This window comes from Dreissena polymorpha, chromosome 10 (assembly GCF_020536995.1).
Source record: "Dreissena polymorpha isolate Duluth1 chromosome 10, UMN_Dpol_1.0, whole genome shotgun sequence".
NCBI lineage: Eukaryota > Metazoa > Mollusca > Bivalvia > Myida > Dreissenidae > Dreissena > Dreissena polymorpha.
Window position 1 is genome coordinate 60572553 of NC_068364.1, and position 72089 is coordinate 60644641.

At 35.9% G+C, this 72089-nt stretch overlaps 4 protein-coding genes and 2 long non-coding RNA genes across 11 annotated transcripts; 4 read left to right on the forward strand and 2 right to left on the reverse strand.

Annotated features, from left to right (window-relative positions):
* Positions 1 to 2306: 2306 nt before the first annotated feature.
* On the reverse strand, positions 2307 to 6035 carry LOC127848518 (uncharacterized). Its single transcript, XR_008034561.1, has 3 exons — positions 5957 to 6035; positions 4673 to 4751; positions 2307 to 3680 (listed from the first exon to the last, which is right to left on the reverse strand). It is a non-coding gene; the product is annotated as an uncharacterized LOC127848518 (long non-coding RNA).
* Positions 6036 to 10863: 4828 nt separating this feature from the next.
* Positions 10864 to 18672, forward strand: LOC127847234 (BTB/POZ domain-containing protein 6-like). Of its 5 annotated transcripts, none has more exons than XM_052378980.1 (4): positions 10864 to 11087; positions 12622 to 12790; positions 13102 to 13229; positions 17135 to 18672. In XM_052378980.1, exons 2-4 carry the CDS (start codon positions 12662 to 12664, stop codon positions 18180 to 18182), a joined length of 1305 nt encoding a protein of 434 aa, XP_052234940.1. In that variant the 5' UTR covers positions 10864 to 11087; positions 12622 to 12661; the 3' UTR covers positions 18183 to 18672. The 5 variants fall into 5 exon arrangements, with proteins under 5 accessions (XP_052234940.1, XP_052234944.1, XP_052234942.1 ...); XM_052378984.1 differs by having other exon boundaries at positions 17471 to 18672; XM_052378982.1 differs by having other exon boundaries at positions 12622 to 12703.
* A 1360-nt stretch (positions 18673 to 20032) lies between these two features.
* Positions 20033 to 24722, forward strand: LOC127847235 (BTB/POZ domain-containing protein 2-like). Of its 2 annotated transcripts, none has more exons than XM_052378986.1 (4): positions 20033 to 20443; positions 21349 to 21486; positions 21713 to 21840; positions 22130 to 24722. In XM_052378986.1, exons 2-4 carry the CDS (start codon positions 21355 to 21357, stop codon positions 23169 to 23171), a joined length of 1302 nt encoding a protein of 433 aa, XP_052234946.1. In that variant the 5' UTR covers positions 20033 to 20443; positions 21349 to 21354; the 3' UTR covers positions 23172 to 24722. The 2 variants fall into 2 exon arrangements, with proteins under 2 accessions (XP_052234946.1, XP_052234947.1); XM_052378987.1 differs by lacking the exon at positions 20033 to 20443 and adding an exon at positions 20578 to 20599.
* A 610-nt stretch (positions 24723 to 25332) lies between these two features.
* On the reverse strand, positions 25333 to 37965 carry LOC127847236 (PRKR-interacting protein 1 homolog). Its single transcript, XM_052378988.1, has 6 exons — positions 37301 to 37965; positions 34483 to 34561; positions 33755 to 33855; positions 33388 to 33473; positions 28157 to 28209; positions 25333 to 26380 (listed from the first exon to the last, which is right to left on the reverse strand). Exons 1-6 carry the CDS (start codon positions 37400 to 37402, stop codon positions 25908 to 25910), a joined length of 894 nt encoding a protein of 297 aa, XP_052234948.1. The 5' UTR covers positions 37403 to 37965; the 3' UTR covers positions 25333 to 25907.
* Positions 37966 to 42818: 4853 nt separating this feature from the next.
* Positions 42819 to 49235, forward strand: LOC127848293 (uncharacterized). Its single transcript, XM_052380668.1, has 4 exons — positions 42819 to 43215; positions 47609 to 47816; positions 48138 to 48330; positions 48728 to 49235. The coding sequence occupies exons 1-4, from the start codon at positions 42941 to 42943 to the stop codon at positions 49057 to 49059; spliced, it is 1008 nt and encodes a 335-aa protein (XP_052236628.1). The 5' UTR covers positions 42819 to 42940; the 3' UTR covers positions 49060 to 49235.
* A 3928-nt stretch (positions 49236 to 53163) lies between these two features.
* Positions 53164 to 54845, forward strand: LOC127848551 (uncharacterized). Its single transcript, XR_008034577.1, has 2 exons — positions 53164 to 53709; positions 53807 to 54845. It is a non-coding gene; the product is annotated as an uncharacterized LOC127848551 (long non-coding RNA).
* The last annotated feature ends 17244 nt before the right edge of the window (positions 54846 to 72089 follow it).

Sequence of the window (72089 nt, forward strand, 5' to 3'; positions counted from 1 at the left end):
TTCGTGCTCGAGTTGGACCCATCAGCCTGAACACTTAAAATTTTGGGCAATAGTTTGCCTGTGGCCTGTCTGGTTACATTTGTAACAAATGATCTCGCTGTCCTTATTCATAGGACAAGTCCTCATTATGTGACCCTTTTTGCTTACACATGTAACATGTACCTTGAAATGAGGTATCAGCAGTAGGTCTTGATGACCTGTATGTGCCCCTGTCACGATTATCAGTACTTATTTTACCCCTGTAAGCACCACGGCTTCCTAGTGGGTATCTCCTTTGATATGTATTTATTGAATTGCCCTTTTCCTTTTCTAAATTTGCTATCCTTTCATTATATTGCTGTAGCAATCATTTCATTTGTGACAAGTCATTGTTTTCTGACAAGTCATTGTTTTCTGGTGGAGTTACTTTGGTAACCGCCTTACACGACTTTTGTTCTTTCACAGACTCTTTCAACTCGGTTTCAATTTTCCGAAGTTCTCTCTTGAACTCATCATAATTGTCAATCTTGTCGCATTGATAAATTGACATATGTTTTAAGTCTCTGGTCAAACCAGAATGTAATACTTTCTTAAGTATATCAGTGTCAGTCCGTCTAACAGCTTTTAACTGCACCGCTTGGTCAAATATTTCTTCCAGTCTCATGGCGTATTTGACAACTGGTTCACTGTCTTGTTGCTGGCTTGAGTAAAACTTGCTCATGATACTTTCTCGGGATTCTATACTCCCAAAAATATTTTCCAATTTAAATAAAATCTCATTTAGGGCCACATAAGGACCTAGTCTTCGCAAAACATCAGCAGCACTTCCCTTTAAGGCTCTCCTAATCCTAATTCCTAACAATATTTGTTCATACGTGAAGACTTTGCTTTTACGTAAAGCTTCAATTTCATATTTGAACGTATCATAGTTCACTTCACCAGCTTTTATGTCTTCTCCATAGAATATTGATATTCTAGGATATTGAAAACTTCCAGGCTTTTCTGCATTGGCATGTGTTACAATATGTATAGGTTCCGGTTCTGGTTTAACACCAAATGCCTGTAACTAACTTCATCATCCCTTCTGGACTATCAACATTTGGTTTGATACCCAACAGCTTTAAAGCTTCCAGCAACTTTACTTCATTTTCACTTATGCCTCATGAGGCTGTATCTGATTTGTCAGCTTCTGGATCCATGACTATCAATTTATTTTAAATTGATTTGGTAATTAATCTTTGACCTTGAATTTAATCAAATTGTCAACTACGATTTGATTAATATCGTTTAATCTATTGATTGTATACCTTGCAATTAATCAAATTGTCAACAACAATTTAATTAATAATGTTGAATCTATTTATTGTATATTTTTCCATTAATTAAATTGTCAACTACAATTTTATTAATAATGTTGAATGTATTTATAATTGTATATCTTGCAATTAATCAAATTTTCAATTACAATTTAATTAAATTTAAACTATCATTCAAAATGACAAAATCAAATTGTCAACTACAATTTAATTAAATTTAAACTATTATTCAAAATGAAAGTTCACATTGAAGTTAAGTAATTAATTCAATTGTATAGAACAATGAAATTAATTATGGCAATTTACTTTAATTAAACTATTCAATTGTTGCTCCTGTTAGGATATGTTTGGTAAACAAACTGCAACAATCACTTGTAAATTTATCACTTTCCTAAAGGAAAAGTAAAAAAAACTTTCTGAACAATTACGGTAATACATTCACTGAATGCGCTTATAAATTTATTGAAGTTATACGGTAATCCACTGAAATCTTTCCAATATGTCTTTCGAAAGATTATTTCAAAAGCAATATCATAACATTACTTTTAAGACAATGAAACTTCAATTAGTTATATTGTATGGACAATTGAATGTCACAGTCAATATATTTTCGTTCAAATCTGTATCAGCAAGAACAGAAATATTCTATGAATACTTCATTTCTTCCTGAACTCAATTCTAAAACAATTATTTGAGTAAAATAGCATATTATGCAAGTGTTTACTTTGAAATTGAACGCCCTGTGAGTGAAATTTGAATAAATGTCAAGTGGACGATTCTTTACAATACTTAAACTAAATGTTATTAAATCGTTACCTATGCGATAAGCAGCCATTTTATAATTTATTTCAAGTGCTTTAGTAAAAATTTACCAAGATTAAAACACCTATAATCATTATTCACCTATCGGGTGCGCATGTTACATCTATCGCTTTTTTGTGTGTGTCGACTTCCGGTCAAGATGGTCGACATTTTTTCTCTGTCGTGAAAAAAAAAACACAACCAAGACAATCATTGTATAATATTGTAATAGCTTTGAATAAAGTGTGCACAATGGATCACTCTAACAATAAAAACTCGTATATGAGCGGTGAGCATGATGTGTTTGTGACAGAAAACCGATTCAACGTATTAGCAAACAAAGAAATGGCGGTCAACAGAAAACGGGCACGAGTAAACACGGGCAGTCAAAGTACTCAAGGTGAGGAGCACTCAATCTCACAACATGAATATGAAAATCTATTTATCGACGATAAACTGTCTGTAATGTTTGCACGGATGAGCAGTATTGAACAGAAAGTTGATGACTGCTTGAGCTTACACAACCAAGTGAAATCACTAGAAAATTCAGTGTACCAACATGACGTTAGATTGAGATTACTCGAATACAAGTCAATTGATCTGGAGGCTAGAAGCCGGAGAAATAACCTTATTATAGGTGGTATAGCCGAAATGAAAGGTGAAGACTGTCATTCTACAATTGCCAGGTTCCTAAAAGACAATCTTCAAATTGACCCATGCCCTTCAATTCCTAGAGCACATAGACTAAGTCGATTCCGCCCGAATTCCACCAGAGCTATCATCGCTTATTTCCTAGACTTTAGAGATACAGAGATTATATTGGCAAATGCAAATAAATTAAGAAATACACCATTTAACATAAACAGAGACTATCCAAAAGAGATTGCGAATGCTCGCAAAAGTTTGTGGCCAGAGCTAAAAAGACTCCGTGGTTTGCACCAAAATAGCAAAATAAGCATTGTATATCCTGCAAAGATAGTGACAGATGGTCATGTTTTGGCAGACACGTTTCCTGATTGGAGCGAAGTCCTAAATGGTGACAGAATCACGACTAATGCTCACCACTCTCCAAACGGCAACTATAGTCACCAATCACTTGGTACGAAACCCCGCCAATACGATGTGCACCATATGCCCGCTTCTGGCGATAAGGTGCCCACTCCAAAAGTCACGCAGCATAGTCAAGTCCACAATACACAGTCCAAAGAGCAATATGAAGGAGCCTCGGATCCAACAGTTCATGGTATCCACACCAACACAATGAGCTCGTCTTCAAATGAACATAAACACACTTCCAGGCGTCCTCAGTCTGAATCTCCTGCTCCAGCAAGAAGACGCACACATGCCCTGATTAGCCAAAGATCGTCTGCCTCGGGGGAATCTGCTTTCCAGCGCCCATGGACATCAAAGTCAACAAATACCCACGCAAACACTGATCGATCTTCAACACGTGTTAATTCCAGAACTTCCCAAACTGTTCACACAAACACGGATGGAAAAAATGTTCATCACCAAAACGCGAACTGTGAAAATCCCTCGAAGTCTCCAAAATAGGCCCAAGGGGGGAGAGGCGCCTTGTGTAACCTGAAACCAGAAAGAAATTTAAAATTATGTTGCCTGAATGAAAGTGGCCTAAATAAAAGTTTAAATTACCCTGATTGTGTTGACTTTGTAAATATGTTTGACTTGTTTTGTATTTCAGAAACACATCTTGATGATTATGACATTGTTGATCTAAATGGTTTCCATTTTATATCAAAACACAGGTTGCAAAAGTACAGGAGAAAATCAGGAGGCATTGGTATTCATGTAAAAGACAATATTAGCCCATATGTTCATGTCGTCCCAAATAACTCAAAATACATACTCTGGGTTACAATATCCAAAAACTTATCCAAACTAGATGAAGATATCTTACTAGGTGCACTGTATTTGCCACCAGAAAATTCAAGGTTTTTTAACGACGACTTGTTTACCGTTTTAGAAAATGAAATCAATTACAAATGTAGTAACTTTAAATATGTCTGCATGGCTGGCGACACAAATGCTCGAACAGGTTCAATGAAGGATTTATACGCTCTGACCCACACCTTAACAATTTGTTTGATATTGACGAAGAAATTCAACAACAACTCGATAAATGTGTTATCCTTGAAAATTTGTCAGTACCACTTACAAGGGTTTCCCTAGACAAAAAAAAAACAAATATGCATGGGTTCCGATTTCTTGATATCTGTTAAAACAGTAACATTTTTTTCCTCAATGGAAGGCCAAACGCAGATAAAAATTCAGGTGCCCTCACTTTCCAAGATAAGTCTGTAATTGATTATGTCATTGCAACAGCCGATTGCTTCCAATACATTAACTCATTTGAGATTATTGAAACAGATCCCCTATTCTCTGATGGACACAGTGCTCTTACATGGACCTTTAAAATACTGAACAACCAAATGCCACAACAAGACACTTAAACAACATATCATCATCCAGCCTGGATACAAGGTATGGAAAACCATTTTAAGCAAAACATTAACATGGCAGACATAGACAATCTAATATCACAACATAACACCTACCCTCAATCCTCAGAAACATTTGAATTCATAAACAGCAAATCACAGTCCATTTTCCACAACACAGCACTTCAAACGTTCCCTGAAAAATTTAGAAACAATCATATAGTAAATAAGCCCAACAATAAACCCTGGTTCGGACCACAATGCTATCAAGCCAGACAAAACTACCATAGTGCTAAAGACGAATATACAACAAATAAAAACAACGACAACAAATTTAAATTAAAAAATGCAAGTAAGCAATACAAAAGAACAATGAATATATTCACTAACAAACATAATGAAAACACTTCTTCAAAACTTAGATCAATAAATGAGAAAAAATCCAAAACAATACTGGAATATTTTGAACTCCTTGAAACCTAAAAACAAAGTAAGTAAAGCACCCTCTATTGATGAATTCTATGAGCACTTCAAGATCATAAATACAAATACAATTAATGATGACCGTTTTCAAAATGATATACACACCACAAATGACTCAAATATGTATCTTAACGCACCACTCACTGAACATCAAATAAATAAATGCATAAATAACCTAAAAAACTCTAAAGCCTCAAGCTCTTCAGATAATATCCTTCATAAATATTATATTAAATCAACCAAAGTTATCCTAATACCCTTTTATTGTAAACTGTTTAACTGTATCATTGATACTGAAATTATTCCCCAAACATGGCTTGAAGGTACTATCATCCCAATTTTTAAAAACACTGGCGACCCTAAAGATCCCAATAACAATCGACCAATAACAATATAAAGCTGTCTTGGAAAACTTTTCACCTCTGTACTAAATCAAAGATTAACTCAATTCTTGGAAAACAACAATCTACTTGATAAAAATCAAGCAGGGTTCAGAAAAGGCTACTCTTGCAGTGACCATATTTTTCGCTTCACTCTTTAATAGAAATCCTTAAAAAACGAAAACAAAAACTCTAGAGTTTTTGTTTTCGTTTTTTAAGGATTTCTATTAAAGAGTGAAGCGAAAAATATGGTCACTGCAAGAGTAGCCTTTTCTGAACCCTGCTTGATATTTATCAAGTAGATTAAACACTTTTTATGAATATTGCAACAACTGGCACTTAAACATTAATTATAGCAAAACAAAAATAATAATATTTGGAGCAAGACAATTACAAAACTTCCATTTTTTCATAGATAACACACCAATTGAAATAACAGACAACTATCATTTTCTTGGTCCCACTCTTTCAAGCAATGGATCATTTCTTAAAGCACGCAAATATATAGCAGAACAAGCAACCAAAGCCATGCACTTACTTTTTACAAGGGAAAACAACTCAAGCCTCCCAATCGACCTCATTATAAAGCTTTTCGACCACACTATGCTTCCAATCCTGACCTACGGATCTGAAATATTTGGTTATGAAAACATTGATATACTTGAAAGAATCCACAATAAATTTTTAATGGAAAATCACACATGCTAAAGCTTCAACACCTATATCTTTCTTACATGGAGAGCTTGGCAGGTACCCAATATCAATTACTTTTCAAGCAAAAATGATATCTTTCTTGACTAGAATACTTAACGGGAAACAAAATAAGTTTGCAGCGCAGATATATAACTATAGGATGAATCTCCCTGACAACAACTTCAAATGGATAAATAAAATAAAAGAAATTCTCAATGTAACAGGTTGCATAGATTTATGGCACAACCAAGACCAATTGAACACTAATATAAAAATAAATAATATAATTGAAAACATATTAATAGAGCAATATAAAGCTACATGGCAAAGCAGTCTCACTACCTCAAATAAAACCAGAACATACAGAATATTCAAAGAGAACATTGAACTAGAAAAATACCTTATACACTTGCCTCAGCGTGAGCAAAGCAGCCTTTTTAAAATCAGAACGGCAAACCATAACCTCCCAGTCGAAACAGGCAGATATGATGGCACCCCGTACACTAAAAGAAAATGCATAAAATGTACAAATGACCAGGTTGGAAGTGAAGAACATTACCTTCTATTTTGCCCCTTCTTCCAAACACAAAGAGAATAGTATTTAAGTGTATTCAATACAAAAATTTCAAGCCTTACTATTAAAACAATTCTATCTACAAAGTCAACACCACATCTTAAAGAAGTGTGCAAATTAATAAATATAATCCTTTAAATTTTTAAACAATAGTAATGCCACACCACTCCACTACCATTTCATCCAATTACTATCATAAGTGTGTTCTTGTCAAATTATTTTCTTTCCTTTCTTTTTTTATTCCACCCCACCCTTTATTTATTTCATAAGCATCTGTTTTCTAAATAGACTTGGTAAACAAGTCCTAAATCCTAATATTCACTAGAGTGTGAAATGTCCAGTATGTTTCCAACCCAGGCCAATGTCTCCTGATCTTCCAAAGATTACAAATGACAACCATCATCAATGTATTATATGCATGTTGCTGTTCCGTTTTGATTTCCAAGTAACGGAGTTTTTCCTGTTTATTTTTATTTAATACAATATTTGTGACCATTTAACATTACAAAAAATGTCAACTTCGACATTCTCAAGCCTTCAACGGAGGTAAAAAATTTAGCCTAATACAATTCAGTTAAATACCATAATTTAAAAATATGATATAGCACTTCAAATAACATACTAAGTTTATTTTATTAAACACTACCTGCTTACCTGGTGCTATAACGGTTAACTCCATCCGTTAGCTTAAAATCCGATAATTGCTGACACGTTTTTCCATTCGAACGCTCATTTTTAGATGGTCGCTTAGCGACCGTCTAAGGTGGTTAGTCTAAAATTCAGGTCGATACGCCTTAGCTACTAGGAGCCCAATACCCGCTTACTACGCGTATCCGCGCGAGAAAGAGTTGTATAATTTATGCAAGAGGTTTGAGTTCTCCAATTATATTCATTCACAAATAGAAACATGATTTTACTATCGTGTTAAATGCAAACGTTTTGAACGATAATTTTATAGAAAATAATCAATAAACAATGATCGTATTGTACGTGTCGCGGAGGAGATTGTTTATGAATGAATAAAATAGTCCACTTTCTGCAGCGTCTTCATGACGTAGCATTTTTGCTCAGTCCATTCATAATATGAGACTAAATAGATCCGCCTGTCGATTAACAAAGGAAAGTCCACGGTCGATAACAACGCAATAGGTTACGCTCTCACATAGACCTCAATGACGTAGTACAGGTCGTAAATTGAGGCTATTAATAGATTCGGGAAAAAGTTAACGCTTATTTATATTCTCAATTTATAAAACGTTGAACATAAGTTCAGCAATAACTTCAGCGATACGATAGACAAAAACATAAAAATGTTTCATAATCGCTAAACCCGAATATAAAAAACAATTTATAATAATAATACGAATGACCTGTTTCGTAAGTTCATCAATTACTAAAGGCATACTATAGGCAACCTCGAAAATGCTTTATAATCGCTAAAACCGAAAACAACTAAATAAATTATATTAAATATACTTATAACAATAAATATCTTTTAAAAATGTAGTCGGCGTATACGCTGACTTTGAAATAAAGTTTGCAATTAACTTTTCTAAATAAATAAATACAATTAAACAAAAAGTTAAACTATTGTGTTGTGTTTTTCACTTGTAAGTTGCATATTCACGGCATGAAATGTGTGTTAGCATTGTCAAACCACACATTAGTGGGAGTAGATAAAAAAATACTACGGGAGAGCACTTCATATGTGTCCTCATATGCCTTGTTATTTTTATCTTTCTTCACTATCGAAATATATCGTATGTTGATATTTGATTTAAACGCAGTTTTCTTTCGACACATTTAAATCACACGTCAATAGCGCCGTCATGCGAAAATTGGGTCTTATGCGTTTCGGCAAGCGTTTGTTCAACCCAACATGTGCGTTTGCGCAGTCAGGCCATAGGCGATGCTGTTCGCTATAAAATCACTCAATATGTTATGTTTCTCCTTACCAGAAGGAGAGATAGCTGAGTGGGCTATTTATATGATGGGCGCATATGGAATAAGACCAATTTTCGCATGACGAGGGTCATTACAAATCTCATTGCGAATTGAAAATGCCACATTTAAGAACAATGCTTTTTGATACAAAATTGAATTCAAAATAGCAAACTTGTAATAATGGCAGCCTATTCACACATTAGGGAATGACTTCCAGACGTGCTGACCAAGTACGGCAAACATTGTGGTATGATAATTAAACGATTTTTTCTTATCGTGACACTATACTATTTCGCAAATGATTGTTTTCTCATCTTGGAGGCGAAAGTGAAATTCTGCGAGATGGATTGTAACGCGTAATTGTAACAGGGCCACAATTTGTGTCGTTTAAGCATACAGAGAGTATGTGTTCCTTACACTGAACAGTGCTACATCCTTTGAATTGAGCACATACGCAGTGATGTAGCAAAAAATCGGAGGTTGTATCTCGAATCAGCTTATTAAATATTCGAAAATATTCATGCGTGTCTGTTGGCGTTATGTAAAAGTCACTAAGATGAAAACTGAGTAAAACAGTTACGCCTAAAAGCGCATTAGTGCTCTATACCTATGTTTATGTCAGCGTTGTTGACACTGTGTGAACTGCTCGGGTTACAAGTAAAGCATAAACAGCAATGTTTATATACTTTTATTGCTCCAAGATACGAAGATTATTGTATATTTTGAATTTGTATATGGTGTCAAAAATAAAAAGTTTTGTACACGGAACTTTCATTATGAATTTATATTCTTGGTGAGATAGTTATTTGATATAAGAAAAAATATTCCTTTAATATGATGGTGACTGCAAATTTTCTTTATATTAAGTTCTCATTACCATTTTCATCATACTTTCTATGCTTTCAGAACGTCCAAAAAGCATGTTGTTTTTATTTTGTTTAAGTTATTTCTATGAAATAATAAGGATGATAAAAACTTGCACACAAAACTCGACCCGTACGCTATGACATACACTTTATAAAGTTGAATGGCGTGTGTTCATTTCAAACTTGCGATTGATTTTGAAAAATGAATTGCGTGTTAAATTATGCAATAGCGAACATCTTCAGTGCCTTCAGCGCTTTGATTGTACTCGTCAGCCTAAACCGCGAACGAAATAATGAATTGCCCCCGGGCTACATGCTACTATACAATATTTAAAATTTGTATCGTCATTGCATTGCTTTGAATAGTTTTATTGTTTATAACGCATTGTGTTCATCTAATCCAAATGATTGTTTGTTGTGTGTTTTTCTTATCTCGATGTATTTTGATATTGATTAATTATTGCATATATACATGTAAAGATAATATGTCAGTCCCCCCCCCCCCCCCAAAACGAACTTGTATACACACTGTATGTGTTTGAACTCCCATTTAATAGTTCCCCTTTTTATCTTTAATAGTAACACTTCCTAACACTTATATTAGCTGTCCTTTAACTGTTACCACCTTCAACCGGAAAAATACTGTAAAACTCGTTTTTGTTACGTTGCCCTTATTGTATACCTTGTATACTTGGGTGTAAAATAAAGAGCTGTTATGTTCTGTTCTGCTTGCGGACGTAATCACTCTCGCGTGCACACGTAATATTTATCGCGTGCGGACGTTATTATTATCTTTTTTGTTTTAATACTAAATAAATGAATAATGTCATCGTGTTTTATATAATAAGTAGCAGTTATTTATACGTCATTTAGTTGATTTACGCCATACTTTAATCGATATCATCAATGTGTCAACGCTCTTTCAGATAAATGACGTCGCCATCTATGTATAGAATGCGATATCATTAATTGCAAGACTTACAAGAAATAAACCCGACGAAAACAACATGATGTCCCCGATGCTGCCATGTTATTTATTGTCAATGTGAAACCTCCTTATACATACAGTGTTTCGCGAAAACGTATAACAGCTTTTTAAAAATAATCATTATGTTGCAATAAAAGTTGTTAGGATAAAATACATGTAAAGTACTTTATAAACCAGGTTTGATAGACTATTTATGGATCTGTGGGAAACCACTTTCGATTCAATCGTAACACTTCGTTCATCTCCGGAGTCTCCGTAAAGAGTGGAAAAGCCGGTTGGGTCCAGAGTGCTTTCGATTTGCAAGGTTACACTACAATAAATCGTGTCTATATTTAGTAACGTACTGGAAATATGTTGGTTATTTATAACACTGGTATTTTTTTCTATTAATAAATCACAATGTTGTGTCTCTTGTCTCTGAATAGCATATCGGCGAAGGTTTACACGTGTGTGTAATTATTTAGTACATAACACTAGTGAACAATGTGGAATTCCAATATGTGCTCCCGAAATCTTTCAACTATGAGCGTGCACTGTCGACTACCATGACTACTGTGGATTTAAGCGACATGAATTGATAACTTTTCACGTATTTTGGGTAAAGGTATATGCACTTATTTTTAATACAAAGAGCGAAGGTTCACGCCTCTCGCGCATGTTAATTAATGTGTGCATCTTCTTTTCAAGTGTTTACAAGTGTCAGTGCTTTTTTATTTATTTTAAAATCAACTTGAACTTTATAAAACTTCAAGTGAATACCTGTAAGCAAGTATACTGCAGATCACGATGAATTGACAGTTGTAATGTTACGGAAACATCGTTTTCAGTCCAAATATAAACTATGTGGTATAATTTATTTAATTGCATTACATACATTTAATATGTTTACATTTGTGTATATATAAACAGAGACGTCGATCTACGTCTATGCTATAAATTTAGCGACTACTAATAGTTCAACTTAAACGCTAATTGTATACGCAGTTCTACTTGTACTGCAGTTGCTTTATTTAAATTGTTTACATTATTATACCCCCATTACCATTGGTAATGGGGACTATATAGGAGTCACTTTGTCGGTCGGTCGGTCTGTCTGTAAGTCTGTCCCGAAATTTTATCCGATCTTCGCCTAACTTGGTCAGAAGTTGTATCTAGATGATGTCTATGTCAAGTTTGAATATGGGTCATGCCAGGTCAAAAACTAGGTCAGGGGGTTAATTAGTGTGTTTTTAACTGAAAGTTTGTCCGTACCATAACAATGTCATTTATCGTTAGATTTTAAAATGACTTGGTACATTTGTTCATGGGACGGTGTGTCTTGTGAAAAAAGTACTTCGATATCTCAAAGGTCAAGGACACACTTGGAGTTCAAAGGTCAAAAGCTTGTCCGGGCCATAACTATGTCATTTATGGTGAGATTTTAAAATCATTTGGCAAATGTGTTTACCATCATTGAACGGTGAAAGAATTACGTCGATATCTCTAAGGTCAAGGTCACATTTTGAGTTCAACGATCATAAATGAGCGTGTCCGGGCCATAACTATGTCATTCATTGTAAGATTTAAAAATAATTTGGCACATTTGTTCACCATCATTGGACGGTGTGTTGCGCGAAAGAATTACGTCGATATCTCCAAGGTCAAGGTCACACTTAAAGTTCGAAGGTCAAAAATGGCCATAAATGAGCTTGTCCGGGCCATAACTATGTTGTTCCTTGTGAGAATTTCAAATCATTTGGCACATTTGTTCACCATAATTGGACGGTGTGTCGTGTGAAAGAATTACGTCCATATATCAAAGGTCAAGGTCACACTTTGAGTTCGAAGGTAAAAAATGGCCATAAATGAGCTTGTCCGGGCCATAACTATGTGGTCCATCGTGAGATTTAAAAATAATTTGGCACATCTGTTCACCATCATTGGACGGTGTGTCATGTGAAAGAATTCAAGAGTTCAAATGTCAAAATGGCTATAAATGATAATAGCATAATAATTCTTAAAATCCCCATAAATTAGGTTCTCTTGTTTTGTGAAGACAGCATGCACAATAATCTGTGTCAATGCGGCACGTGGGGGTATACGTCACGTCTGTGACAAAGCTCTAGTTTGATTCATAATATACGTTTTGTATGTTTCAGAACATAAACGAGTTAAGTTTGCTGACGTAATAAAGTTATAATGGCAACGGATGGTTCAGATTGGCAGTCGAAGCATAGCAAGGTGACGGAGAGTAACAGATACATGCTGGAGCATGAATTAGACTGTGACATTAACTTTATTGTAGGACTGGAACGGAAGAGTATGAAGGTTAAACTTTAATTTTGTTCGAGTCAAATGGAATCAGATATAATTACTTCGGTGACCATCAGTGCCGGCTTTAATACACGTATTATTGTTTCCCCAAAGCACATGTACATCTATGTTTTTACGGCACTGAAAATGCTGCATCTGATCGACATTTCTTTATCAGATGCCATACTAAGTACTGGTATTTGACGGTCAAAGCACCTTCGAAAAAAAGTTATGCTTATTTAATTGTTGAATACAAACATAAAACAGTTAAAACTGTGATGAAGAGTCTCATGCCATTTCTCTGTAGGATTTTGCGTGTTTTGCAGGCCCACAAGTTTATGCTGGTCTCTCGAAGCTGTGTGTTCTACGCCATGTTGGCCGGACCCTTGGCCGAACAACAGAGGGAGGTGGAGCTGCCTGACGTTGAGCCTGAAGCATTCGAACGCCTTTTGCAGTACGTATCAGCGTTGTAGATCATTTTTTACCCATGGGAGTAAATTCCCCACTTTTCAAAGCATGGGGGTAAATGGTCAAATTTTGCCTTGCTTGAAGGGTAATTTGCTAAAAGTAAAACCAGACTAAAGCCGGGGTACAAACACGCTACATTAATAATGTTAAACACAATTAACCATTAACTATGTGTATTCCTTCATATAAGTAGGTTTCTTAATTTCTTGTTATTTTAACTTGTAATGTTGGCAGAATACATTTAAGAAGATCTTCGTCCTTATTGTTCACCACCGTGGGCCACGGACAACTTGTTTGCCAACCTTCAACAGTTGTTTTATTAGCGTTTTAGTGGTTCCTTGTTTATTTGAAAACAGAGGAAATTAAATCATTCAGTATTGGCAGTACAGTTTTATTACTCGATACAATTTTTGCCATACACAAAGAATCAATTTTACTCTGAGAAGTAATTTGTGTTGGCTTGGAAGAAGCAATGCTGACCACTTCATGTAATTTAATAAACATAAGCGCTTAACTGTCCATTCTATACATAGATGGTGACGTCACTACGTTATTGTAGTCACTACGTCACTACAGTAAGACCGGTGTGACACAATGCTTAACTGTCTGTTAAAAAAACAATACTAAATTTACCATGCGTCTAGATGATACAGAGTATATATACCGACTGGCTAACTGAAATAACCATTTCGGTAGCAGGCTCTTTCGGCCCCAAGCTCTTTCGGCCCAGTCAGAAATTTCAGGCTTTTTCGGCCCCAAGCTTATTCGGCCCCAAATCGACCAGGCTCATTCGGCCCCATATTTTATTACACCTATTAACTAGGGTGTATTCAACTAACAATCACCAGAGGCGTATCCAGAAAATTTGCAGAGGGGGGGGGGCTCAACAGGGGAGGGTGCGGGAGGGGTGTCCCCTTCCGTCGTCGAATTTTTTTTTGAAATGGCACCTTGAAATGATGCGATTTCCTGCTATCTAATCAGCATTTTGCATGATAAAAGTGCATGTGAAACAAAAAAGAACTTGAGTTCACACATCAAGTGTGACAGACACACGGACAGACAGACACACAGGGGTAAATCAAATGTCTCTCAAACCACTAAAGTGGTGGGAGACATTATCTTTATCCATAACTTTTTTTACCGGAGTTAAATGGGTGGACCTCCTATTTAATCTTGTTGGATATCCTACTGGGTCAACTTAGGTACAACATTAAAATGTTTATGTCCATGTCCCTATGAATGGAAAGCAGGCACACAGCGGACAACCTGTCCTGACCCATTGATGATCTTAGTTTTGTCTTAACAAGTCCTTGGGCACTGATACTCCTTTCACACTTGCATGATGTGACACACATGATATGGACAAAACAGTGTAAATGGTGGGGTACAGCTAGGAATTAAATGTGCAACAGAGCCCTGAAGGGAAGAAGGTGGGTTGGGTACACCTTTCCACCTAGCCTGCCATATAAAGTGCAACTCGGCAGGGAGGGACTGAGGGGAAGGGAGATCATCATTGAACCATTCAAGTTCACTAGCACTGACAGGAGAGGAGCACATTTGTTCATGTATAAACTTCAATCCCATGGCTGCCTTAGTCTGCAAATCATTGAATTGGGTGTCCATTTCGTTCACAAAAGTGTCAATAAAGGGAGTCGTTAGGTTTCTTGTGTAGTTTAATTCGGGTGTTGCTGCCTCGATGTTGTCACGCTTTAAGAAAATGATTTAGTTTCATATAGCAAAGTAACTCTTCATTTTTGAGTCTTTTAATTTTAAAAACTATGGATGAACATCAAAGCAGTTAGCCCGATTTGTAAAAAAAAACAAATAAAAATATAATTGCCATTCATTAAGTGTGCAGTTGAATTTCACTGGCAATAACTTGTTTCTCAAAAGGATTATCACTCTAAAGAGCTAATACCAATTAAATTCATCAAAGAAATTACCGAGAAAATAATAATGATTGTCCATTGCGTTCGTCTAAACTCTTTAATTGCTACAAATTGAAAGATTGTTTTTCACAAGTTTCATGCGGCAGCCATTTGTAAACATTTATCTATAGCTAAATGTTTGGATGAATTTCATTAGTTGAATGTATCTTCTTCAGCCAATCAAATAGCGCAGTTTATTACTTACAGCCAATGAAGCGTGCACTTTAGCTGACAAAGGTTAGATCGTCTGTACACATGCCTGGGGGCTAGTCACACAAATCGACAGCTGTTTATGGCTTAATTAGGGACAAATGACAGGAAATACACAAGTGGATTGAAACTGTAAGGGGCTCATTTTTATTAAAAATCGTGTCTAGCCAGCCAGCTGGGGGGGGGGGGGCTTTAGCCCCCTAGCCCCCCACCTAAATACGCCACTGATCACAGCAATCTTTAACTGAAGAATTACCATTTGCTTTATCTAATTGTAGGCTAGAAGCTTATTTGTAGCTTAATTGCCGAAATAAATGTTGTTGTTGTTGTTGTAATTCAAATAAAAATGGGGCCGAAAAAGCCTGGTACCTGGGCCGAAAGAGCATGAAATTGGGGCCGAAAGAGCCTGAAAAAACCGGGGCCGAAAGAGCTTGGGGCCGAAAGAGCCGACAACCACTATTTCTACAATCCAGCTCTAATTTTTACGATAACCAGTCTCATATTTTTGCAAAAGACAATCAGCTGTTTTTATTATTTGTTTACGATGTACGCAGAGAATTTACAGCATTAGCGTAAGTCCAGATTGGCTTGCTTAAATGTACGCAAAAGATAAATTGAGCGTATCTTGATATTTCTAATGCGTATATATTACGCTGATACGCAGCTTATCTATCACGCTGACGTTTGCGGTTTTGGTGGCATCCCTTATAGTTGTGCAAATCGTTCCGGAGATAAAAATGGACTGTAATTATGAAAACTTAAAAAATCTCTCAAACTGCAATGGACAGTGATCAAAACTAACCACGACCATAGGGTAGCATGATTAATATTGACGTTCATGGTAAAACCCTTTACAAATCCTCTTATATAAAACTGCAAGGGTCAGGGGTTTATATTTTGTATGTAACATTTATGGTGTTCCTCAACAATTTTTCTCCAAAACAATCCAACACCAGGGTCACATAATTTACATAGACTTAAAGGGATCTTTTCACGGTTTGGTAAATTGACAAAATTGAAAAAAGTTGTTTTAGATTCGCAAATTTTCGTTTTAGTTATGATATTTGTGAGGAAACAGTATTACTGAACATTTACCATAGTCCAATATAGCCATTATATGTATCTTTTGACGATTTGAAAACCTAAAAATTATAAAGCGTTGAAAAGCGAAACGATTGAATAATTTGGAGAGTTCTGTTGTCGTTTAAATTTACGAAACTACGAAGATTGATTATATAAGGTATAAAATACTTAAACTGTGTACACCCAGCGGAATATACGAGAGGGCTCATGCGTTTTTACTTCAGACTAAATCCAGGACTCCGGGGGTCACTGGTTCGAGCCCTGGTACCGGCTACTTTTTTCCCCTTTTTTAAATTTTATTCTTGATTTTTTACTGGAGCTTTAAAGATCCAATGTTTACATTTATCAATATAAAGCATTTAATGGCAAACTTCAAAATATGCCAAAATCTGTGAAAAGGCCCCTTTAAATACTTTTTTTCTGAAACAAGAAGAATAAAGAGTTTAATTTTTGTTACGCAATAATGTATGGTGGTCATCGTTTAAGTTTGTTCAAAACACGCCTCAGGGGTCTAAATTGGCCCCACTTTACTTGCAAAAAGGAAAAAATTCTTTTGTTTTAATTAACGTCTCACAGCATATCAAATCTGTGTTATAAATATTTAACGTCTAAATTGTTTTTATTAACATTCAAGTGTTTATTTGCTATATGTCTTCTTCCCTTTGTTCAGATTCGTATATTGCGAGCAGACATCCGTAGACGGGGACAACGTTCTCAGTGTTCTATACTGCGCAAAGAAGTACCTGATACGAGGCCTGATTGAGAAATGTCTGGCGTTCCTAAAAGGAGCAATGTCAACAACAAATATGTGCATTATTATGGAAAATGCTCATGTATTCGCAGATCAAGAGTTGCGCACACAGTGTCTGACGAAAATTGTGTTGGAACCACTTCCGGTTCTGAACGACGAATCAGTTACGGAACTCTGCTCAGATTGCTATAGTGATATTATCAAATCCAATTCACTTCCGTTGAAAGAAAATATTGTATTCGATTGCCTTTTCAGATATGCCCAGTTGAAATGCCAAAGGCTTGGGTTGGAAGAGACACCAGAAAATATGCGCAAAGAAGCTGGCAATGCTTTGCTTCACGTACGTTTTCCGATAATGTCTTCTGAGTATTTTAGTGAAAGAGTTGAACCAACGGGTCTTCTTTCAGAAGATCAAACTATGCAACTTTACAGATTCTTTGCACGCAAAAAGACTGGTGATGCTGGTGGTTTCGAGACAAAGGAACGGATGCCTATGTTTGTAGCGAGAAGGTTCAAACATGTTACATCGGGTTGGTCATATAGCGGTCAACGGGAAAAAGTGGATGCTATTACTTTCATGTGTTCCAGAGACATAATTCTGAAAGGCGTGCAGTTGTACGGGACAGACCAGGGCCAAGGTCAGCTGTCAGTTAATATCCGGCTGGTACAGGAGCCGTACAGGGCAAATATGCTCAATTTGCACAAGGTATTGGAAACGGACGGAAAAGAACAGGTTTATAGCGTTCTGTTTGAACATCCGAAAACAATCAAGAAAGATAAACAGTACAGTTTTGAAATAACCATCGAAGGTCAAAATACTTTCTACGGTGTTGAAGGACAGCCTGTTGTAGAGAGTGAAACCGTACAATTTACGTTCTCAGATAGCGCCAAGAGTACCAACACAACCAATACATATAGAGGGCAGATTCCAGGCATAATTTTCGACATGAACAAAGATCAGTCATGATCAGAACTTTATTTTAAATACCGATTAATTTTTAAATACTGTATATTCGTTTTAACATGTTTACGATTTTAAAGAAGTCACAAACATGCTTGCGCCCCTTTGAGAGTTTGACATCTAAGAAATTTGATTATAAAACTAAAGTCCAATTGAGAAATAGGGATAAAGCTCATGTGCGTCAAACTATGATATTTTTAAACATATGAATACTGTCCAGTAAAGATATGATACATTCTGAAAGTATAACCACTGTCGTGTACGTCTGCAAATAAGACATAAGAAGTGGGTAAGAACAAACATTTTTCTTCTGACTTTGTCCATAGGTTTTTTTGTTAGCTATATTAAATTATACAACAAATTAATGTGTGATGTGCAATTGTGGATACAGTAGAACGTATTCTCGTACACATCTTCAAAATTTTCCTATTTAAGTCTTCAGAGGCTAGAAGCTGTAGAGCTATTTTTGTTAGGGTGATTAAACATGAATTTGTCATACACCTAGTTTGTTTTACAACTTTCTGTAAAAACGTCGCAAATTTTATACTTTAAAATCTTTACCTATCTTTTACTCTATTTGATAGATTTCCGATACTTACGACACTTGGGCTCAAAAAAGAGTAATAATTGATTCACGCATCCCATTTTGTTATGAATCATGTTTTCATTTTCTGTCTGCATAGGCGCATTTTGTTTGAGATTAATTCTAACGTAATTGCGAGGTTAGGCTAGCTCAAAAACTGGTAATAACCCACTATGCGTTGCTTTTTACGTTTCAACCGGTTATCGCAGTTTAAATACATGTAGTTCTATTTCTATAGTTTGTGTTTGGTTAGTGGATGAGAATAAGAATTTCTCTCCGGCTATTGTTTCACGAGTTTCTTCGTTTATTACCGGTAGTTCCGATAAAAAGTACCAACGTGTTCAATATACTTCATGTCGATGTTATTCTATTTTATCATTTCTTAATATTTTAATATAAACAGTTTGTTTGATATCTCTTATTTAAAATCTCCCGTAGCAAACGGGAGTATTTAATGCCATGCGCTAGTGGTCTGCCAGTCAGTCCGTTTTTTTCCGTTTATTTCTCCGTGTCCGTGCAAGGCTTTTGAAGGCTTTTCATGAAACTTAACACACTATGTTTTGATCAAGTCACGAGTTAGTCAGGCAAGCTTAATGTCAAGGTCGCACTTGGAGGGCCAAAAGTATGAGCCTCTTTGTGTGTCTTTTTGTCTTCTACAATTTAAAGGATTTTCATGAAAGATGGACTCGACTATTTAGGCTACAAAGATTACCGGTAGTTACCTACCACGATTTAAAGGGGCCTTTTCACAGATTTGGGCATTTTTTTAAATTATTCATTAAATGCGTTATATTGATAAATGTAACCATTGGATCATAAAAGCTCCAGTAAAAAATCAAGAAAAAAATTTAAAAAAGGAAAAGAACGTTGCCCGGAGCAGGTTTCGAACCAGTGACCCCTGGAGTCCTGCAAGAGTCCTGAAGTAAAAACGCTTTAGCCTACTGAGCTATTACGCCGAGTACACATTCGTGACATATTTTATACCTTATATAAGCAATCTTCGTAGTTTCACAAAATTTAACGACAAAAACAGAACTCTCCAAATTATTCAATCGTTTCGCGTTGCAACGCTTTATAATTTTTAGGTTTTAAAATCGTCAAAAGATGCATATAATGGCTATATTAGAGCATGGTTAATGTTCAGTATTACTGTTTCCTCACAAATATCATAACTAAAACGAAAACTTACGAATCTGAAACAACTTTTTTCAATTTTGTCAATTTACCAAAGCGTGAAAAGATCCCTTTAATTTATGTCGTTCCCACGACTTGAGAAGTCGGTCAAACGAGTTAGTCATTTCGCTTTCACGACCTGCAAAGTAAATTACTTACAAAGTCGTCCTACGACTTGCTCAGTCGTTCGCGTGAGTGGGCATAGTTGTTTTCCATGACTATATCGTTTCTGCGAACTAGCTTATTCGTTTCCACGGCTAACTAAGTCGTTCCAAGAATTAGTTATCTCGTTCCAACGATGACAACATTGCGCGGTGTTTATAAATAAGTTTGCAGTTACAGCGGTTTTCCATTCGTGGAAAACCATGGTGGTAAATTTAGAATTAAGGCCGTTTATATTTAGCATCACTCTGGTATTTTGAACCATAAATTACTTGTTTTAAATTCGTAAATAATAAAAAAAAACATTGGAATATTATTGGTTAATATCTCTGTGTGTGCATATAACAGGGCAAGTATAATTATATTTCATTGATGTAACTTATATTATACGACTAGCACATTTTAAATAGTTTTACAACGAAAACCACAGTTTGAGTGCGTTTATAATGAATAAACCAACCGTTACTGGAGAGTACCGGCGAAAAAATCGTGACCTATTGAATGTGTAAAATGTGACATGACTTTTCTTTTTATACGAGTATACATATGGGCCGTGCTCTGTGAAACAGGGGTTAAATGCATGGGCGTAAAGTGTCTTCCCAGATTAGACTGTGCAGTCCGTACAGGCTAATCATGGAAACCACTTTCCGTTTACATGATATAGTTGCGTTTAAAAAGGACTATTGGCTCGACATATTTGTCGACAGGCATCTAGTTTTATATATTTGTCGAAAACAAAAGAATATACGGGGCTGTGATATTAGCCTCACCACGTCACATCGTATTCTCGAAATATCGCGATTTCGCATCGTAATTTCGCCCTTACGTCTTCATGACTGAAAACCCGATAAGAGATCGCGAACTCATGATGTGAAATTTCGAGCATATGATCTGCGATATCGTAGCAAAACATTGTACATGTAATGAACACATAAGCTTTTATTATATTTACTGTATTTAATATGTTCTATAGAAAATACTTGTCTGTACGAGTATGCATTCGGACGCAAGAGTACAAAATAGAAATTACAATATTGATCTTTTTTTAAGCGAAATCGCGGAAAGAAGGTTCGACATAGCAAACATAAATGTTACAATTTCACAATCTCGAATCACTGTTTCGCGATCTCGCATAGTAATTCCTAAATATCCAATCGGGATTTTGCGATATCGCATCGTTATCTTGCACCATCGAACCTCACCCTAGCGGTTTTCTTTTATACAAGTACATCTTCAATTTGTCATGTAACACAGGACGTCATGGCCGGGGTTCCGCCCGAGGACTGGCAGTCCGCGCGTACCACGGTGGTGGGGTGTAACAAGTACATGCTCGACAATCAGCTGCACTGTGACGTCACATTCCGCGTGGGGCGGGACAGGACACCCATCAAGGTACTTAAGAATGACACATCAGGTTAACATTGTCCATTGACTACTTTAGATAAGTATTCTTTTAGGGTGTGGTCAATTCATCATCCGTATGACCCATGCTGATTTACATAAAAATACGTAGTACTTTCCACTCCTGTACCACATAGTATACAGGGGCCTAAGATCACATGTACGTATCACACTTTCCACACGCATATCTATACGGTATTATATGCATATTTCCTAGGCTCACAGCTACGTCTTGATGTCGCGGAGCTGCGTCTTCTACGACATGTTGACAATGGAGTCGGCTGACGAGCATAGAGATATAGAGATTCCCGATGTAGAGCCTCCAGTGTTCACTCAACTTCTAGAGTAAGCTTGAAATCAGTTTTATTTATATATTTCAACTTCGGAATCAATCAATTCTGCCAATAATTGCATACCCTTAAATAGTGAACAATTTTTCATACTTACTTATAATTATTGACATATAATGGATCGAAATGTTGCATTACAAAGTAATTTCACGTTTATCTGTTTAATAAAATCACTGCTATTTTTGTACTGTTTCAACAAAACGTTCATACAACATTATTTTGCTGAAACATGTGCCAGATATTCACTTGAGCTATGAGTTGAAAATTCATTTGGTTTCCGACAGATTTCTCTACTGCGAGAAAACATCGGTGGACTCGACAAATGTTCTAAGCATTCTGCACTGCGCGAAGAAATTCTCGGTTGTGGGTCTGGTTCAGAAATGTATGGAATGTCTAAAGCAGTCTATGAAACCCGACAGACTAACCGTCATAATGGAGAGCGCCCATTCACTTGCAGACGAGGATCTACGCACCAAATGTCTTGCGAAGATTGTACTTGACCCACTTCCGGTTTTCAATGACGATTCGGTCTCGAAGCTTTGCTCAGAATGCTTAAGTGATATAATCAAATATGATTCGCTTCCTTTACTGGAGAATGATGTTTTCGAATGTCTGCTCAAATATGCAAGACACAAGTGCACAGTCGACAATGTGGAAAACACGCCAGAAAATTTACGCCTTGCTGTCGGTAATGCAATAAACTTTATACGATTCCCAATAATGTCTTCCGAATATTTCACAGAAACAGTTGAACCAACTGGTCTTCTAACCACAAAGCAATCGCTAACACTGTATCGGTACTTCGCGCGAAATAGAACTGGTGATACAGCTGGTTTCGAAACGAAGGAGCGAACGCCGATGCTGAATGTTGGACGCTTTAAAAATATTGGGTCTGGCTGGGGTTACAAACGAAATAAAATGGACGCCATCGTTTTCCAATGTTCAAGAGACATATTGTTGAAAGGTATCCAGGTGTACGGTACGGATCAGGGTCCCGGTCAGCTAGCTATCAACGTCCGACTCATTCAGGAGTCGCACAGAGCAAATCTGGCCACCAAGAATGTCATCTTGGAAACGGATGGCAAACGAAAGGTTTACAATATTTTCTTCGATGAGGCGCGTCACATCACAAAGGAAATCAAGTACAGCATCGAACTCATCGTCAATGGGCCAACCACTTTCTATGGTGTGGATGGGAAAACCAGAGTGGAATGTGATGCAGTCCAGTTCACATTTTCCAAAAGTGATAAAGGTACCAACCCAACGGACGTAGAACGTGGTCAGGTTCCAGGCATGGTATTTCAAGTGTCATCGGAGATTGCCTAGTTTTCTTTTCGAACTACCGGTGGGTCAAGTTCATCTTCTGAGGTTTGTCTCATATATGACCAGAATACGTCGTGTTGTGGACAAATAATGACAATACAAATGGCATGAAAGCAGCATGGCACATATTTCGCAAAACATTATTGACTCTTTTATTGAAAACTTTCTGAAGTGTCCGCTCTACGTGAGATAGAAAGAATGAAACAAACACAATTGATTTGGCTTTATTTACAGGTTTTGTTCCCTTATATTTTAAGGCATTGCAAGCATTCCAGTAACACAAATGATGTTATATTTGTATTCGTTGTCAAATGTTAGTGTTCATGTACACACTGGTTTAATATGTTACATTTCAATCATTATCATCCATGGTATCTACATATAACGGACCTGTCCATTTAAAATAACTGAGTGCATGTTAACATGGCATAAAATAAACAAGAGCATCGCATAACGGGTGCCACGCTCGGCTGCGGGTGCAGTTTTGAATAAATGAAAGCTTGTCAGATTATTTTTTTAGAGGTCACAGTGACCTTGACCTTTGACCTAGTGACCCAAAAATGGGTGTGGCATGTAGAACTCATCAAGACGCAGCTTCATATTAAGTTTCAAAGTTGTAGGTTGAAGCACTTAGATTTTAGAGAGCCAATGTTCAAAACCTTAACAAACCTTGACACGGACGGCGGACACGACGAGCTGGCTATGACAATACCTCGGGTTTTCTCCGAAAACAGCCGAGCTAAAAATGACTGGAATGCCGTTATATAGTTGTATTTCATTAATGCGACCTAAAAGAACCAACGTACCATAACAAATTTAAAAGCTGGACACTCAATGATCATTTATAATTTATGAAAAATAAAACAAATATTTGAAAACTGACGTAAACGTAAGAAAGTTCGGGCTTCTTTTAATTTTCATAATAACATGGTTTAATATAACTTTTTAAGGTGACTTTTCAAAGTCAGGGACACATTATGCTCAAACTTTCCGAAATCAGGGCCTGTGGTTAACATTTATGGACTCGGGAGTTTAACTGATTCGGTTTGTATACATGTACACAAATTCCGTACATCTATTCACTGCAAGTTCCGGACACAACGCAGTGTCCAAATCTGGTAATAAAGAGATAACATTAGGCGAGAACATATTGTATTATTACAACGTACATAACAGCTGTCAATTTTATTTACATAATTGTTCGATTCAATAAAAAATGCCGACAAATTTTGTGTAATGATATGGTACATCTATTATAGTATATAATAGTATTATTGATTATGACATTGACCGACAATGTATGTTTGTAGAGAAAAAAATAAAGGAAACCATTTAGTATAAAAGGACTGTTCTCATATACAGTTAGTTGTTCAGTTAGGATAAACATCGGATTCATTTAAGTGTGAATCATAGAGAAGGCCCATTGGGGTCAAGCGGCCTGCCTTATGTTTAACGTTTGGACTTGAATATCTTACAAACTTGAAACTCACTGAATGTATCTTCTTAATCTGAATATTTTGTTTAATAGCAGAATAAATCTCAATGAAAACATCATCAGTGTTCTTGAGGTTGTGTATGCTGGTCAATCCATCCAATTAAGCATCAGAACATGGTATTTAACCCATTTATGCCTAGTGGAATCTCCCATTCTTCTAAATTGGATGAATTTATTTCCAAAATTAGGGATGTATAGTATTTTTACTTATATATTTAGAATATTTCTTACAGAAATTCCTTAAGGCAAACAGCGTAGACCCAGACGAGACACCACATCATGCAGCATCTCATCTAGGTCTACGCTGTTTGCCAAGGACATTTTTCTAGACGCTAGGCATAAATGGGTTATTTTGGGAGCATAAAATTATTTTTAATTGAACTATGTGAACCCAATCATTAATACTCCTATTCAACATTATTTACAAATCACTACCGCTACTCATTAAAATCTTTTTCTTTTGCTAATTAAAAAACAGAGATAACATGCATGAAGATTTTAACTAAGCCATCATTTAAACAAGATATCATCCTACAATCTATTTTCAAACCAATTAAACAGTAAAATTTCGTGTAAAATCAACAATAAAACCATATAAACTGGCAAAATCTGTCTCTTGTACATGCACACACATGATATATATAAATATATATATATATATATATATATATATATATATATATATATATATATATATATATATATATATATTATAACAAAGGTTCAAGAGAAAACTTTTGTAGCTGCTAAACATTTCTACATCGAAGACAAGTGTTTCATGTTCAAATGAGTCGCATTCTGAGAAAACTGGGCTTAATGTATGTGCGTAAAGTATTGTCCCAGATTAGCCTGAGCAGTTTGCACAGGCTAATCAGGTGTGACACTTTCCGCTCTTATGACATTTTTCGTTTAAATGAAGTCTCTTCTTAGCAATAATCCAATTTAGGCAGAAAGTGTCGTCCCTGATTTGCCTGTGTCGACTGCACAGGCTAATGTGGGACGACACTTTACACACATGCATTATATCCTCAAATTGTTATAATCCTGCACTATACAAAATGATGTCTCATCATTTTCTTGCTGTCAGAGTCAGACACACCTGAACCCTCATGACATTTTTCTGTGCATTCTTAAACTGCAAAATTACGTTTTTGGGTCATGTTTGACTCTTTATCATCCCCATCAAGGTTGTTATCATCTGTTTGACTATTCTTGTCCCTTGTACAGCTATTTATGTCCCCTTTTCAGCTATTCTCTTCCCCTGTACAGCTATTTTCATCCTCTGTACGGCCGATCTTGTCCTCTGTACAGCTATTCTCATCCTCCGTACGGCCATTATTGTCCCCTGTACAGCTATTCTCATCCTCTGTGCGGCCATTCTCATCCCCTGTTCGACTATTCTCGTCCCCTATACAGCCATTCTCGTCCCCTGTTCGGCTATTCTCGTCCCCTGTTTGGCCATTCTCGTCCCCTGTTCGGCCATTCTCGTCCCCTGTAGGGCTATTTTCGTCCCCTGTTCGGCTATTCTCGTTCCCTGTTTGGCTATTTTCGTCCCCTGTTCCGCTATTTTCGTCCCCTGTTCGGCTCTTTTCGTCCCCTGTTCGGCTATTTTCGTCCCCTGTTCGGCTACTTTCATCCCCTATTGGGCTGTCTGTTTTATCTGCTGTGTCCCTATCACTGTCTTCCTCCTCTTCTTCCTCTTCATCATCAGATTCTTCTGAAAACATTGAAGACCATCTTCCTTTTTACAGGCCGAATTATAAACATTGAGCGTAGAAGTATTGTACAGACTGAGAGCAATAAATAGCCTTATACAAGAAGTTAAACTTGCTTTTAACTGGATTATGATCATTTAAACAAGAGTCAGAGATAGATGCCCACCCCCCCCCCCCCCTCCTCTCCTCCCTAAGGATATTATGCAACAAAACTGATCATAAGAGTTAATTTAATCATATAAAGTGTGACTTAGCCTCTTAAATAAGTTTTTAGTTGAAACAGAATTATGCACTTCTGTTTAATCATTGTTAAAGTAAATGCATTGAGAATATTATAGTATTATAACTAGTAAACACTAGTGAATAAAATCAATTAAACATTGTTGGATCAGTAAAGTAAGCCATTATAATCAATTCTCTCTCAGGAAAATGGATCTTGCTGATTTAGTAGATAATCATTTAAAATACTAAAATTGAGATAAACTCAGGCAGCAGTCTTTATATAGAGCTTGACACATTCAGCTGAACATGCCAACACTCTGTGAAATTATTTTGATTATTTAACGATTTATAATCAATTATGTATGTTTGATTTAAATCAAGAACCAAGTATGATTTTTTGCATCTGCAAAGTATTAGGCTAATCACTAAATCCTTTGATGAAATTTCAAACAGAAACCAAATAACACTTAATGTCACAGTGACCTTGACATTTGAACTAGTGACCGCAATTTCAAAAGGGGTCATCTTCTGTCCAAGGCCTATGCACATGCAAAGTATCAAGCAAATTGTCAATTATTGACATGTTATTGATCGGAAATGATTTTCACACTTATTGTGACATTGTGACAATTACCTTGACCTTTGATCTATGGACCCAAATTTCAATAGGGGCCATCTACTGTCCAATGCTAATGCACATCAAGCAAATCAGTACCTCCTTTCACAAGTGATTGATCGGAAACAATTTTCACTCTTAGTGTGGCACTGACCTTGACCTTTTACTTGGTCATTCACAAGTTATTTATTGGAAAAGAAGTGGTCTACCGACAGACCAACTGCCATTCAGAAAAACAATATACTCACTCTTCATCAAAGGGGGCACAATTAAAGGCACTGGAGTTGTTTAGCTAAAGTAAGTATTGTTCTAACTATGAAACTGTAACATTGTGTGATCCATATCCATCATCGCCCTATATTATGATTCAGAAATCCTAGAATTAATAAAATGGCAAAACATAATTATATTGGATAACTTTTAGTTACTCCCTTTTAAACATTTAACATTCCAATGAAAGCTAGTCAAAGTAAATTATTACACTACTACATTTATTATGGAAAGCATCATAACATCTTTTTTTCTGACATTAAACTCAAAGGACCATCAATAAATGTAAAAAAAAAAAATTCATATAATCCTTTAATTGTAAACAATTTCTTTCCATATTTTAACATACCATCAATTACACCTTTTATTACAACAATTAACAATTTACTACAGTCATGTATTTCAGCTGAGTCTAAACCCATTTATGCCTAGCGCCTAGAAAAAAGGACTTTGCAAACAGCGTAGACCCAGATGAGACGCCGCAAAATGTGGCGTCTCATCAGGGTCTGCGCTGTTTGCTTAAAGGAATTTCAGTAAGAAATATTATAAATATAGAAATAAATATACTAGACATTCCTAATTTTGGAAATAAATTGATCCAATTTTGAAGAATGGGAGAGTCCACTACTGACTAGGCATAAATGGGTTAAGAAAGCAGATTAAAACCAACCTTCTTTATCTTTCTTAGGCTTTTTATTTTTCTGTTTCTGCTTTTTCTTGAGCCTGTAAAACAAAGATGCAAATTTTCATAAGAGCAGTATATGTATAACTGTTATAACTTGGGCAGTTGCAACTTGCTCATATATTGCAGAAGCTGCAAACAGATATGAATGTGTTCTCAATGTTTCAATTAGAAAAATTGGAATTATGTTCTCCTATTTTATTTCCTTTTTTCCACTCTACCCACTCATACTGTAAGATATAAAATAAAACCAATCACTAAGCCATTGTATTGCATGTTCTTTTTACAACATAAATTATATTTGAACATTGTAATTAATTTTCCTAACTATGCACTGTGGACATGTCAATGACCAAAAGATTTTGTCAAATTAAACATTTTGTCATCACCAAGCAACTTCAAAACATAGCAATTTTTTTGTTGTTTTAAAATATAAACTCTGTCAAAAATGTGCCCTGAAAAAACTATTTAAAGAAAATGTTCAAAAGATGATGTTTCATACTAAATGAGAGTGTATTGTCACATACACATTATACACCAAGGCTGTGCACGATTGGGCATGGCTAGTTTTCAACCTAGGAATATGAATTGAATTAGCTTACCTAAATCATATTTCACATAAAACATATAATTTCAACTACTACATTTCACCCCACAGCCAGGAAAAACTTCAAGTAACATTACTACTCAAAATCAACGAAAATTTCGTAAAATCTTGTGTAAAACAAGGCTATTGTCAAGCAATATGGTCCCCTACCGGCTCCACCATTGTCAGAAATTCCACCATTTTTTGTATTTTTTTTGGTTGCCATAGCAACCACAATTTTTGACGTAGAAACAAAATGAAATGACATGCATAATGTCCATATTGCCATCTATCCATGTTGCAAGTTTCATGAAAAAATATTAAAAACTTTAAAAGTTATCGCAGGATCCAGAAAAGTGTACAGGATCCACCATTTTCAGCAGTATTTCTAGTCTATTTGTTGCCATAGCAACCAGAATTCTTGATGTAGGAACAAAATGAAATGACATGCATAATCTCCATATTGCCATCTGTCCATGTTTCAAGTTTCATGAAAAAATATGAGAACTTTCAAAGTTATCGCAGGATCCAGAAAAGCGTGACAGACTTACGGACAGACGGACACACAGAGCAAAACCGGTAGGGGACAATAAACTTAAGCGATTAAAAATCAGTGTTCCTTATAACAATTGCTGAAATTTCAACGAAAGATGTGGTCTGGTAAAATAGATGTTTGTAGATACAAAATGCTCGTTTTTATTACTGTTTTGCATATTCAATTCAATTTTAATTTCCCGCAATGATATCTATTCATACGACACATGAACACTAAGACGATGTTCGTGTGTCGTATTAATAATATATTCGGGGGAAATTAAAATGGAATTAATTGTGTCACAAATGAATAAAAACGAGCATCTTGTATCTACAAAAATCTATGTAATCATACAACAGCTAGCGTTGAAATTGTGGCTTTTGCTATAAGGAGCACTGATAGTTTAGGTGTTAAATATATTTTACGAAATTGTTTACAAAATTTTCATTGATTTTGAGCATTATAGAGACTTAAATTGCGTACCACTATATCATACACCAAATATTGACCCGTGCACCTTACAGTTTCAGAAATGAATATTATCTAGTTATTTACTATCGTAGTCAAAATAGATCATGTGACTACTTTGGCGTGGCCAGTATTGACTCAAGGGGCATGATTTAAACAAACTGTGTACAGCTTCTCTATCTGATGTTTCATGTCATATATCAAAGTTCTGGACCTTATAGTTTCAGGGAAGAAAAGGCATTTCCTATGTAAGTCTACATAAATCATGGGAATCTTGGAACGTGGCAAGTTTTGACCCTAGGGACACCATTTTACAATGTAAGAATCTTTGAAGAGAACATTTAGACAATGTTTTACATCAACATTCAACCTCTGAGCTTTTCGTTTTCATGGAAGATTGTGAAAGTTATATATTACTAGTATATAACTCTGTACAATTGATATTACCACTGGGGATGTGTTATTTTTACCCAAGAAGCAACATATGGGTCATTTTTGTACAGGACCTATATATGATGTTGTATACCAAATATCAAAGCTCTGGGACTTGTGGTTTCAGATAAGAAAGTTATTAACAATAAGTCTACATGTATATAAATCTATTTGACCCCTGTGGCATGGACTGTTTTTAAACCCTAAGCATGATTTGGAGAAACGTTCTTAAGGGATCACAAGAAGTTGTTACATGGTACACTTCAAATATCAAGCCCAAGAACATAAGTCAATATAACCTATGTGACTCTGGTGTGTGGCCAGTCTTGACACCATGGACATGATTAAGCAACTTTTGTAAAGGATCACTAGACAATGTTACACAGCAAATATTAAACCTCTGAGCCTTGCGTCTTCAGAGCAGATTTGTTAAGTTTCCATTTTTAAATTTTGTAATTGTCATAACTTACCAATGCTATCTTTTACCCTTATTTCCAAACAAATATATTTTCCTCAAATGACTGCCGTAAAGTAAATATAATATTGACAACGTTTTTTTCCTTAATTTTGAAGTTTGAAAGCAAAGAAATGAAAAAACAAGAGCACCGCCTTGCGGGTGCAGACCGCTCATCTATTTACTTTTTAAAGGTGAAGGGACTCTCATTTTCAATCACAAAGGAGGGAGGGGTGGAGTGAAGAGCGGTGCCAAAAAATCGAGGGGGGGGGGTGGGGGGGTGGAGGATTCTTGGGTGCGATGGTTGGACGGTATTTCAAACATAAAATAATAAAAATAAATATTTGTGTTTTTTAACCGTTTCAAAAAAAAAAAATTGGGGGGGGGGGGGGTGAGGTGGGGGGGTATAGTGTGAGGGTGTGGTGGTAATTTGTGAGATGATCTTTAAAAAAAAAAAAAAAAAAACACAATATATACCCCTATATGATGTTTGACATTGTAGGATGACCTTGACCTTGTGAAGGATGACCTTGACCTTTCACCACTCAAAATGTGCAGCTCCATGAGATACACATGCATGCCAAATATCAAATATATTTGACCTCTGACCTTGAAGGATGACCTTGACCTTGACCTTTCACCACTCAAAATGAGCAGCTCCATGAGATGCACATGCATGCCAAATATCAAGTTGCTATCTTCAATATTGCAAAAGTATTCATAAAATGAGCGATTTTGGTCACATATAATTGACCTCTGACCTTGAAGGATGACCTTGACCTTGACCTTTCACCACTCAAAATGTGCAGCTGCATGAGATACACATGCATGCCAAATATCAAGTTGCTATCTTCAATATTGCAAAAGTATTCATAAAATGAGTGATTTTGGCCACATATATTTGACCTCTGACCTTGAAGGATGACCTTGACCTTGACCTTTCACCACTCAAAATGTGCAGCTTCATGAGATACACATGCATGCCAAATATGAAGTTGCTATCTTCAATATAGCAAAAGTTATTGCAAAATGTTAAAGTTGGCGCAAACAGACAGACCAACAGACAGACAGGGCAAAAACAATATGTCCCCCACTACTATAGTGGGGGACATAAAAAATACGGGGGGGGGGGGGGGGGGGATTCGGGTGGGGGGAGGGGGGGTGGGGGGGGGATTCTTGGATGCGATGGTTGGACGGTATTTCAAACATAAAATAATCAAAATAAATAGGTTTGTTTTTTAACCGTTTAAAAAAAAAATTGGGGAGGGGGTGGGGTGTGGGTATAGTGAGAGGGTGTGGTGGTCATTTGTGAAATGATCTTAAAAAAAAAAAAAAAAAAAAAAATAGGGGGGGGGGGTTCGGGGGGGGGGGGGGGGGGGCACGGGCGATGGTTTGGGTAGAGTCTATTGTGGTATGTCAGGTAAGAGTAGTTTTGTCAAAGTATCAATCAAATCTAATCATAAATAAAGAAGTTATGGCAATTTTAGCGAAATTTAATAATTTGACCTTGAGAGTCAAGGTCATTCAAAGGTCAAGGTAAAATTCAACTTGCCAGGTACAGTAACCTCATGATAGCATGAAAGTATTTGAAGTTTGAAAGCAATAGCCTTGATACTTAAGAAGTAAAGTGGATCGAAACACAAAATTTAACCATATATTCAAAGTTACTAAGTCAAAAAAGGGCCATAATTCCGTAAAAATGACATCCAGAGTTATGCAACTTGTCCTTTTACTGTACCCTTATGATAGTTTGCGAGTGTTCCAAGTATGAAAGCAATATCTATGATACTTTAGGGGTAAAGTGGACCAAAACACAAATCTTAACCAAACTTTCAATTTTCTAAGTATAAAGGGCCCATAATTCCGTGCAAATGCCAGTCAGAGTTACATAACTTTGCCTGCACAGTCCCCTTACGATAGTTAGTAAGTGTTGCAAGTATGAAAGTAATAGCTTTGATACTTAAGGAATAAAATGGACCTCAACACAAAACTTAACCAAAATTTTCAATTTTCTAAGTATAAAAAGGGCACATAATTCTGTCAAAATGCACGCAAGAGTTATCTAACTTTGCCTGCCCAGTCCCCTCATGATAGAAAGTAAGTGTACCAACTTTGAATGCAATAGCATTGATACTTTCTGAAAAAAGTGGACCTAAACGCAAAACTTAACCAAAATTTTCAATTTTCTAAGTATAAAAAGGGCACATAATTCAGTCAAAATGCACGCCAGAGTTATCTAACTTTGCCTGCCCAGTCCCCTCATGATAGTAAGTAAGTGTACCAAGTTTGAATGCAATAGCATTGATACTTTCTGAGAAAAATGGACCTAAACACAAAACTTAACCGGACGCCGACGCAGACGCCGACGCAGACGCCGATGCCGACGCCAAGGTGATGACAATAGCTCATAATTTTTTTTCAAAAAATAGATGAGCTAACAAACAAACTATTTATCGTCAATTTCAGTCAAAGTAATGTAGTTTGTCCCGATCATAAGTGCCCACACATTTCCCAAAATGATGAAAAAACTTCCTTAATATGCCAGAATAATTAAAGAGGGTTCCCCGAGTACTATGAAGTTTCGTGAAAATATGCCAAGTGGTTTAGGAGATTGAAGCATATTGTTGACAACACACCACACTGGACACACCAGCAGGAGAATAGCCGAATACTTCATGGTCATGTGAGCTTGAATAAAATCATAATTTTATTAACCTTACAGAATCCTTTTGCATAGGAATTACCGTTTAGCTCTTTTCTTTGCAGTTCTTTCATCAGCTTGCTTCATGTTTTCCTCAACCTTTTTGCGGAATGCTGCATCAGCATCTTCCTAGAATACCAGCATTTCTGAGCCTTATTGACTGTGTTTGAAATAATGAACACTACCATTGAGTTCATATTTATCACAGAAAGTGTGTGCTTTGCTTTTTACTGGAATGGTGCAGTAAAACCTTAAAACTAAAATTGTACATGAAATAATATTTGCTTATAATTTATATGATAAATTTAAGGAAGAGTGTGTTTAAGTTACTGGTCTAATCCATATATTACAAAGTAATCCCCATTGCATAATCAAGTACTTTAGGTTGAACTGTTTAATTGATAGATGACCTTAGCATTCTTTTCCTTGTTGAACTTCTGCCTCGCATATTCTCTCCGCCTCACACCTCGATACACATGAAAGTCTCCACTGCCAGCACCAGCGCTAGAACCTGCAACAGTTGATTTCTGCAGGCATAGAAAATAGTTGGGGTATTTTCAATGACTTTGATAGAAGCACACGATGGACCAATCTGCCGCTCTCCATTACTTTAAAGGAAACTAAACTGATGTGTAATAATATTATTATCCTATGATGTTCAAATAGCATGACAGGACATTTAATTGAAGTTAAAACAAAGTTGATTACCTTTTCTTGGTTGTATATGTACATAACCAGGCATGGTGCCTTCAGTAAAAGGCATACAATAAAATGACGGCAAGGGAAGAATATGTTCATGAAGTATGACACTAGAGACACACTTTAACCCTTTTACCACTTAGATAGGTATTTTTACGCATTTGTAGTCCCTTAGAAAGTTAAATTGTATTTTAGACCTTTCTTACAAAATTCAAGTTTTTAAGACTTCAACTCCAAACCTTAGATACAAATGAGCAGCAAACAACATAAAACCTGAACAGTCTGGGAGTTACTCGCAGGCTGGTCTGGTTTTATGCTGTTTGCACATAGCCATTTCTACTTTGCTTCTACATGTAAGTGGGAAAGGGTTTAAGTATGCAACCATTCTGTATGTAGTGTAGTTTGTACAGAAAGATTCAACTATCAAAATTTAACTCACCCCAAATATTTCTCACAAATTCTAATGGTTCCCTAGGTTTGTATTCTTTTGACTTTTCTGGAATGAACACAGGCTTTTCCTGAAAGACAGTTATATAGACTTTTTTAAACGGCTGTACCACTAAAGTTTCCAAGTGCATTCATTATTCATGATGATCTTATTCTGATTTAAGAGTTTAGGTCTAAATACATCTCATTCAGACATTATCAAGACATATTTATGGAAAAAAAAACAATTATATATATTAATAAAACAGATAAAATAATAAGTTTTCAGGTGCAGCCAGTGTACTGGTGCATAAGAAAAAGTGAAACATAAGCACCACAGCTCATGAAAAAGTAAGGAAATGTTGTTAAAATACGTATTTAGACACAAACTCATAAACTTGAAATTAATGTTTTTGAACATTTTGGTTTTAAATTTTTGGAGTAAAAAAACAATGAGAAACATTATACAACTCAATCATATTTTATGTAATATATATAGTACCCCAAATTATTTTGGGGGAATATGGTTCTAATATATATAGGGTGATCTCATTCCTGAAATAGGCTGAAATAGGTTATAAAACTTTATTCCTCATAATGATTGCTGCTTAACTTCTATCGAAGCTGCACACTTTTATTGATTCAATGTTAATGAGGAAACTAAAGTAAACACATTTAATTTCTAACAAAATCAATGACAAAACTGACTGGGCAGATATGCTCTCCCATAGACTTAATTTCTTGATTGGAAAACCGTTTGTTATTGAATGAAAAGAGGAACAATTGGCTAGCACCACATTTGATTCGACCAATCAGAGAGCAGATCTTTATCTTAGTTAAGATTTTTAAGATTTGACAAATTAAAGTTACGAATGTCTAACACAAAGTAAGAGTATTTTTTTTATCTAGTCTATTAAAATGGAAGTAACCACTTTGCATGTACAGCTATAAACATGGCTTCTTTATCCATACTGAAGCTTTAGACCTTTGGAAGAAAAAGAGTCTGAAAAAACAAACAATAAAATGCAACTATGTTGTGAAAAAAGTGCTGTATGAAAATTGCTACATGTATATATCTATGAAAATTGTTAAAAAATGTACATGTATAAAATAACAGCTCTAGCCCTGATTCTAGCATAAGAGCTGTGCACTCACATTGCATTACAAGTGTTTACTCCCAAATCAAGTGTTCAGTGGGAATATCCATGTCATGCTTGGACGCTAATTTTATCTAGAGTAACCATGGGTTATATCGGACGTCTCCAGGAAAAAGACAGCGTAATCTCGATGACTCACTATTCGAAGCGGAATGCTTTTGTTTTCTTGGTACAGTAGCTTTCATGCAACAGTATGGAATGATAAAATCTATTTTAAACCTTTTAGTCAACCAATGAGATTGCACTTTATAAATATCGACGCATCAGGGTAAAACCGGACACCCCAAGGCTTGTATCAACACTAAAAAGGCTTAAATCAGACAGTTGTTGGTTGTATGTATTTCCCTTGTTGGGCTTAATCGTGATGTTATTTAAGCTGTGAAAAGTCTTTACATCAGTGAATTTGTATTTTGTAGTTAAATTTTACGTAGATATTTGCGAATATATCGCATATTTACAACGCATATCTTTTCCCTGTTTGGGCATATCTGAAAAGCGCGCAGAAACAAGATATACATAGTTATTTATTTGTATTTTAATGAATGGTCCGTTTCTTCCTATGCAGTGCTCCAGCTAGGCCTAAATTTGAGGGCCCTCCCAAACCTCCGCACTGCCCTTCCTAGGGCCCCCCTGCCCTTAAAAAAAAAATAAAAAAAATAAAATAAATTTTTGTACATTTAATTCATAAATCTCTTATTACATTACAAGTAATTAATTAAGTTCTCATTGTACACATTATATTTAAATAATAATATATTCTAGCAATTATTAATAACATATAAATTAACATGCAACAGGAAGCATTTCGGAAAAGCCCCGTGCTCGAAAGTGCCCTTTTGACAAAATAATGCGTGTTGAAAGTGCCCTTTTTACAAAAAAGCCCCCCTGCCCTTTTTAAATCCTAGCTGGAGCACTGCTATGTCTCTATTTTGCAACGAAGCCATAATGGTTCTTGAGCTCATATAATAAAAGTATAGAAAACACACCTAAGTTCTATAGATCTTGCCATAGTTTCGTGTCCAATAAACCCCGAAATCATTTTACGAAGCATTTACTACCTGGGGATTATCGGACAGTTTAAGTTTTCTTATTTGTTTATAATGCATGTAATGTTTGTTATAGTTTTATTATGTTTTTTAAGAAGATAAATATATAAGTCAAGATATTTCATTTTCTCAACACGGTATTCACTCATTTCACAACGTACTGTTACTTATAAAATGACCGTTATAAAAGTTCACGACTCTGATTTTCGCCAAGGTGAGGAGGAGATGATTTCCAAACGAACTTGCATCTTCCTATCAAATTCACCGAATTTATTCCATCACCCAATCAGATGATAGGTTACATAATACTATGAAAACGTATTTATAGAATGTAAACAAAGCTCAAACGGTTTAATGCGAGGTCTTTTTTTGTATGTAAATATTCTACTTTTTGAAGTTGCCCAATAAACCCCGTGTGTCCGATATAACATATTTACTAAGCAATATTTTTTGCCCAACTTGGAAAAGTACCTGTTCCAGCCCAATTGTGAAAATTGTGGGCGAAAACACGGAAACCGAAGGATATTTAACATGTTTAACAAAAAATTATCGCGAAATTGTGTAACATTAACTTTTTTAGATTCGTTGTGTGAAATACTCTGATTAAATTTGAGATAAAAATACTCACATGTTTACTCATAAGCTTTTCAAGGCGAAGTTTTTGTAACTCGGCCGCATTTTTAGCAACAACAATAGGTTTTTCTTCCTTCACTTTTTTCTTGTCTGCCATCTTTGTTGATACTTGTGGTTACATTACACTTATTGTGCACCCATCCCTGCAATCTCATCGCAGAGTTGTCGTTCCTTGCACTCACATACAATTTCATTCAGCTATCATAGAAGGTAGAAGGTGTTGAGTTTCAATGTAAAAGACTCATATTCTCCCTACATAATGAACGTTATTAACATTTAAAGCTTTCTGATACAACCCCTTAAACTAACCCCATGCTAACAAAACTGCTTCCAAGACATAATCGTAACATAATAAGCGTGTGAAAAAAGTGTAAAGAATATGTGTGTAAAATTTATTGGTGCTTATTAACATTTGGTGGTGTAAAAGATACATTTTACGTGATGAGCTTGCGTGACAGTTAACCTATACTGGTGGAGAAGACAAAGAGATAACAGATAACAGATTATTCCCGTCAAATCTCTGCGTGGAGGTTGCCATCCGTGGCCCATGCATTATTTGTTATTATAGCATGTGTAAACCTACACGTTCACTTCTCATCCTGTAATACACATAGAATATGGTCCTGCATAACATTATCCTAATATGTCGTGCATGTCCTTCTCATAAAGAACATCAAAGCATCAGGCACGTTACCGGCAGCCCGATGCAACACGGATACATTTAGAGGGAGGGGAAGGGATGGGGTGGGGCAATATGAGCGTGTGCCAGAATGCGATTCGTGATATTATTGGATATGGTAGTGGTCCTAAGACCTGTTTGTAAAACGACATTGATTTGGCAGGTTTACCGCCTCGTTTGCCGGTTCCCAACTCTTCAAACACATTGTTTTAAGGGCTAACATACGAGCATGAGTCACATTTTAGCCGCTCAATAGAGTCAAGTCCCCAGTTCTTCGAATTTGGCTTGTCAAAAATGAAATGGTTCAAATCTAATGTGGAGATTAGTTTGAAGTAGATATGACACAGTTGATTTAAGATTCGAAAGCAGTGCCTATTTATAAAGAGTTCCATTTCTCTTCTTGAATAAAAGAAGCCCTTTAAAATGTGAGACATGTCTTTTGTGGTTATTTCTAATATCCTGTATGTGTCCAGAGTACTTTGATGCATTGCATGGGAAGCTAACTTGAAAGACAAGAAATATCTTTAAAAAAGATATACGGCGTAAATAGTTTAATGAATGAGATCAAGTATAGCGAATGTCTTTTTCTGTGCAGTTCTTAGCTGCATCACACGCAGTACGGGATGTTACGGGGAGTTTTCGCGGCTTATTTTACATTATAACATATTGCTGGTCATAAACCTATAGATACAAAACAGAAAACCAAAAGAAGAATGGAAGTGAAATTTAAACATATGAGTCAACCGGCCACACGAGAAGTATCCGTATTTATAGGCGCGTTCTTCGAACAAACCTGTTTTAGTGGTTTGTCGGGAATTGCTATTTGATTCGATTATTAACAGTATCAATTATCATCGTGCTAATGCTTAAAGTGATATTATGGGCATTTTGCACTGTTGAATTGAGCTGAAAAGAATTAACAGGTCAAAATAGTTAGTTAAAATGTGGTTACTGATTAATTATCTGCAACTCACCTTGCTACCAGTTGTTTATAAAAATATATTTTATATTCGATATTCTTACGTGACCCACCCAGTCCTGTAAACTGAAATGATCCGTAAAACAATTTCGTGTCTTTGTGTCGTATGAACAAATCTGCACTAAAACTAAATTTAGGTTCAACTCGTAAACGCATGATCAGTTGTCAAACAAAAGTACGGTTGATATTCAAATGCATTATTTTTCTCTTTCTGATATATTGTTTTAGTATGATGATGCTGCATTAATTAATATAAGTGTATATGAAGTAGAAACATCAAAAATAATCAACGGTTGCGATAGACACCTATAAACTGTTACATGCTCATAATATCACTTTAGTACATTAGGCAATATGGACGAATAATTATTGTTAAATTTATCAACAATAATATTTATCATTGTATTGTCGAAAACACATTAAGAATCTATTATTTACATACCATTATTATATTGCTGAATATCTTCATTTAACATATTTCTGGTCTAAAGAAAATTCCAGGTCACCTAGTTCACGGATAGCGTCTTTATTATATAACGATTATTTTACTGGCCGCCAACTCCGGTGATGACCTGTATATAAACTCTGAATGTCCGCGAATTGACCCGATATACATCGCGGGTTGAAATGCAATGCTTTAAAGTGAGGCCTCGCTTCCATTGCTCTTTATACTTTTACATGTTAACATGTTGACAGGAATAAGGAAGTAAGTACTAAATATGAGAACATAGCCTTTTAAGTATAAACGCTCTTGCGCTGGTAATACTCTGAAAATAAAAGGTGTACGCACAAACTGTATTGATGTCGAGAATTGAGTGTAAAACTGTTCTATCTATTAAGCCTTTTCATTCGAGATAAAATTGTTTCATACAGTAAAACAGTGTTACAAAGACGCGGATATGTTTCCAATGTTCTGGTGGTATACTCAAATCAGCCAATGGAATAAATGAAGTGTATTCATTCGTACCTAGCCGCGGGAAATTTTATTGGAATTTTATTGGACACTTACAAAGGTCAGGCTAAGGTGAAAAGCTGGCTTATGCAGCTTACGCCGAATAACGTTTAAAAGGGGGGTCTATAGTATGGGGCTTTTGTCGAATAAAGTCATCTGAAAAACTGTTTTCTTCGGTGGATCTATTCGACAGCGATTTACTTTCGTAGAAGATGCGAGGCGGTATGCTGTTGATTGCAATAATTTGAAGAGAACAAATCCATCTTTAAAATGATACCTGGTTCGGAAAAAATGAAAATATCTGATTCTGAATAAATGCGTTGAAGTGTCCAAGTTTGGCTTTTATTCAACGGGGAATGCGCATGAAGTTATTATGAGCTACTTCAGCTTAGACAAATGTCCCACATTTGCCGATATTGTGGCCTTAAATCACTCAATAGATGTTGAGTTCATATTGCTTTCACTGAGTAAATTCCAGTCAAGAATGGTTCGCGGGAAGAACCAGAATTTAAAATTATCACTGATAGTGTGTAGTGGCTGAGAGCACTTAAAGATATTGTTCACTGAATGTAACACTATATTTGAATAAATATGTAGTCTCCAAACCTCTTAAACGGTCTTAATCGATGCAAATAGTGATCAATATTGATAGTCGGTACGAGCCCTTCCACTACCTTGTACAAGAACGTCAATCTCTGGCGGCGTCGCCTCTCTTATAGTGCGGGGAGGTTTAGTTTGTCCAGCATGGCTGATAGGCATCCATCTTGTCTGGCTTTGTAATCCTTATAGTGGTAAAGCGTGTCGCATATCGCTGAACTTACTCTAGTTTGTCTTTGTCACCTTAATTGCTGGTATGGGTCCAACACTACACTCACATACATCCAGTTGATGCGCGATTAGTATGCGATTTGACGACAGCTTTAGGGAAATTTCTAATGTGGGTTTTCCATTTCAAGTTATTGGATAAAGTAATACATGTACCTAAGTATGGATTCTCGTGGACGTTTTTGAGAATTGTGTTATCAATTGTGTAATAGAAGGGAGATTTCGATTTTGTACTGAGGAGATAACATTTCTTGGAGTAAACCCGCATTCCCCAATCCTTGGCCCATTTTTCTAGGTTGTCAATGTCTTTTTCTAGAATTCGTTGATCTTTAATTGAGTAGATGGCTTAAACAGTAGGCAGTCTTCTGCGAAAAGCCGGATGCGGGATTTTATTCTTTCTGGTAGATCATTAATATGATGGAGAAACAGCAAGGCCCCTAACACTGTGCCTTGTGGGACGCCAAATCCTATAGCAACGAGACGGGACTTCTCTCCTTCAACCATCACGCACATTTTGCGATTTGTGAATTAACATGAAATTACAGCGAATTCAAAATATGTACGCAAAATTGGTTTTGAGCCGTAGAAAAAGTGACAGTTCAAAACAATCACTTCATGACCTGCACTGGCTGCCAATCAAGGCTAGAATCGAATTCAAAATTCTTACATGCATGTTCAACTGTTCAATTGGCAATGCCCCTGCCTATTTGACCGAACTGCTATCCACTCCGATTTCTAAACGTAATCTTAGATCATCAGCATCATCAATAGGCTGTTTTAATGTACCTTTCAACAAGAAAAGATCATTCAGTGATAGAAGCTTCAGTACTATAGGTCCCAAACTATGCAACAACCTACCTTTGAGTTTAAGACAATGTACAATAGACACTTTCAAAAACCGACTTGAGACATACATTTTCTGTGACGTGTTTGCATATTTTTAAGCTATTACCTTTGTATGTTTTAATGTGTGTTTAGATTTTTTTTATTTCTATTGTACAACGCAATTGAATATGTTTTAAACGTAGAAATAGGCATTTAATCAAATGCTCAAGTTTCAAGTTTCAAGGAAGTGTGATATCCATAGCAATGGTCCGCGGATGCCGTAGTTATCAAGCTTCAGCAGTAGGCGTTGGTGTGGCACGGTGTCGATGGCCTTACTAAAATCGAGGATAATGGTGTCAACCTTTTTCATCTGGTCATTGTATCCGAACAGGTCATGGGCTGTGGCAAAAAGTTTCACAAGAGTATCCTCAGCGGAAGCCATGATAAAGGTTCGTTAATACACTGTACGTGTCCAGGTGGTTAAGTATATGGCGACAGATGATGTGCTCTAATAGCTTGGAGAGCACACAGGTGAGTGATACTGGTCTGTCGTTTTCTGTATAGTGGTGACATCCATTTTTAAAGACTGTGGCAATGTTTGCGTCCTCCCTATGCGTTTAAGCTCGCCTCTGTCTACTGACCTTAGGGATATGGCCGTAATGGCTGGTGTTGCCTCTACAGAACAGGCTTGCAGTTTTCTTTTGGGGAGTTCATCAGGACCAGCTGCTTTACGGACTTTGATGCTATTCAGCCGCTTGAGAACACCATCCTCACTTATGGGTAGTGGAGGGATGTTGTCATTTACCCTGCTTGTTAGTTGAGGAGTTTGCTGGTTTATATGTCCTCCTTGGTGAAAACAGACTGGAACTGATTTACTAGTATTTCTTCCTTGACTTTGCTGTCAGTGATGAGGTGTCCATGCTCTCGTAGGGGAGCTGCGTTCCTGTGTTATCCTCTTTCATTAACTTAATGTTATTCCCGAAAGGTTTAGAGTTGTTGTTTTGCAGGCATTCTTCTATTATTTTGTTAATTTGAGTCAATTCAGCTTTGCGCATAGCTCTCTTTGGTTTTTTTTTGGTGACATTTTCGATAGTTGACCCAATTGTTAGATTTCCTTGCCTTTTTGTAAAGTCTGGCTTTGCGTTTCAGATGACGCTTTATGTTTCTGGAGATCCATGGAGCCGACTCATTTCAGGATTTCATTTTAGATCCCAGAGATGATGAACGTTATGTAAATATTCAGTATATTGTGACCTAGATCTAACAACACCAAGGGAGGTCACTCAAAAATGTTGTTTATTACCATCAAACAGCTGGATTGCATAAAATGTCATCAGACTAGTCTTAAAATGTTTAATCATGATTATGAAATCGCATGTTTCGAAAGGCTGTAAATCGCTTACTAAACAGAGCGCGTGTAGTACTTGCATCAAAACGTAGCGTTAAGTTTAATCACAACATTTTTTGCCGTCGAATGGCTTGCACAGATTCCGTGTACAAAGACATTGGAGAGTTCAGGGTTTTTGCTTGGTCAATATCAGGCATTGAAACGTCAGTAGTAATAAAGAAGCCAGCTGATGGATTTTCTTGTTGCTTTGATATGGGATACTCCAATCGACAAACTGTTAGTTGTGATGATGTCCTGATAAGGTAATTAGCTTACTTAGCAAAATCTATCCTTTTACAGTTAAGTAAAATTTAAAAGATAAGTCTAGAGTGAGGTTTTCTTGCTCTCATGAGTTCATATGTAGCAACCCAAAAAGTCATGTGGCTGGGAGCTATAGACGAGTTAATTGTTATTGTTAACATTCGGGATTTTCCGCGCATGCGCACTGACTGGTTGGCAAAAACACTGGTTACTGTCACGTAAAACATCAATCGTGATACATCGGCTATCTCGGATTCCTCCGTATGAAATAAATCGTCTGCTGATCCAGAGTGGTAAAACATGTATAAAGGGCTTTTGTTTAGTCAATTAAACAATAAAAAATCCGAAATTAACATTACAACTCTTAAACAATAGTGCAAATATATCATATTTAGTACCAATCAGGGTTTTTTTTGGCCCGATTTTATAGCAGAAATTCGGCTATGTTCCCAATCCCAAAAAGTATACTTTTCACTTTTTTCCCAAAATGTGGCAAAAAATTCCCAATTTCAAAAAAAAATAAAAAAAATAAAAATTTTTTTTTTTTTTTGTTTTTTTTTTTTAGAAAGAAGTCTAATGTGTATTTTATCTCAATTTTAATTCAATAACATGTAACAAAGTATTATATGATTTTGTTCTTTAAATTAGAATGATTATAAAGGGTTATATCTAATTTAGTATTTCCCTAATCAGTGGACTTTTCGTGTGAAAAAAAGGCTAATGAATTTATTTTCCCAATTTCATGAAAATGCCGATAAAATTCCCAATTCCAAAGCCATGGGCTATCTTCCCAAAAAGTGGAAAAAAAAACCTGCCAATAAATGTATATTCATATATATAATTTCCTCTTTATAAAAATACAAGTTAGTTATTAGCATCAGAGTAAACGTGGTCGGAAGACTAAATACATGTAGTAAAATACTGACAATACCACACAACAAAACAATAAATTAGCCGTATTCTTTTTTATAGTAAGACTTTAAAAAAAGATATTTCAAAAATTATAAAACATATATTGATTTGATTATAACTATAAACGGTATGGATATTGTTAACTTATTGCTCATCAGCGATGGAAAGTGTATTATAAGAGGCGCATTTAATCAATTATCTATAAAACAAAGCCATAAAAAACGGAATACATTACACACAAAAAATGTCAATCGTTAAATGTTGTGGTAATTTTCTTTTCCATAGAATTAATTTTCGTTTCGTTTCCATTGAATTACAATATTAATAAATTTTAATGTACAACTTCAAATGGAAATAAAACCTGCATCTTGTGCAAATTGAACTGTCTTTGCATGTATATTGAAATCTCCTAACAAGTAATAAGGAGTGATACATGTAACAATCTAGCATTTTATGATAAATAGATATATTTATTTAATTTATTTTACGCAAATATTGTTTATCCATTGTGATTGTTTGGTTTCATGATGGTGTTACGTGCACTGCAAAAACGTACAATCTTTACACTAAATTGCCCAGTTTACATTTGTTGGTACCCGCGTTAAATAAATACCGGTACATCAATTGTGTAGCAGTAATATTGAACAATATTTTAAATTTAAAGTTATAAAGCACTGTATTATTATGATTAAACTGGCTGACATTTAAATACACATGTTCCTGTTAATCCGTTTTGGACAAATATCTGCTTCTTTTAATATGTTAAATTATTTATTAAAGCAAATGTTACGTATTTTGACTTTAATATTTGGCTTGCTCAATATGACTGCTCAATATGCCAAGAGATGACATGGAGGTATCATAAAGTCTGCCACATGTGGTCTATGCAGGGACCCAATTAAAGTATAGGTCCCTATGTTTATGACACCGGCATGTTTTCTGTGTAATTGTCTGGGCAGTCTCCGATTATAACCAGATAATATGCTTGTGACGAACAACGGTGCAATTAAACACCAGATTAGAAATGCTGAAACAAAAGTGTCAAAATTGGTGTGCACAATTAAATAAAACAATTAGATTTATGAATTTATTTGTTGTGTAACAAGGTAAGTTTGTACAGATATATTAAGATTAAAATCAGTTATCATATGTTGCAAACAAAAAGCGATCTATTTGTTGTTTGTTTTCATCCTTATTTGTGTTCTTTCATTAAATTTAATTTATTCTAAAAGAATTTCCATTTCCTAAATTTTGTATCTAAAATGGACGTGAAGATGCGTTTAGTAGAGATTTTTGTGGTAACCACATACCGAGATCGTAGATAATGTACATTCCACTCCAGAGCTCGTTTTTAGTAAAAAATAAATAATAACAACAATATAATCGTTCCAAAAAAGAATTTCCACGCATGCTTATGTTTTATTCAGACATAATTAGTAAAATTGTATTTGATACAGTTCATGATTATCAATAAAACGATGATTATGTCAACCTTCTATATATGCACTTATATGAATTCCACCTCTTTTTGCCAACCAGTGGGCGGAGTCTAAACTTTGCAGGTGCGTGTGACGTCACGCGTTAACTCGTCTATAGACCATGCGACCCAAGAGACTGATATTCGGGGCCAAATCCTCACAAGATCTGTTCGACGAAGCTATGTATCGAATATTTGGAATATCCCATACTGTCTGAACCAGAGAGACGATATACTGATTGGCGGGGTAAATATCGAAGAGCACAACAAACGTTTAGCGACAGTTTTACAAAGAGCTGAGGATTTTGGAATAACATTCAACAAGCAGAAGTGCCAATTTGGAGTTGAAGAGTTGGAATTCTACGGGTATAGATTCATGAATAGTGGTCTCAAACCGACATAGGATAAAGTGAAGGCAGTTAAAGAATGTAAAGCACCAGAATCAAGGGAAGAAGTCAGAAGTTTTCTAGGTATGATTGGCTACCTGTCCAAATTCATTCCTAGATACGCCATTTTAACAGCACCATTGAGGAGCTTAACAGGAAAAGAAGTTCCATTTTCATGGAGTCCTGAAGAAGAAGAGGCATTCAAGGTACTAAAAGACAGCATAACAAATGATGACATGGTGGCATTTTTTAATCCAAGGAAACCAATAATAGTGCGCACAGAGGCTAGTTTTCATGAAGGATTGTCAGCAGGACTTTTCCAAAACACAAGCAAGGAATTGCAACCTGTGCATTACATCAGTAGATCAATGACTCAAGCTGAGATACGATACAGCCAAACTGAAAAGGATGCATTGGCAGTTAAATGGGCGAAAACCAGATTTAGCAAATATCTTCTTGGAGCACCGAAATTCAAGATAATTACATCTCATAAGCCGTTGATAACAATGTTCAACAAAGCGTGTGCAAAGCTACCTCCACGAATCGAGAAATGGATAATGGAGATGCAAGATGGTGACTTTGAACTGATATACCAACCCGGGAAGGATGAGGCAGATCCAATGGACTACTTATCAAGACATCCGCTGAATGAAACAGATGACGATGATACAGATAATACGATCAAGATGATAGTTGAAAATGAACATGGTCCGATGCTTGAACGAGTAAAAGGTGCTATGGCAAAAGACACCGTACTGCAAGATGTTTTAAACCGAATGAGAAGAAACGACTGGGAGATGCACAAAAAGCGACCAGAAATATTACCATACTATCTGGTAATACACGATCTCTACTGTTCAAAAGGAATGATATTGCGGAATAGGCAAATAGTTATTCCTGAAAGGCTACACAATACCGTTGTCAAAGCAGCTCATAGTATGGGTCATTTTGGGATAACACGGAATAAGCAAATGTTGAGAGCGAAATACTGGTTTCCAAACCTAAACAGCTTAGTTGAAAACACCATTTTCAGATGTTATCACTGTCAGATAGCAACAGTAAAACCGAAACAAGAACCTGTCAAACCATCTGAAATACCAGAAACGGAATGGCATACAGTATCCGTAGATTTTGGAGGTCCATACCCAGACGGTCATTACAACTTAGTTTTGGTGGATAAAAGGACAAGATATCCAGTGGTTGAGCAGACGCGATCAACGTCCAGTATGAAAACCTGTGAGAAATTGCGAGGGATATTTACAAAAGACTGGAGTCAAGGACATTAGGGAGGTCCGAGGGGCAGGGTGCGGTGCACATTCATTTAGTTCATTTAGGCCTGGAGCACTGTTTAATGTTAAACTAAGTTAAATTCAGGCGTGCCTGATGTAGAGGTTGGCTTCAAATGGAAGCAGGAGTGTACTGTGTGTGTAGGTATAAAACAGTCTTTTGGGTAGCTTGGTTGGTAGAGCATCATTTTAGTGTTCTGGTGGTCATGGTATGATGGGCTGGAGCATCTCATTAGACACACTCATAGTGTAACCATTTCAGTTAATGTATACAAATCCCTAGTTTTTCTTAAGATATCACAGTTTTTATTTTCACAGTTTATTGTTGTTGCAGCCATGGTCACATGGATCACATAGCAGCCGTGCCACAGCATATAAAAAAGCGTGAACTTCAGGGACTGCGGCCAGCTTCATACTACGTCCCTGAACACTTGATACAACCCCTAACAGAGGCCTGTAGCCAGTTCTACATAATGAGTGAAAATACTCCTCACTTGAAAACCCCACAGATTTACGCTGTTAAACCAGATGAAAAAATAAAGGTTGATTATTTATTAACTTATTAAATTAGTTTTTAATGATTTAATGATTGGTGATGAAATACGACTACATTGTCTGACAACTTTAAATGTCAAAGTACTGGTAAGACTAAATGTATACAATCATTTAAATACGATTTTATTGCTTCAAAACAAAGTTCATTTCAAACTGATAACAATATTCATAAGAAATTTACATGTACTTATAATACTATATTTACATACCATTATTCAGATTATTATTGTATTTTCGCGCATGTTCATGCAAACATTCAACAGAAAATGATGTAAATGAAACAATTTGTTTTTGTACAATTATTACAGTTAAGAAGATCATACCATGCAGTGGCATTTCCCACAGTGCATAGGGTCAAGAGCCAAGGATATATGGTATACCATACAAAACGCACTCTTAAGTCTGAGTTCATGGAGCTTCCGCCGAAAGAAATTGGGGCCATGGTACAGAAAGGAGTTAATGTCCACGATAGGATCAGCATACCAGAAATTGCATATACAGGTACGTTAATTTTAACAAAACAATTATACATAACTAATAATAATAATTTTCTTATTCCTCCAAAATATGGTTTGTCTGAAGACTTTCTATCTTTTGTGTTTTAAAAACGGTTACGCCTTTTTATTGCTTAAAATATTTAGTTCAACTGAACTATTATTCACTTAATGTTGATACTTTACTAAGTATTGGTAGGGACTTATAATATTGCATACAATGCTGTCTGCTGAATAAGTTATAGTGATTATGTTTTTGCAAAATATTGTTGTATAGTCTAGAAAAAATAAAAATCATGGCTTTTTGTCAAAGTGCTTGATTTAAGAACTTTTTTATGTGCTTACGAGACAAATGATATAGCTAAGTTTTTATTATGTACATATGATTTTATAATTTATTTCAGGTGACACAACATTTGAAGTGTTCACAAATTCTCCATACACCACACCTGCTGATCTGTTAAAAGTAAAACTCCTGATTGTGGAGGCAACATACATGAATGATGATTGCGATTATGATGAGCGAGTCTCCCAAGCGAGGCAGTGGGGACATATTCATCTTTCAGAAATCTATGAAAATGCCGAACTATTCAAGGACGTTGAAAATATTTTACTTATTCATATGTCGGACAAATACTCTGTAAAGTATATAGAAGAAAAAGTCTATGAAAACATACCAGAATCTCTCCAAAATAAGATACATATATCAACATTAGCCAAAGATCGCTACATATGAAAGCCAATTTATTGTTTAAAATATAATATTTTGTTGTTTTTTCATGATTTTTGCTTGGATATAATTATGTTGTGTCATAAGTTCATAAAACAGTATTTATGGGACAATTTGTAGTGATTTTTTTCCATTTTCTTTGTAGTTTTCAAATTTATGCGCATAAAAAGCCTAGTGAACATATCTTGTTATTTTTAAGTTTCTCTTTGATGTTTGTTACTGAAATTAAGTTTTGTCAAATGGATTATTGCTCATTTATTTCAACCAGCATTTTAATGATTTTTCATTGTAATCAGTGGGTATTTTTTCAAACTATATATGATAATTAAACACTTTATATAAAGTATGATAACCCTGGTGTGAAAACATATTTTATTATTTGTATATCCCATAATTTAAGGATGTATTATTTGTTTATAGAGTTACCCATTATAACTCTTGATTGCATTCTTTCACTTTTAATAAAACTCTTATTTAAAAAGATGTATTTGCATAATAATGTAATTTACTATTTGTACAAACATATATTATCTTTATTGAGAAACCTGAGATTGTAACGTTAAACATTGTTCCATTTTTAAATACATGTAATTGTTAATTCATAGATTGTGTAGTTACGGTACCCTAGATACAAGACATGGTTTAATTGAAAGTTTTAAAGCTCTTTACAATTAAAAGAGTAATGACAATATTATAGGTTATGTACTGGTATTGATAATTCTGAGAATAAAACAGTTTACCACAAAAGATTTATTTATCAGCCTTTGAAAGTGCTGGTATTTTGCAGAGACTGCTAAATGTTTAGTCATGCTATGTGGTAGTTTTTATATTGGTTGTCTCCCTTTCATTATACTTTCATTTCATAGTTACATGCATGATACTGTGATATACTCATTTAAACATACCATCAACTTCTTTGGCCCGTTATAATGTAGGCATTGGATGTATTTTTATATAAACATCAAACAAGATTTAAAGCCAGATGTTAGCATGTGCAATTATTCATCTTATGAGTCATAATTCATTACTGTTTGTTGGCTGATAAATGACATATTTATATTTTACTGCGTCAATCCATTAACAGGGCCCATTAGGTTTATGGTGGGGCACAAACATGCAGCAACCATTTAACATTAATGCAATTTGCATACTTGTATTTGTTTCACAGATGTTTCTTCTGAGATATTAGAGCAAATTTGTGATCCAAAACAAAAAGACTGATTATTTCAATTGAGAAAATAATACATTACAGTAATTAAATAGAAAAGCAATTCAAAGTAATTTCTTTATGTATGCACACCTCTACTCATTCATTTTAATGTTTGATGATACAGGTGGCCTGGAGTTGTTCTTAAAGTTGATTTCTAAGTAATTGTAGGTGATAGACACAATATTTCAAGTAAGCTTTCATAATATCTGTATCTCATAACTAACAGACATAACACATCCATCAAGTTTGCTAAACTAATTAAAAAATGTCTTTATTTTTAGAGAATTTAAGCCTTAAGACAAATCTTACGAAAAATAAGAAAATAAGTTCATTTGTTTGAAAAAGCAACATCAAGTGTTGAATAATACCTGAGATAATTTTTAAAGTATTATCATATAAATAGTCTGTGTGATAGTTTGGTAATGTGTATATTTATTTGCATGTTGCAGTTAGTAATAGTTTCTTGTTCATTTCTAGTTTCTCTGTGATATTTATGTGTTGACATTGTAGTTAATCGTTTTTTTAGACAATCAATGAACTACAATGCATCTTTGTTTCATACTTAATGTTTATACTTTATGGTAATCATTCATTGATTCTTTTTTTCAAGCCATATATTTAGTATGTTGTATCCTTGTTTAAAAACAAGATATGTCTTGAATCCTATTTTAAGACTTTGATGAGATTTATTTTTAGCTCATCTTTTTTTTTTTAAATATGAGCTATTGTCATCACCTTGGCGTCGGCGTCCGGTTAAGTTTTGCGTTTAAGTCCACTTTTCTCATAAAGTATCAATGCTTTTGCATTCAAACTTGGTACACATACTTACTTTCATGAGGGGACTGGGCAGGCAAAGTTAGATAACTCTGGCTTGCATTTTGACAGAATAATGTGCCCTTTTTATACTAAAAAAATTGAAAATTTTGTAAAGTTTTGTGTTAAGGTCCATTTTATTAGCTCCACTGGCCAGAGGCCAGCGGGGCTTATGTCATGGTCCAGTGTCCGTCGTGCGTGCGTCTCCGTGCGTCAGTTAACTTTTCCTTAAAACATCTTCTCCTAAACTACTGGTCCAATTCTAATGAAATTTCTCAGGAATGTTCCTGGGGTGAACCTCTTTCAAATTTGTTCAAATTATGCCCCTGGGGTCAAATTTGACCCTGCCCTGGGGGTCACAAAAAATGAATATTTGCTTATATAAGGCCTATTTTGTGAAAACTTTTAAAATCCTCTCGTCCATAACCATTGGGCCTAGGGCTATCAAATTTGGTATGTAGAGACATCTAATAGTCCTCTACCAAATTACTTCAAATTATGCCCTTGTGGTCAAATTTGACCCTGCTCCGGGGGTCACAAAATTGAACATTTTCAAATTATGCCCCTGGGGTTAAATTAAAAACTGCCCCGGGGGTCACAAAATTGAATATATGCTTATAAAGGTCTTATTTTTTGAAAACTAAAAATCTACTTGTCCATAAACATTGGGCTTAGAGCTACCAAATTTGGAATGTAGTGACATCTTATAGTCCTCTACCAAGTTTGTTCAAATCATGCCCCTGGGGTCAAGTTTGACCCTGCCCTGGGGGGTCACAAAATTGAATAAACGCTTATAAAGCTCCTATTATGTGAAATCTTTAAAAAATCTTCTTGTCGAAAACCATTTGGACTATGGCTACCAAATTTGGTATGCAGTAACATCTTATAGTCCTCTACCAAGTTTGTTCAAGTTATGCCCTTTGGGTCAAATTTGACCCTGACCCCGCGGGTCACAAAATTGAACATTATATACGCTTATGTCTTGCTTATTTTGTGAAAACTTTAAAAATATTCTTGTCCTTAACTCTAGGACCTAGGGCTACCATATTTTGTATGTACATGTAGTGAGATATAGTAGTCCTCTACAAAGTTTGCTCAAATTATGCCCCTGGGGTTAAATTTGACCCAGCCCAGGGGTCACAAAAGTGTTCATGTGCTTAAATAGGGCCTATATTTTAAGTATTTGCACATGCAGAGAATATTTGTTTCAGCCTTTTTTCAGCAGTGGAGCAATACAGGGCCATCATGGCCCTCTTGTTCCTTTAGTATCAAAGCTATTGCTTTCATACTTGCAACACTTACTAACTATCATAAGGGGCCTGTGCAGGCAAAGTTATGTAACTCTGACTGGCATTGTGACAGAATTATGTGCCCTTTATATACTTAGAAAATTGAAAATTTGGTTAAGTTTTGTGTTTAGGTCAACTTTTTTCCTTAAGTATCAAAGCTATTGCTTTCATACTTGCAACACTTACTAACTATCGTAAGGGGACTGTGCAGGCAAAGTTATGTAACTCTGACTGGCATTTTGACAGAATTATGGGCCCTTTATACTTGAAAATTTGGTAAAGTTTTGTGTTTTGGTCCACTTTATCCCTAAAGCATCATAGATATTGCTTTCATACTTGGAACACTCGCAAAGTATCATAAGGGGACAGTAAAGGACAAGTTACATAACTCTGGTTGTCATTTTTACGGAATTATGTCCCTTTTTTTACTTAGTAACTTTGAATATATGGTTACATTTTGTGTTTGGATCCACTTTACTTCTAAAGTATCAAGGCTATTGCTTTTAAAATTCAAATACTTTCATGCTATCATGAGGGTACTGTATCTGGCAAGTTGAATTTTACCTTGACCTTTGAATGACCTTGACTCTCAAGGTAAAATTATTAAATTTGCTTAAATTGCCATAACTTCATTATTTATGATTAGATTTGATTGATACTTTGACCAAACAACTCTTACCTGACATACCACAATAGACTCCACTCAAACCATCCCCCATGCCCCCCCCCCCTCCCCCCACCGAATCCCCCCCTCAATCCCCCCCCCATTTTTTTTTTAATTAAAGAATATCTAATAAATGACCAACACACCCTCATACTATACCCCACCCCCACCCCAAAAAAATAATTTGTATGCTCCCGGTAGGGTGGCATATAGCAGTTGAACTGTCCGTCAGTATGTCAGTCAGTCTGTCCGTCCGGAAAAAAACTTTGACATTGGCCATAACTTTTTCACTTTTGAAGATAGCAACTTGATATTTGGCATACATGTGTATCTCATGGAGCTGCACATTTTGAGTGGTGAAAGGTCAAGGTCATCTTTCAAGGTCAAATGTCAAATTTATGTTGTCTGTCCATCCGAAAACTTAAACATTGGCCATAACTTTTTCAATATTGAAGATAGCAACTTGATATTTGTGTGTATCTCATGGAGCTGAACATTTTGAGTGGTAAAAGGTGAAGGTCAAGGTCATCCTTCAAGGTCAAATGTCAAATATATGGCGTCTGTCAGGCTGAAAACTTTAACATTGGCCATTACTTTTTTAATATTGAAGATAGCAACTTGATATTTGGCATGCATGTGTATCTCATGAAGCTGCACATTTTGAGTGGTGGAAGTTCAAGGTCAACGTCATTCTTTAAGGTCAAGGTCAAAGGTAAAAAAAATAATCTCAAAGCGTCGTTATCATGAAGCTACATTTTTTAGTAGTGAAAGTTCAAGGTCAAGGTCATCCTTCAAAGTCAATTTTTTTTTTAATTTCAAAGCTGCGTTCTCATGAAGCTGCACATTTGAGTGGTGGAAGTTCTAGGTCAAGGTCATTCTTCAAGGTCAAGGTCATCCTTCAAGGTCAAAGTTAAAAAAAATTAATTCAAAGCGGCGTTATCATAAAGCTATACATTTTGAGTGGCAAAAGTTCAAGGTAATCTGTCAAGGTCATCCTTCAAGGTCAAAGGTAAAAGAAAATCAAAGCGGCGTTCCCATGAAGCTGCACATTTTGAGTGGTGGAAGTTCAAGGTCAAGGTCATACTTCAAGGTCAAGGTCATCCTTCAAGGTCAAAGGTACAAAGAAAAATCAAAGCGGCATTCTCATGAAGCTGCACAGTTTGAGTGGTGGAAGTTCAAGGCCAAGGTCATTTTTCGAGGTCAAGGTCAAAGGTTTAAAATAAAATAATTTCAAAGCGACGTTATCATGAAGCTGCACATTTTGAGTGATGGAAGATAAAGGTCAAGGTCATCCTTCAAGGTAAAAAAATAAATTAAAAAATTCAAAGCGGCGTTCTCATGAAGCTGCACATTTTGAGTGGTGGAAGTTCAAGGTCAACGTCATTCTTTAAGGTCAAGGTCAAAGGTAAAAAAAATAATTTCAAAGCGTCGTTATCATGAAGCTACATTTTTTAGTAGTGAAAGTTAAAGGTCAAGGTCATCCTTCAAGGTCAAAGGTTTAAAATAATATAATTTCAAAGCGATGTTATCATGAAGCTGCACATTTTGAGTGTTGGAAGTTAAAGGTCAAGGTCATCCTTCAAGGTAAAAAAATCAATAAAAAAAATCAAAGCAGCGTTCTCATGAAGCTGCACATTTTGAGTGGTGGAAGTTCAAGGTCAACGTCATTCTTTAAGGTCAAGGTCAAAGGTAAAAAAAATAATTTCAAAGCGTCGTTATCATGAAGCTACATTTTTTTAGTAGTGAAAGTTAAAGGTCAAGGTCATCCTTCAAGGTCAAGGTTATCCTTCAAGGTCAAAGGTAAAAAAATAAATAATAATAATAATAATTAAAAAAATATATTTTAAAGCGGCGTTATCATGAAGCTGCACATTTTGAGTGGTGGAAGTTAAAGGTCAAGGTCATCCTTCAAGGTCAATTTTTTTTTTTTAATTCAAAGCGGCGTTCTCGTGAAGCTGCACATTTTGAGTGGTGGAAGCTCAAGGTCATTCTTCAAGGTCAAGGTCATCCTTCAAGGTCAAAGGTAAAAAAAATAATCAAAGCAGCGTTATCATGAAGCAGCACATTTTGAGTGGTGGAAGGTCAAGGTCATTCGTCAAGGTCATCCTTCAAGGTCAAAAATTATTTCAAAGCGGCGTTCTCATAAAGCTGCACATTTTGAGTGGTTTAAGTTCAAGGTCAAAGGTAAAAAAAAAAAAAAAAAATTTTCAAAGCGGTGCAATAGGGGGCATTGTGTTTCTGAAAAACACATCTCTTGTTTTTTCAAACATGGTTAAAAAACACAAATATTTATTTTTATTATTTTATTTTTGAAATACCGTCAAACCATCCCACCCAAGAATCCCCCCCCCCATTTTTTGTTTGCATTTTTGGAAGATAATTTAATAAATGACCATACCCCCACACTATACACTCTCCACTCCACCCCTCCCTCCTTTGTGATTGAAATTGAGATACGTCCCTTCACCTTTAAAAGAAAAAAACGATGAGCGGTCTGCACCCGCAAGGCGGTGCTCTTGTTACTGTATAGTTAGCACATATCAGTGATTCCAATCGTTCAAAAATGATAAATTCATTTTAATAAAGTAGAAAAATAAATGAACCTTATCGCTTCTTCATTTGTTCATGTGTGTATTTCTCGTAGTAAACGTATACATACAACTGCGTTATAAATACACGTATGCTATTATATAACATAATTTATCGTTACTATTAAGTACGTTATTACTGAGTTTTGAGACTTAAATGGGAAATATGATGAGGTTTCATACATGAAATGTTCAGCGCCTCTATATCGCCTATATATACAAAACGCGCCGAAAGGCAGGCTGGATGAATCTAACGTCAACATCTATAGATGAACGCTCGTAAAATTTCAGATGAAAAAAAAGTTATTTTAATTACAAAGTAAAAATTATGACAGTTTTAAGTCTGGTTTACTGATTTACTGAATGTGCGTGGATCCGCGCGCACCGCGTGTTTGCCTTTGTGCGCGTGTGTGTGTGTTAGCAAACCCCTTGTAAGTTTAAAACAATGCATGTTCATCAAGACGATACGGCGTCTCACGTATACCTCATTACCTCAAAGACCAAGATCAAATGTCATATTTTGAAATATTTGCATAATGCAGCTTCCGGACTGTAAAAGTACGATTAATCATGCCATTGTACACTTCTTTGAAACATGCAATAATTTGAGCCATATAAATCGTGTGGAGAGACCATGTGTTCCTTGCGAAAAGATCATGGTAAATGGCACAGAACTTGAAAATCTACTTTAAATATCGCAAACAGTTTGCCAGTTAGTAAAACTTGCGAAAAATTTTCTCACGAGTTACATGTTTATGCCCCCGGATCGAATGTCTGTCGGTCTGTCTGTCTGTCTGTCTGTCTGTCTGTCTGTCTGTCTGTCTGTCTGTCTGTCTGTCTGTCTGTCTGTCTGTCTGTCTGTCTGTCTGTCTGTCTGTCTGTCTGTCTGTCTGTCTGTCTGTCTGTCTGTCTGTCTGTCATTGTAAGTGTCTGTCTGTCATTGTATGTGTCCCAAAACTTTAACCTTCGTCATAACTTTTGCAATATTGATAATAGCAACTTGATATTTGACATGCATGTGTATCTCATGGAGTTGCACATTTTGAGTGGTGAAAGGTCCAGGTCATCCTTCAAGGTCAAAGGTAAAAAAAGAACAAAAAAATCAAAGCGGCGCATTAGGGGGCATTGTGTGTTCTGACAAACACATCTCTTGTTTATTATGAAACATATATTAACAGATAAGTGAAGTCATATTCGCGCATTTATTTATTATGCCCCCCTTCGAAGAAGAGGGGGTATATTGCTTTGCTCATGTCGGTCGGTCTGTCGGTCCGTCCACCAGGTGGTTGTCAGATGATAACTCAAGAACGCTTGGGCCTAGGATCATGAAACTTCATAGGTACATTGATCATGACTCGCAGATGACCCCTATTGATTTTGAGGTCACTAGGTCAAAGGTCAAGGTCACGGTGACCCGAAATAGTAAAATGGTTTCCGGATGATAACTCAAGAACGCATACGCCTAGAACATGAAACTTCATGGGTAGATTGATCATGACTCGCAGATGACCCCTATTGATTTTGAGGTCACTAGGTCAAAGGTCAAGGTCACGGTGACCTGAAATAGTAAAATGGTTTCCGGATGATAACTCAAGAATGCATACGCCTAGGATCATGAAACTTCATGGGTAGATTGATTATGCCTCGCAGATGACCCCTATTGATTTTGAGGTCACTAGGTCAAAGGTCAAGGTCACGGTGACCCGAAATAGTAAAATGGTTTTCGGATGATTACTCAAGAACGCATATGCCTAGGATCATGAAACTTCATAGGTAGATTGATCATGACTCGCAGATGACCCCTATTGATTTTGAGGTCACAAGGTCAAAGGTCAAGGTCACGGTGACCCGAAATAGTAAAATTATTTTCGGATGATAACTCAAGAACGCTTTTGCCTAGGATCATGACACTTCATAGGTACATTGATCGTGACTCGCAGATGACCCCTATTGATTTTCAGGTCACAAGTTAAAGGTCAAGGTCACAGTGACAAAAAACGTATTCACACAATGGCTGCCACTACAACGGACAGCCCATATGGGGGGCATGCATGTTTTACAAACAGCCCTTGTTTTGGTTGAAATAATAAAACGAATAAAACAATAAATAAAACAGTATCACACACGGTATATATATACGACATACAATTCAAAACAAAACATACTTTTCACCCGCCTTTTTTCACTTTTCACAACAATTAGCGACATGCCCTTGGCACAAACGAATTAATTATAAGGAAATATAAACGATATATACACGATCATAGGATACTAGTATGGTGTAAGTTCTATGGTTGAAGTGAGAACGTGAACTATTTCCTCGCATATGCCTAGATGACGCAGAGCTTTGGTAATGACGTCACGCACACTCAAAACTTCATGACGGCTAAGAAGGTCCTGTTTTGCGCGCAGTAGCTCAATCAGATCCTCCACTTCCGCGTACAGCTTGTATATTTCTCGGGAACACGCGCGAATCGTCACCCTCGCCGGAAGATAGTCCTTTAGCGAGTGGTAGCACTGGTTAAGCAGGTCCGCGTTATCAATCTCATTGAACGGAAGTAGTGAAAGCAACATCCGGTTGGAGAACTCGCGTATATGTTGTCGGCTGCGCTCCTTAATATTGTTCAACTGCTTTTCGTCTATCTCGACTTTCGGTGTGGAATCTTGTTTTGCATCGTAGATGTTTGTTTTTGGGTTGACTGGCAATTGTGAATGGATTGCGGGATAGCCGACATAGTTACATAGTGGGTAATACACCTCCCCGTGGAAGATGGAATCGTCCCGGGTTTGTATCACGTCCGACCATAATGTCATCATGCGGGTCGGACACTGGTCTGCGGAGTGACCCTCGCAAAAGCATACAACGCACCGTTTCGGTAGCTCTCTGCATGTCTTGTGCGATCGGTCTCGACTGATAACTGTCTGAATTTTTCGAACATCCGCCATATTTTGAGTTTGCTTTTTGCCGTGCGTCACAAACAATAAATATTGAGAACTGAAGACAATCACCTTTAGCGCAGTTGTTCAGCAAAGTGCGTTTTTAAATAAACACTATGACGTTGCCTCTTTAACGCTGATATGCTTTTGAGATTATTCTGGAATCGCACCCTTTTTATGGTACACAGTTCTTGACATAAGTCACTTATAGCACGGGATAAACTGCAATTTAATTGCACGTCTAACACAATTTACAACTCTAGTGTGTTGACACCGAGTTGTAACGATGTGTGACAAATATCATGCGACTGAAGTAGATCGTACATCTTTGGCAGCCAGGTGTGATAATATGCTGCGTTCTTTGCGTTTAAAACAAATATTTTTGAAAATAAATTTCTCCGCTCATACATAGTTGATTCTGTCAATTTCACGCTTCCCACGAGGAACTGAACTTCCGAAAGAGTTTCAAAGTTGAACCCATTTATGCTTAGTGGACTCTCCCATCCTTCTAAATTGGATCAATTTATTTCCAAAATTAGGGATGACTCGTATATTTATTTATTAATGTATATTCTATATGTAGAATTTTTCGTACACAAATTCATTTAAGCAAACAGCGCAGACTATGATGAGACGCGAGACGCCGCATGATCTGGGTCTACGCTGTTTGCCAAGGCCTTTTTTCAAGACGCAAGGCATAAATGGGTTAATGTCTAATCCATGACATGTACAGCATAATACATAAAATAACACAATTTACGAACATACATGGCCAATCCTATAGATTTGTAATAGACATTTTAAGTGTGTAATTTACAATTAAAACTATTGCCTTTTTATACAAGTACATGTTTAATTGACTATAATAAATCATAAAAAACCAGATGGCCCCTGTTAATCTTTTGTTAAACACCTGCAATAAAATATTAAAGGTGATAAAACACTGATGATTGTAAGACAGACAGACATTTTATTTGACTTGCACAATGTACATCGTCAACATCACATGTGGTTGGTATTGATATATGTCAACATGTATATGCGCAAAAAACAAGTGTCAACAAACATAAATATTTACAAAACAAATATATACAGAAGTACAGAGGATGAACAATTTGAAAATTACGTTATACGATTTTACGAATTCAATCTAAAACTCAACGAATCCTTAAAAAATAAACACAGTTTTATTAGTTTTGTAAGTCTGGGTACTAATGCGCATAATGAAAAATGATGTAAAAGATCGACTACCAGCTAGGGTCAGATCCTAAGTGGACTGGTTAACAGTGACCTTCTGTATTTTAATAAAACAGTTATTTCAGACGGTAAAATAATAGATGACATCTATATCATACACAACTAATTTCATTAAAACGTTACAACTATAATTGAGCGTTACATAGAATTTATCATCTTTAATCCTATATAATAGATTCTATACACAAAGACGCTCAATATACTATCAACTTATCACTAGAATTTCTTACTATACACAAGTACATTATATATCAAAGATAATAAATAAGTATATACTATCGCTCCTATCTACATAAAACATGAAACACTTCTACTTATTTACACATGCAAAACTGTCTTCTTTGTAAAATTTAAAAGCAGGTTTTGGCTAAGATTCTTGTTAATCCTTTATTGATAAAAAGGGATTTTAGCTTATCACTATTCGACATGTTCATAAAATTTGGAGTAGAATCAACAGCTTTTTCAACAAGATTATATTTCATATCATTATACATGCTACATTCGAATAATACATGACATTCATTTTCAATTGTATTATCTCTACAAAATGGACAGAATCGTCTGCAAGCAGGCAAACCTTCATAGGGAAACATTTATTGGAAGTGATTAAAGTCCCCTGCACGAACCCTAGAACACTAGCCAATTGTATAAATATGGATAACTTTATTTAATCTACAAGATAATCTTATTCGGATAAAGATTACCGAAGTTATATAGTTCGGCTAAATCTTACACAAAACTTAACCAAAACGTGACCCTGTTCGGATATCTATTTTTATACAATCGCTAACCAAAAAGATATCCTAAAAGTGAATATAACCAAAATATATCCAACTGGATAAGAGTTATCCAGATTTATACAATTGGCTAGATAAATTTTGGTAAGATATCTTTTTTTTGGTTTGCGATTGTATAAAAATAGATATCCGAACAGGTGCACGTTTTAGTTAAGATTTGGATAAAATTTAGCCAAGCTATTTACTTTGTTTATCTTTAATCGAATAAGATTATCTTTCGGATTGGCTAAAGTTATCCATATTTATACAACTGGCTGCGGCGTGCATTTAATGAGTACATTTGTTTTTTTGTAATTTCTATTATCGCCGTATGAAACATCAATACATCGCTGTATCTGTGTATCGTTGATAAAGGAAGTTATTATTTCAGGAATTTCATTTTTTTCCTTTTTATTGACACATGTAGTCTCAATACAACAAAGGGGCCTTTTCACAGATTTTGGCAAGTATTGAAATTTGTCATTAAATGCTTTATATTGATAAATGTTAACATTGGATCCAAAAAGCTCCAGTAAAAAACAACAAGAATATAATTAAAGAAAGAAAAAAGTAACCCTCAATTGGGCTCGAACCACTGACCACTGAAGTAAAAGTCTACCGCTTAACAGTCCTACAAACGATAAATCATGTAGTCAAGCGGTCGCGATTAAAGAGATTTCGTTTTTTAGAGAATCAGAAAATCGTCAGGAACTATTGAAACAGTAGTATAAGGAACAATATAAATGTTGTATAAATATGAAAATGATATTTTTGAAAAAAATGACTTAAAATTAAAGTGAGTGTCACAAAATAAGCGTGTCGTGTACATGGTGATGTTACGTTGAGTGACAAATCTTTGCCATGCCTTTCTTAATTTAATTATTGACGAATTTTGAACGCAGTTTTCTTGGGTATGTATGGAATTTGAAACATACAGTATTATAAACACCCGAAATATGAATCAAGTGATCACGAACAATACAGATTATTATTTGAGCGAATAACTAAGAGATGTATCTAGGATTTATGTAGCTAATGTACGGTTAAACGATCACGATACAATACGAATTCAACAAGAGCACTTTTCATCGTGGTTAGCTATTCGGAAAGGGTGGCGACCACGCCGAGGGTGGTCAAAATATTGGAAATCAGTATTAGGCGTTAAACAAAGTAACTTGTACTGCAGGTGTTTATTCGGAATTAGGACGGTATCCTATATATATTCAACGGTATGTTCAAATAATGAAATTCTGGTTACATATATGGCAAGCGGTTCGACGCATAATCCCAAGAAACAAGGTTTCTCATGAGAACCGAGGTTCTCAAAATGAGAACCTAGGTTCTCATGAGAACCTAGGTTTTCAAATGAGAACCTAGGTTCTTGTGAAAACCTAGGATACCAAACAAGAACAACCCCACCCCAAAAAAAATATTTGTATGCCCCCGGTAGGGTGGCATATAGCAGTTGAACTGTCCGTCAGTATGTCACTCAGTCCGTCCGTCCGTCCGAAAAAAACGTTGACATTGGCCATAACTTTTTCACTTTTGAAGATAGCAACCTGATATTTGGCATGCATGTGTATCTCATGGAGCTGCACATTTTGAGTGATGAAAGGTCAAGTCAACTTCAAGGTTAAATGTCAAATTTATGGTGTCTGTCCATCCAAATACGTTAACATTGGCCATTACTTTTTCAATATTGAAGATAGCAACTTGATATTTGGCATGCATGTGTATCTCATGGAGTTGAATATTTTGAGTGGTGAAAGGTGAAGGTCAAGGTCATCCTTCAAGGTCAAATGTCAAATATATGGCATCTGTCCGTCCGAAAACTTTAACATTGGCCATAACTTTTTTAATATTGAAGATAGCAACTTGATATTTGGCATGCATGTGTATTTCATGAAGCTGCACATTTTGAGTGGTGGAAGTTCAAGGTCAAGGTCATCCTTCAAGGTCAAAAAATAAAAAATAAAAAATCAAAGCGGCGTTCTCATGAAGCTGCACATTTTGAGTGGTGGAAGTTCTAGGTCAAGGTCATCCTTCAAGGTCAAGGTCATCTTTCAAGGTCAAAGGTAATTTTTATTATTATTTCAAAGCGACGTTCTCATGAGGCTGCACATCTTGAGTGGTGGAAGTTCAAGGTCAAGGTCATTCTTCAAGGTCAAGGTCATCCTTCAAGGTCAAAGGTCAAAAATATATTTCAAAGCAGCGTTATCATGAAGCTACACATTTTGAGTGGTGGAAGTTCCAGGTCAAGGTCGTCCATCAAGGTCAAAGGTCCAAATAAAATAAAAGCGGCGCTATCATGAAGCTGCACATTTTGAGTGGTGGAAGTTAAAGGTCAAGATCATTCTTCAAGGTCAATTTTTTTTTAATTTCAAAGCGGTATTCTCATGAAGCTGCACATTTTGAGTGGTGGAAGTTCAAGGCCAATGTCATTCTTCAAGATCAAGGTTATCATTCAAGGTCAAAGGTACAAAAATAATAATTTCAAAGCAGCGTTATCATGAAGTTACACATTTTGAGTGGTGGAAGTTTAAGGTCAAGGTCATCCTTGAAGGTCATCCTTCAAGGTCAAATGTCAAAAAAATAATTTCAAAGCGGCGTTATCATGAAGCTGCACATTTTGAGTGGTGGAAGTTTAAGATCAAGGTCATCCTCAAAAAATAAAATAAAAAATTTCAAAGCGACGTTCTCATGAAGTTGCACATTTTGAGTGGTGGAAGTCCAAACGTCAAGGTCATCCTTCAAGGTCAAGGTCATCCTTCAAGGTCAAAGGTAAAAACCCCCATTCAAACCGGCGTTCTCATGAAGCTGCACATTTTGAGTGGTGGAAGTTCAAGGTTATGGTCATCCTTTAAGGTCAAGGTCATCCATCAAGGTCAAAGGTCAAAAAAATAATATTTGAAAGCGGCGTTCTCATAAAGCTGCACATTTTGAGTGGTTGCAGTTTAAAGGTCAAGGTGATCCTTCAAGGTCAAAGGTAAAAAGAACAAAAAGAAATTTTTCAAAGCCGTGCAATAGGAGGCATTGTGTTTCTGACAAACACATCTCTTGTTTTTGTTTTCAAACATGGTTAAAAAACACAAATATTTATTTTTATTATTTTATTTTTGAAATACCGTCCAATCATCCAACTCAAGAATCCCCCCCCCACAAAAAAATGCATTTTTTGTTTGCATTTTTGGAAGAGAATGTAATAAATGACCACACCCACACACTATACACCCCTCTCCACTCCACCCCTCCCTCCTTTGTGATTGAAATTGAGATAGGTCCCTACACCTTTAAAAAGAAAAAATAGATAGCGGTCTGCACCCGCAAGGCGATGCTCTTGTTACTGTATAGTTATCCAGCACATATCAGTGATTCCAATCGTTCAAAATGATAAATTCATTTTATTAAAGTAGAAAAATAATGAACCTTATCGCTTCTTCATTTGTTCATGTGTGTATTTCTCGTAGTAAACGTATACATACAACTGCGTTATAAATACACGTATGCTATTATATAACATAATTTATCGTTACTATTTAGTACGTTATTACTGAGTTTTGAGACTTAAATGGGAAATATGATGAGGTTACATACATGAAATGTTCAGCGCCTCTATATCGCCTTAATATACAAAACGCGCCGAAAGGCAGGCTAGATGAATCTAACGTCAACATCCATAGATGAACGCTCGTAAAATTTCAGATGAAAAAAAAGTTAATTACAAAGTAAAAATTATGACAGTTTTTAGTCTGGTTTACTGATTTACTGAATGTGCGTGGATCCGTGCGCAGGCGCGCGCGTGCTTGCCTTCGTGCGTGCGTGTGTGTGTTAGCAAACCCCTTGTAAGTTTAAAACAATGCATGCTCATCAAGACGATACGGCGTCTCGCGTATACCTCATTACCTCAAAGACCAAGATCACATGTCATATTTTGAAATATTTGCATAATGCAGCTCTTCCGGACTGTAAAAGTTCGATTTATCATGCAATTGTACAATGCTTTGAAACATATATAAATCGTGCGGAGAGACCATGTGTCCCTTGCTGAAATATTTGGATATTCCGGACTGTAAAATCATGATTCATCATGCAATTGTACAATAATTTGAGCCATATAAATCGTGTGGAGAGACCATGTGTTCCTTGCGAAAAGATCGTGGTAAATGGCACAGAACTTGAAAATCTACTTTAAATATCGCAAACAGTCTGTCTGTCTGTCTGTCTGTCTGTCTGTCTGTCTGTCTGTCTGTCTGTCTGTCTGTCTGTCTGTCTGTCTGTCTGTCTGTCTGTCTGTCTGTCTGTCTGTCTGTCTGTCTGTCTGTCTGTCTGTCCGTCCGTCCGTCCGTCCGTCCGTCCGTCCGTCCGTCCGTCCGTCCGTCCGTCCGTCCGTCCGTCCGTCCGTCCGTCCGTCCGTCCGTCCGTCCGTCCGTCCGTCCGTCCGTCCGTCCGTCCGTCCGTCCGTCCGTCCGTCCGTCCGTCCGTCCGTCCGTCCGTCCGTCCGTCCGTCCGTCCGTCCGTCCGTCCGTCCGTCCGTCCGTCTGTCTGTCTGTCTGTCTGTCTGTCTGTCTGTCTGTCTGTCTGTCTGTCTGTCTGTCTGTCTGTCTGTCTGTCTGTCTGTCTGTCTGTCTGTCTGTCATTGTAAGTGTCTGTATTTCATTGTACATGTCCCAAAACTTTAACCTTCGTCATAACTTTTGCAATATTGATGATAGCAACTTGATATTTGACATGCATGTGTATCTCATGGAGTTGCACATTTTGAGTGTTGAAAGGTCCAGGTCATCCTTCAAGGTCAAAGTTAAAAAAAAGAACAACAAAATCAAAGCGGCGCATTAGGGGGCATTGTGTGTTCTGAGAAACACATCTCTTGTTTATTATGAAACTAATATTAACAGATAAGTGAAGTCATATTCGCGCATTTATTTATTTTGGTTGAAATAATAAAACGAATAAAATAATAAATAAAACAGTATCACACGGCATATATATACGACATACAATTCAAAACAGAACATACTTTCACCCGCCTTAGGGTGACACAACAATTAGCGGCATGCCCTGGACACAAACGAATTAATTATAAGGAAATATAAACGATATATACACGATCATAGTAGGATACTAGTATGGTGTAAGTTCTATGGTTGAAGTGAGAACGTGAACTGTTTCCTCGTATATGCCTAGATTACGCAAGGCTTTGGTAATGACGTCACGCACACTCAAAACTTCATGATGACTAAGAAGGTCCTGTTTTTCGCGCAGTAGCTCAATCAGATCCTCCACTTCCGCGTACAGCTTGTATATTTCTCGGGAACACGCGCGAATCGTCACCCTCGCCGGAAGATAGTCCTTTAGCGAGTGGTAACACTGGTTAAGCAGGTCCGCGTTATCAATCCCATTGAACGGAAGTAGTGAAAGCAACATCCGGTTGGAGAACTCGCGTATATGTTGTCGGCTGCGCTCCTTAATATTGTTCAACTGCTTTTCGTCTATCTCGACTTTCGGTGTGGAATCCTGTTTTGCACCGTAGATGTTTGTTTTCGGGTTTATTGGCAATTGTGGATGGATTGCGGGATAGCCGACATAGTTACATAGTGGGTAATACACCTCCCCGTGGAAGATGGAATCGTCCCGGGTTTGTATCACGTCCGACCATAATGTCATCATGCGGGTCGGACACTGGTCTGCGGAGTGACCCTCGCAAAAGCATACAACGCACCGTTTCGGTAGCTCTCTGCATTTCTTGTGCGATCGGTCTCGACTGATAACTGTCTGAATTTGTCGAATGTCCGCCATATTTTGAGTTTGCTTTTTGCCGTGCGTCACAAACAATAAATATTGAGAACTGAAAACAATCACCTTTAGCGCAGTTGTTTAGCAAAGTGCCCTTAACTTCGTTTTTAAGTAAACACTATGACGTTGCCTCTTAAACGCTGATATGCTTTTGAGATTATTCTGGTATCGCACCCTTTTTATGGTACACAGTTCTTGACATAAGTCACTTATAGCACGGGATGAACTGCAATTTAATTGCACGTCTAACACAATTTACAACTCTAGTGTGTTGACACCGAGTCGTAACGATGTGTGACAAATATCATGCGACTGAAGTAGATCGAACATCTTTGGCAGAAAGGTGTGAAAATATGCTGCGTTCTTTGCGTTTAAAACAAACATTTTTGAAAATAAATTTCTCCGCTCATACATAGTTGATTTTGTCAATTTCACGCTTCCCACGAGGAACTGAACTTCCGAGGAGTTTCAAAGTTTAACCCATTTATACCTAGTGGACTCTCCCATCCTTCTAAATTGGATCAATTTATTTCCAAAATTAGGGATGCCTCGTATATTTATTTATTAATGTATATTCTATATTTAGAATTTTTCGTACAAAAATTCATTTAAGCAAACAGCGCAGACTATGATGAGACGTGCGACGCCGCATGATCTGGTTCTACGCTGTTTGCCAAGGCCTTTTTAAAGACGCAAGGCATAAATGGGTTAATGTCTAATCCATGACATGTACAGCATAATACATAAAATAACACAATTAACAAACATACATGGCCAATCCCAATGATTTGTAATAGACATTTTAAGTGTGTAATTTACAATTAAAACTATTGCCTTCTTTACAAATACATGTTTAATTGACTATAATATATCATAAAAACCGGATTGCCCCTGTTAAGCTTTTGTTAAACACCTGTAATAAAATATTAAAGGTGATAAAACACTGATGATTGTAAGACAGACAGACATTTTATTTGACTTACACAATGTACATCGTCAACATCACATGTGGTTGGTATTGATATATGTCAACATGTATATGCGCAAAAAAAAACAAGTGTCAACAAACATAAATATTTACAAAACAAAAATATACTGAAGTACAGAGGATGAACCATTTGAAAATTACGTTATACGATTTAACATATTCAATCTAAAACTCAACGAATCCTTAACAAATAAACACAGTTTTATAAGTTTTGTAAGTCTGGGCACTAATGCGCATAATGACAAATGATGTAAAAGAGCGACTATCAGCTAGGATCAGATCCTAAGTTAACAGTGGCCTTCTGTATTCTAATAAAACAGTTATTTCAGACGGTAAAATAATAGATAACATCTATATCATACACAACTTATTTCATTAAAAACTTACAACTATAATTGAGCGTCACAGAGAATTTATCATCTTTAATCCTATATTATAGATTCTATACACAAAGACGCTCAATATATAATTTCAACTTACCACTAGAATTTCTTACTATACACAAGTACATTAAACCATTTTAAGAAAAAACACGATACACAACTCGCATGACCCAGTTGACAATGATCATGCAGTCTTTAAGACTGAAATCTTCACGGAGTAAAGGGCATCTTCCCTACAAAGTTCATGTACCTCGATACCATAATTCAATAAAACGTATGAAAAAACATTATAACCGTTCTTGTCGTTACATTATGCATCAAGACTAACTGTCCAGCGCCGACTGACTAATGGGGTTATTTACCCTCGGGACTTCGGTTAAAAACCATTGCCCGAGCACACTGCTTAACATAGAACTCAGCATAAAAAGCCGAAAACGGCCATAAAATGGACAGCCCGATTTTACTGGGCTGTACCATTGGTATAAATATAAAACTTTGCAGTGTTGGTGCGGTGCCTTAATAAAAATCTATTGGTTTAAAAATATATAACCTTTATATGAAGCGTTAAAAAGACGCAGTGCTATACAGTGAATAGGCCTAACGCGGTTAAAAAAGCGGCGTTTTAATTGGTTGATGCGCTTATATAACGATGGCGCTGATTGGCCGAAATTTCTTATTAAGGATTGCCAGTAGGTCAATCCGTTTTAAAATAGATTTTCCCACGGCTGACTTTGTACTTTTAAGAAAAAGTAAACAATATGGTTTATATGCAAAAATATAAATGAAAGAAAAAGAATGAGTTAATCCAAAAGAACTTGGAGTTGTTTTATAGTATTAGATTACTATGTTTTTGTTACGTTACTGTACTTATTATTAATTTATATCATTCATATGATGTTGTTATTGTATGTTATTCTTTGTATTGTTTTTTAAGGAGGAGAGAGAGAAAGAATAGCCCAATTTTTATAAGTAAAGATGGTGAAAACACACATACTGTTGTATGTGGCAGCATCATTACCAGACCCACTGTTCAGTATATACTGCAATGGGTTTGTTGGAGTCTTTAGACTTTGTGATCTGTGGTTTAAAAATTTGAATCCAAATAGGACTATTTTAATATATTAATTATAGAAAAAGGAATACACAGATGTGTAATATGTTTGTGTAACAAAATAATAATATTTGAGGGTTTTCCAGATCACAAAGTGGTTGAACATTGCCACAATATGTTTACATGCATAGTCAAGTACCATTTTTATGTGTATGTTTAAAGTTTAAACTAAACGCCAAACAACAAGATCTAATCATAAGAGAGATATGTTTATATCTAAGAACATTTATTAATAGGGATGCCAGAGCCTGATTTAACAGCTCTCAAATGTAGAGTGAAGTTGCATGTGCAAATGCAATTATATGAGAAGGAAAGGAAAAAAAAGACAATATATGATATCACATAGAGTGTGTAACTCTCAATTATATATTAATATTACAATTGAGTATTGAGTTGTTAAAAAATTAATGAGTACAAGTTTATGTATGTGGCTCAATGTTGAACACTTGCAGACAGGGAATATAGCCGTAATGCTCCAACATAAGACCCTGTCTGTATGGAACTTAAGGAGGATTGGGCTATGGAAAAGAGAGATCCCCCCAGAGTGGCATTAAAACAATATTTAAAAGTGGGTTTAGTAATAAACCCTTATATGTTAAGGGCAATAACTTACGTGTCTCCAAACGGTCACCTTCATAGGGCCACATAAAAATTAAGGGTAAGACAATGTACTTTACAGTTAAAAATAAGACAAAGACAGCTAAATTTGTACAAGATGTACATTATTTACAATATGTACAGGACTATATGCATTTATATATTTAAAATACATGTTGCCACCCTGGAGGGTTGAAAGAAGGAGAGATTTTATGGAAGTGTAGGCCGATGTGGGTGGGGGAAAAGAAGAGCCAGCAGGGGTGGTGTCACTCAGTTGTACTAAGGGAGGTAATTGTGATGATGAAGTCTACAATGGTTGTTTCCCCTGGACCAGAGGGAGTGCACGGTAAATGAAAAATAGTTTGTATACTATTGAAGGAAAATTGATAATGGTAAGATGTAAAATGGTAAAAAGACCAAATATTACCTAGATACGTTAAGATAAACCCAAAAAGCTCTAATCTATCCAATATTATTAGTATACTGATGATAACATTGGAGAAAAAAATACTAAAGTACCTTATATGGTATCCAAAAGGACAATTAGACAGTAAAACCGAGGCAATTTGCTATATAAAATAGCAATTTAATATAAAAATTAGGATATTTGCTATAAAAGTAGCAATTTTAACATGAGTTAATGCAATAATAATAAAATTAAGGCAATTTGCTATATAAAATAGCAGTTTTCACAAAAATAAGGAAATTGCTACACAAGATAGCAGTTGTAATAATCCTTAATGTACTCCAAGGTACAAGATTAGTACTTTCAACAAGGTCGACAATACTTTGTCCTAGATAGGGCTAAATAGGTGTTTATAATGGTATAAGGCCCTGCACCGTGCACTCCAGTCCGACATGGTTCTTCGAGTTTGAAGGGGAAAGGGTGGAGTGTCAAAGAGGAAGGGAGGGGGTGCAATGTCCAGCGCCGTTTAAAACCTTTGTTTACATACATTTCAACTAACTGACATTTTAAACACCCGAGTGATTTCATTGGTCCAATGCGGAGGTGTGTCATTAAAACTGGAGATTTCATTCATAAAGACTGCAAGATCATGGTCAACTGGGTCATGCGAGTTGTGTATCGTGTTATTTCTTAAAGAGTTGACACAGCATGTGTAAAAATATTGCAAGACATATACATTTCCAGAAAGGAAATTCATTTCTGCGTTGAATAAGACCGAGATCGTGAAAATCGCTGCACAAATGATGAAGATATGGCTGTCCAAAGCGATGCATCCCGTTTTGGGGTGATTTTGAGTTGCATACCTTGTTATATATATATTTGATAGTGATTTTTTTTTCCAGAAAAGTTAATTTTTCGTTATAATATGATTATTTATCATTCAAAATGATGTTTTCACTAATTAATATCATAGCCACACGCTAACCATCTGTGTTACATTATATATCAAAGATAATAAATATGTATATACTATCGCTCCTATCTACATAAAACATGAAACGCTTCTTCTTATTTACACATGCAAAACTGTCTTCTTTGTAAAATTTAAAGGCAGGTTTTGGCTAAGATTCTTGTTAATCTTTCATTGATAAAAAGGGATTTTAGCTTATCACTATTCGACATGTTCATAAAATTTGGAGTAGAATCAACAGCTTTTTCAACAAGATTATATCTGATATCATTATACATGCTACATTCTAATAATACATGACATTCAATTTCAATTGTATTATCTCTACAAAATGGACAGAAGCGTCTTCCAGCAGGCAGACCTTCATAGGGAAACATTTATTGGAAGTGATTAAAGTCCCCTGCACGAACCCTAGAACACTAGCCAATTGTATAAATATGGATAACTTTATTTAATCTACAAGATAATCTTATTCGGATAAAGATTACCGAAGTCATATAGTTCGGCTAAATCTTACACAAAACTTAACCAAAACGTGACCCTGTACGGATATCGATTTTTATACAATCGCTAACCAAAAAGATATCCTAAAAGTGAATACAACCAAAATATATCCAACTGGATAAGAGTTATCCAGATTTATACAATTGGCTAGATAAATTTTGGTAAGATATCTCTTTTGGTTTGCGATTGTATAAAAATAGATATCCGAACACGTTTTGGTTAAGATTTGGATAAAATTTAGCCAAGCTATTTTACTTTGTTTATCTTTATCCGAATAAGATTATCTTTCGGATTGGCTAAAGTTATCCACATTTATACAACTGGCTGCGGCGTGCATTTAATGAGTACATTTGTTTTTGTCATTTCTATTATCGCCGTATGAAAGATCAATACATCGCTGTATCTGTGTATCGCTGAAAAAGGAAGTTATTATCTTGGAATTTCATTTTTTTCCTTTTTATTGACACATGTAGTCTCAATACAACAAAGGGGCCTTTTCACAGAATTGGCATGTTTTGAAGTTTGTCATTAAATGCTTTATATTGATAAATGTTAACATTGGATCCAAAAAGCTCCAGTAAAAAACAACAAGAATATAAATAAAAAAAATAAAAAAGTAACCCTCAACTGGGCTTGAACCACTGACCACTGGAGTAAAAGTCTACCGCTTAACAGTACTACAAACGATAAATCATTAAGTCAAGCGGTCGCGATTAAAGAGATTTCGTTTTTAGAGAATCAGAAAATCGT

Bases quoted from the DNA above. Each gene is read 5' to 3' on its own strand.
- LOC127847234 (XM_052378980.1), top strand. From the start codon at position 12,662: ATGGCAACGGATGGTTCAGATTGGCAGTCGAAGCATAGCAAGGTGACG. The intron at 12,791-13,101 runs GTTAAACTTTAA...CGTGTTTTGCAG, and splicing joins TGGAACGGAAGAGTATGAAG to GCCCACAAGTTTATGCTGGT. The intron at 13,230-17,134 runs GTACGTATCAGC...CCCTTTGTTCAG, and splicing joins GCATTCGAACGCCTTTTGCA to ATTCGTATATTGCGAGCAGA.
- LOC127847236 (XM_052378988.1), bottom strand. From the start codon at position 37,402: ATGGCAGACAAGAAAAAAGTGAAGGAAGAAAAACCTATTGTTGTTGCT. The intron at 28,210-33,387 runs GTAATTCCTATG...TTTGTTTTACAG, and splicing joins GCAAAGAAAAGAGCTAAACG to GCTCAAGAAAAAGCAGAAAC. The intron at 26,381-28,156 runs GTTGGTTTTAAT...CAATGTTTTCAG, and splicing joins GCCTAAGAAAGATAAAGAAG to AAGAATCTGATGATGAAGAG.
- LOC127847235 (XM_052378986.1), top strand. From the start codon at position 21,355: ATGGCCGGGGTTCCGCCCGAGGACTGGCAGTCCGCGCGTACCACGGTG. The intron at 21,487-21,712 runs GTACTTAAGAAT...CATATTTCCTAG, and splicing joins GGGACAGGACACCCATCAAG to GCTCACAGCTACGTCTTGAT. The intron at 21,841-22,129 runs GTAAGCTTGAAA...GGTTTCCGACAG, and splicing joins GTGTTCACTCAACTTCTAGA to ATTTCTCTACTGCGAGAAAA.
- LOC127848293 (XM_052380668.1), top strand. From the start codon at position 42,941: ATGTTTCGAAAGGCTGTAAATCGCTTACTAAACAGAGCGCGTGTAGTA. The intron at 43,216-47,608 runs GTAATTAGCTTA...TTGTTGTTGCAG, and splicing joins TGTGATGATGTCCTGATAAG to CCATGGTCACATGGATCACA. The intron at 48,331-48,727 runs GTACGTTAATTT...AATTTATTTCAG, and splicing joins ACCAGAAATTGCATATACAG to GTGACACAACATTTGAAGTG.